This window comes from Populus nigra, chromosome 6 (genome assembly GCF_951802175.1).
Source record: "Populus nigra chromosome 6, ddPopNigr1.1, whole genome shotgun sequence".
Classification (NCBI taxonomy): domain Eukaryota; kingdom Viridiplantae; phylum Streptophyta; class Magnoliopsida; order Malpighiales; family Salicaceae; genus Populus; species Populus nigra.
The window spans coordinates 10,211,717-10,280,562 of NC_084857.1; the positions used below are offsets into that span (position 1 = coordinate 10,211,717).

Sequence of the window (68,846 nt, forward strand, 5' to 3'; positions counted from 1 at the left end):
GCCTATACTCGCAAAGTGTTTTTCCTTTTCTTTCTTTTTTTACCTCAATCATTTTTTTTTAAATATCTTTTAATATTATATTTATTAGAATTTGAGATTAATATTTGTTTTGATTTATTTCAATGATTATTACAATTTAAAAAAAAATATTCTAACTTCTTATCAGTGCTTGATTTTATGATAAAGAATTTAATTTTATTATTTTCGAGAGATTGATGTGGGCTAGGCTAGCATCCCTACTCTTCAGTTATTTAGACATTGTTTATTTTTGTGTTTTAAATTTTTTTAAAAAAAATTTGAATTTTTTACTTCAATTTAATACTTTTTAGTGTTTTAAGATCATTTTGATACGCTGATATCAAAAATAATTTTTTAAAATAAAAAATATCATTTTAATACGTTTTTTTAATAAAAAATACTATAAAAAACAACCGCAATCATATTCTCAAACAGGCAGTTAATGCCTACAAGCCTAGCCTGTTTTTTCACATCATTTATGTTTTTATTTTAAATCATTTAATTTTTTTTTGACATCTCTAAATATTTCTTTTATTAATTGAATGACATACAAAAAAAAATACTTGATTTTCTGTTGAAATTGAAGATATTTATAAGAAAATGAAGAATTTTATAAGAAAAATATTTTTTAAAATCGAATTTAAATTATAAATTTTTATAAAAAAAATAGTTTTATGTGGTTAAATTAAATAATTAAAGTGCTTGTCGTATTATATTACCATGTATTTTAATCTGTTCCTGGTTTTCAAATTTACAATATAGTCTTTAGTGAACAATTTAGTTAGGTACGTGTGATGGCAGGGTCCACGAATTAAGCTACGAGGGAGGCACTGGAAAGGTCATGAGCGATGACGCCGTTCTCGACGGACGGAGCGACCGAGTCCACCGAAATTGTATCGCTTTTTATTCACTTTAACGGGGCCGAACCCTTGATTAACGGCGTTAAAGTCGCGGAGGAGACCTGATCATTCAGGCCCTTCAGTTGCGGAATTGTGGTTCTAATATTTAAGACGGAAGGAAAAATAAGCGAAGGCTGTTTAAGCGGGTCCCGCATATCAACGGCTAGGACAGTGCATAAGTAGGGGCACGTCATGTCATGTCAGTTTAGGAATAAAACGCCTACTATACTGTAACTAAGGAATTAATGCTGAAAAATAGGAATTCAGAACCAAAAATCGAGTGTCTAGAAATAGAATACAAAATTGGAAAAAATGAAAAATGCTCCCTTCTGTAATGGCAATATAAACTAGATTATTTCCAGGATCAAGATTTTTTTACACAGCCAATCAATGCTGTTTATGTACAAGATAAATATAATTACGAGAAAATTTCCTTCTAAGATAGTGCGTGTAATTATAGTATCAGTTATTTTCTAAAATATTTTTTATTTTAAAATATCTTGAAATAATATTTTTAAAAATTTTGAAAATTAATTTTAATGTTAATATATTTAAATAATTTAAAAATATAAAAAAATAATTCAATTTTGTCTTAATTAACTAATTATTTAAACCAAGAATATTCGATTGAATGACAGCCCCCCTAGACGGAAGCTAATTGTCTAGAGGAGCCATTGTTCATTTGAAGAATTTAAAGGCAACGAAACAGCAGAGGGTGCACCGTATACACTCCCCGTGACAAATACAATGAAGCTGGAGCGTTGATTGTGGGATTCGGCGCTTGAAGTGTGACACGTGCCATGTCCGTGACAACCACCTAAGCGCCGAAATATAGACACTGTCGCACGCGATTCTCGTTGAATAGATGGCAGCGAACTTTTTTCCCTGCCTTGATCAACGGTATCTTTATCAGAATGCGAACAAACGGGACCCGTAATGGGGGCAAACCAGTAGATTTTGTTGGACTGATGAGGGTATTTCAGGAACAATGTAAACTTAATAAACCTGAAAAAATGGGGCGGCGCGTGAGGCAGAGTACAACAAAAAAACGCTGTCCCGTTTAGCTTTAATTTATTTATATTTTGTTTTTAAATGCATTGGCTATTTTTATTTTATTCTATCCATTAAAAAGAACAAGAAATTATTAAAGGGCCAAGCCTCCTTTTGCCCTCAAAAGCCTTGATGACAATCATTCTTGCCCTGATGATCTGTCCTTTTTCACACACTGTGCCTTATAAATTTATCAAATATTGTTTCATTTGAAAGTCTTGCAGAAGGGATAAGGTGCCCATAATCATTCTAGGCGCAATAATTTTAATTAGGATTGCTGTTTTTAAGTGTAAACATTCCTGGGGTATTTATAAGTGTGATAGTGATTGAGATTTAATATATATTTAATTTAAAAATATATTAAAATAATATTTTAAATATCAATAAATTAACAAATTTTTAAAAAACATGATTTAATCACGACACAAACGCCACCGTCATGTATCATGATCTCTCCTTCGTACGGTGGAAGGTGGTCTCCATTTCCGTGGATCTTCTGGCTTGCCTAATAAAGACACAAGCAGGGAAAATAATGGCTGTGAATTTTTTATAATATTTTTTTTGAGTTCTTGGGAGTCTTTGGTTAACATAACATTGATTGAATTTAAAAATAAAGTGGTTTCTTAAAACAATATTTGACTAATAATATAAAAGATATCACGGGGGATCATTACCATGATGCATGTCGGATTACAAAACAAGAACTACATTTGATTTTTTTTAATTTGTTTTCTATACTCTGCTCCCTCCTTTCAACGTCCCCTTATACATGATTGGAATGTCTTTCTTTTAAATCTACATTGAAAAAAAAATCCAGGAAGAAAGAAGGTTGAAAAAATGAACATGTAACAACTGCGAGGATCGTATTGTTATCAGATCAGACAAGCATTTTGAGAAGGAAAATGTTTTAGTGTGAGCTAAGACTATAGAACATACACAATTAAAAAAAAAAAACAGTCAAGAGGATTACATTGTAGTCAAGAAGGAAATTATATTATTTTCATTCTCCAGAATTTCTTCTTCTTCTTCTTTTCCTTTAAGGTTTAGAAAGTATATAGTATATACTTAGATAGGGGGGTGTGCTCACCCCGTGCCAACCCAAGTTTTTTTCAACATAAAAAGAGATGTTGAGAACATGAGGAGTCACAAGCATTCATGAAAAAGCAAAAAAAAAAAAAGATTGCAGTTATTGACTCGATGAATTTAAACAATATTAATAAAAAAAAATTGCAATGATAATAAATAAATTGACAAAGTAAAGAAAGAAAAAATATTGAAAGTGAGATTGAGACAACTCTATAAAAATAAAAGTGAAAAAAAACATGAAGATTGATTTATAATAAATCAAATATTAAATGATAAATTTTTTAAAAAATAATTTAAAAAAAAAACACAAAAAAATCAAAGTCAACTCATGTCAACCTTTAAAACCCGTGATCCAATCATAAGTATGAAACTAACCTCGTATAAGGTAAATTATAAAAAAAAAACAAAGAAAGATTACAAATCAATAAAACATAGAGAGATGGAGTTGCAAAAAAAATGTAATAAAAAAATTTATCTAAAGAAAAAGAAATAAAAAAAAATTAAGGGCTAAATTTGATGATAAAAAAATTATAATAAAATACTCATGGATAAAATTAAAAACAAAATTCAACCAGGAAAGGGATAAAAAAACAAACAACAATAAAAAAAAATAAAGATCAAATTTAATATAAAAATTAAATGATACCAAATGAAAGAAAAAAACCAATAAAAAAAAGGATAAAAAATAACAATAAAAAGAATAAGAGCCAAATTTGATAAAAAAAAAAACAAATGAAAAGACACCTTTATATTTTGACAAGGAGAATAAATAAAAGAGAAAGGGAAAAAAAAATTAATCAAAACCCAACCACTACGCTACACTACTGGGAAGATCACACCGAGATGCTTCCAATACTATTGTGGAAAGGCAGTGTTTGGATGTGAGACGATGCTTCATGCGCTGCCCACTCATTTATACATACAACGCACATGCCAATTATTTTTATCCTGAAAGCAATATTTATATTAATAAAAAAACCACATTCTTCATAATTAACTTGTTAATCACTAAAAACTAGTTTGAAAATAAAAAAAAAATAAAATCCATTGATGAAAGTTTTGAAAATTTTATTTTAAGAGTAATATAGTATCTATATTATACTTTAAAAATATAAAAAATCAAATTATCTTGGTAAATTGTTTTAAAAAATACTTTTAAAGATACATGATCTTTACAATGTGGTTTTAAAAGGTCAAAATACCGGATTGTCCCCAATTTACATGGGGAAAACATCATGATTTTTTATTAGAAGAGCAAAAGAATAATTGCATTATTATAATGAACAGTGACATGTATATGGGAATTCTCCATGCCAATAATTTTCTTTTTTAATGTAGCGTGGCTGTTCATAAAAAAACGTAAAGAAAAGTAAAAACTGCATCCAAATCCAAGTTTAGTATTTCTAATTTCCAATTCTGTATACAGATACACTGTATAAATACGCGTCAATAATAATAATAATAACAATAAATGTAATACAAATGAAAAAAGAATACCGAGTATTAGTAGTAGGTTAGGGGACGGTACATTCCAAAAAACAAAAAACCTTTCTACACAAGAACAGCCCACACCTCTCCCTCCACTGTAAAATGACCTCCCTTTTCTCTCGCTGCTCTCACTAGCCCTTTGCTCTCCCTCCCTCTCTCTCCATAGCTCTAGAGGCAGAGATATTCATATTCTTCCACACACCGTTCCCTCCTTCCTCAACACTCTACTTTCTCTCTTACTATATATATATATATATAAATATTCATTCATTCACACACACAGCTAATAGACACCGTTCTTTCATTCTAGTCAAGCGAGGAACTTTCTTCCCCTGTTTGATTTTTCTCAAAAGAAAACACACCATTAACACACAAAAGAAAAGATGGCGTGCTCTTATCTTGGCCCTTGTTTTCTCTTAATTTGCTCTCTTCTTGCGCTTTTTGTTTCTGGGTCTCAAATTCAAAGAACTTCATTGCCTATTATATCCTTTGATGAAGGATACACCCAACTTTTTGGGGACGATAATCTGGTCATGTACAGAGATGGAAAGAGAGTCCATTTATCTCTAGATGAGAGGACAGGTTCTTATATTTTCATAATTTCTGTTTTGGGTCTATGATTCTGGTTTTTCATTTCCTTGTATGCGTGTGTTGCGTTGGCATCCATTGAGAGTTTCTTTGGGTTGTGTATATGCAGGGTCGGGATTTGTTTCTCAGGACTTATACCTACATGGATACTTCAGTGCTTCTATCAAGTTGCCAGCAGATTATACTGCTGGAGTTGTGGTTGCTTTTTATGTGAGTAACAGTGCATATTAAGAATTTTAATGTGTTTTTAAATAAATAATGGAGGTTTAATATTTGGATTCAGTTCATCATTTATCAGACCTAAATTGGTGTTTTTTCTTTCTTTTCACGGGGAGTATTTGATTTATCTTTCAAGTCTTGTGCTTTTGATGTATCAAAGAAACTCAGATTGATGTTTCTTTGATTTACAGTTTTTTTTTCATGCCAACTGTTTTCTCTGTCATGCTAACCTTGAAAGTCTGATCAGACTACAACAAACTCATTCTCATGGGTTTGTTAGTTGTCCACTGAATTTATGGTTCATGTCCAAGCTCTATTTTAAGAAACTGAAAAAAATCCAATATACCCTCATGCTTGCCATTTCTCTCCACAAAATGTTATCTTGTCTGTAAAATCTAGCTAGGAAAATAAATAATATCATTACCATGCTAATTTTCGCTGATAAATTTCAAAATTTTGATCAAAGAAAAATTAGAAAAAAACTCTTCTTATATCATGTCTGTTTCTTTTCTTAACAGATGTCGAATGGTGACATATTCGAGAAGAACCATGATGAAATTGACTTCGAGTTCTTGGGTAACATAAGAGGCAAAGATTGGAGGATCCAGACAAACATTTATGGCAATGGCAGCACTAGTGCCGGCAGAGAAGAGAGATACAGCCTCTGGTTCGATCCCTCTGATGATTTCCATCAGTATAGCGTTCTCTGGACCAATTCTCAGATCATGTAAGCAACAAACCCGCTTCCCCATTTTTTTTCTTCTTGTTTTGTTTACCTGTGTGGTTTTACATGTATTATTTTTCTTGCAATTAGAGCTTTTTAAAGGGTGTACTTTTACCTTTTAATCAATAATGACCTCATGGTATATACGGTATGTAATTTACTGTTTGGGGGGTAGGATGGATGCATTTGCTGTAGGTAGAGACAAAGTTCCTTCTTTTAGGTGACTAGCACAGAAAGTTCTCTGTTCTTTTACCTTTAGGGACATGCACCTGTTTTAACAAAACCAGTCTGCCAGCTTTGGCGTGGCTAAAGTTTGGTAAACTTATTTGTTTGGTTACTGAGAAAAGTGAGATTAAATTCGAGATAAGAATCTATTTAAACATTGATGTGACGGAGCTGTATGCAACCCTGTTATTCTCAGGGAAAGACCGAAAAAGCATCCAATCTTGTCAGATATTCACAATTTTATATACCTGTTTCCTCAATTTTTCACATTTACCAATTAGAAGGTATTGGTTTTCTATTTTGCATATGAACAAGTTGTGCTGATTTTGTCTTAGGAGGATTAATCCTTTTTGGTGCATCGACTACCATTCTAATTCCGTGTCTATTTCTTTTATTTTTAGATTTTACGTGGACAACATTCCAATTAGAGAGGTTAAAAGAACAGAATCTATGGGAGCAGATTTCCCTTCCAAGCCAATGTCTCTGTATGCAACGATATGGGATGGGTCTGATTGGGCTACTAATGGAGGCAAATATAGAGTGAATTACAAATACGCCCCTTATGTTGCTGAATTTTCCGACCTTGTTCTGCACGGGTGTGCTGTCGATCCAATTGAGCAGTTTCCAAGATGCGATAATACAGAGAGTTCCCAGGCGATCCCCACCGGTGTCACACCAGTGCAAAGAATTAAGATGGAGAGCTTTAGGGCCAAGTTTATGACATATTCTTATTGCTATGATCGGGTTCGGTACAGGGCTCCCCCATCAGAGTGTGTGATCAATACCAAAGAAGCAGACCGACTCAAATCTTACGATCCTGTTACTTTTGGTGGAGGCCGGCGCCACCATGGGAAACGACACCACCGTAGTCGGTCAAGTCATGCTGAAGTCATTTCCATTTAAGAAATATGCAATGGTGGCATTGTCTTGTGATGGACGGGGGTTAATGTTGTCATCTTAATCTTAGTGCATTTATGCTATTATGATTTAGCTGGGGTCATTTGTTTTTGTTGTGAATAGAGAAAAAAGAGCATAGATTCTTATATGGTCGATGGTGGGTGGTTGGGCGAGGATGTGTATAGTAGTTCTTCATACCTTTAGTTTTCCAGTTGTTCATCTCATCATTGATGTTGTCACTTGGCTTTACAAATTGAATTTGGTAATGATTTTTTCTGTACTCTTGACACGCTCTAACGGGTTAAATAAATTCTTAGTATATGGAGTCCTTCTGTGTGTTGGTATGGGTTTTGGCTGTGTTTTTGCACTGAAATGGATGTTGTCATCAAGCATCTTGTCTGTTGTCTAATATTTTATTTTGTTCTCCTTTTGTTTGATCCAAGTGAGAAAAAAAACATCTGCTGATCAGTATTCCCAGGACATGTCTTTAAAGGTCAAGAGCTCGGGCCCCCTGGTCTGTCTAGACGTTTCTTAATATTTTAAAGGTCAGACTTGTCATCTTCGGAGGACATTTTGTCAATGGTTAGTTGGAATCCAAAGTCGGTTTAGATGTGACAACTGGTGAAGGCAACGCTGCTGCAAATGGCAGAATGTTGGACTTACATAGCTCACAGGTTCTGGTCTCAACGGTTCTAAATTTTGGAGAGGGGTAAGAGGGTTTTCTTTGAAATTCCTCGAGTATTATGTCAACGTGGAGTCGATATATTTTGGGAATGGGGTAAAAATTATGTTTTTAAAAATTTTAATTTTTTTTTGTTTTATTTTATATTTTAATATTGTTTTGATGTTCAAAAATAATTTTTAAAAAATATTTTTTTTTTATTTTAATACATTTCTAATAAAAAAATACTTTAAACTATCACCACTACTATAATTTCAACCACATCTAATTAGAAACAACAATACATCTGCATGTGAAGGAAGATCGGTGCGTGACTATTGACGAATTTAGATTTTTCTTCTCCGAATACCAAAAAAAGACCTCAATTTTCTCTCAAGAGTCAATTTTTGGCAGAAGAGAAGTCGAAGGAGAGTTAGATTGAAGCAAGGGAGACAGCCAGAGGAAGACAAGCAGCATCAAGTATTTCTTTGAGCCACTTTGGAGTGTTTTTCCACTCAAAACTTCATGATAGGATCCCACCTGGCCTCGCAATTAGTTGTTCTGTGACTCTTTAATTGGATGCTTTAAAGCAGCAAAGGTTGTTGATACTTCATTCTAAGGTTAATGTACCATATTAATTATAAAGACATTAAAATATACTAGAAAGCAAACCCCAAAAGAGAGGATAAGGCTGGCCAGATTGGTAGATTACATTAGCAAAACAATTAGGGCACTGGCTTTATTGCTTTAATTGTGTTGTGGTGTTTTTTTTGTTAGATGTTTTTTAAAAGTATGCTTTGTTTGAAGATGTGTTAAAATATTTTTTTAAAATTTTTATATTAGCACATTAAAAAATAAAAAAACATTGAAAATTTAGATTTAATAATTTTTCAAGTAAAATATACTTTTAAAACACACAAAAAAACAAAACAAGCCCTTCATTTATTGTTTTTTTCCATCATTCTTTTCTCTTTTGTTTTTCCTTTTCTATTCTTTAGGATAAAGATTTAGATTTGATTTGTATTGGAAGTTTCTCTTGATTTTACTACAACGTACAATTCATTTAATAAGATTTTGATGTTTCTTTACTAAACTATGGTGATTTTCTCTTGTTTTTTTGACGGTTTAAAACAATTCCAGAGGAAGAAATCTTTCATCAACACGATGCAACTCATTCCCTTATTAATCTACACGGTTGATTGGTGGTGCTTAGAAATCTCTCTTTTTTTTTTTTTTTTTGTCATGGAGTTCTATTGAGCTTTTGAACGAGTTCATGAAAAAAATCAAATGCTATCATCAGCAGGGCAATATATTTCAATCTTAATTTTTTTGTATTATCATGGTATAAAAACAGTGATGTATTTGTTTAGTTTAAATCATTAATAAAGAAATGTGTTTTTTTTTATCAAAAAAGAATTGTAAAATATATTACTACAATTTGTTTGTGAATTTTTATAATTTCTTAGACACCATAGTACACTCTGTTCAAATTAAAAAAAAAATCAACAGGGAAATATTAATAAGGTATAGAATGCCAAATTGATGCAAGGTGATCGTATCCAAGATTACGAGACAATGAAGTATATCATGTTTGCTGACTTCGGGGAATCTCTTACTGATCATAAACCTTGTAGGAACGGATAGATCCTTGTCTCAGAAACTCGGAGGCCTGTCCGTCAGACGCAGCCTCATCGTTTCACTCCAAGAATATTAATTGATCCATGAATCTTTTCCAATTCTTTTCAAGACAGAATGGCACAAAAACTGCTGCAAGATTACTAACTTCGTTGCCAATGGCATCATCACTACAAACTAATGGTAATGGACTCAAGAAAGGCATCCCGTAAAGCAGGTTTAAACTTTGAAGTACAGATTTGTGGGAAATTATTTTAACAAAAAATAAAGGATTAAAAGGCATCTTGCAAAATTTATGCAATCTAGCTTGATTTTAACTATAATTATTATATTTGTTTTTAATGATATAAGTTATTTTTGGATTTGATTTTCATAAAATGAAATTACCTGTTTATTCTTCACAATTTCTATAATTAAGTGCTTGGTTTTAACTATAATTATTATATTTTCTTAACGAAATAAGTTATTTTTAGATTTCGTTTTGTTAGATAAAAATACCTTTTCATTTTTAACAATTTTTCATATAAACTATTAATATATCAATTGTTATATTTATTAAAACAAGAATTATTTTCTTTTACAGTTTTCCCATGATTTGAAGATACGGGGAGCATACCTCCACGTATCAGTAAGCTGGGATTCCAAAGGTTGGGTATAGAGAAGGAGACAGTAACAGTAAGCAATAAGACTTTAGCCTTTCGCTTTAAAAGTTCAGTTGCAAGGAAAAGATCCATGGCCATAATGAAAAAGCTAGAGACGTGGTTTTTATGAAAGTCTTTGATGCCTCTAACCACAGGGGTTTTGATATCGGTGTCACAGCTGGAAAATGATAACCAGCTTCACAAAAAACATCACAAGCACTCATCACCTTTTCTTTTCCTCTAAAATTCATGTGGGAAGGAGAACATTTGAATAAAAGTTGTTTTCTTGCTTATCTGACCCTCCAATGTCGCATGGCTGGCCATCTCGGACCTGGATGAATCATAAATAAAATCTGAGTCAATTTACTCGCACAGTTCCTGCCACACTTGCCTACTAATTTTTGTAATTAACTAAACGATCTTGACCACAAGATTTTTAGTCTCATCAAAAGCAACTTTTCTATCAATCATAGAAATCATGTGTGGTGCCTGTAAATTGTTACAAATTATATGATCGCCTTTCTAGTCTAGGTCGGGAAATGATATTATCAATCGGCTCCTACTCTAAGCTTAAGAAATAATACTTTTTATGTTCATAATTTTGTCACTAGCTTCTGCTGGGAAATATTTTCTGGTGTGATCTTGACTCAGAAAATGGTTTCCCACTCCTTAACTGTTTCTCTTATTTCTGCTGTCAGAATGGTTTGCAAACTCTTCATGCCAGTATTGCTGAACAAAATTTGGAAAAGTAAATTCCATTGCTCTTCCATTATATATCAAATGCTATTTATTAGTTTGAAATAGGAAAAAAAATTGTCAATTTTTCAGAAACTACTATTGATCAAGGAAAAACGAGCATTCAACACTGCTCTGCTCCTCTTTGTATTCAATCGTGGTGCATTTGATCGTTTTATTTATTTATTTATTTATTTTTATACAGGGTTAGAAGCTTAGAAAGGTCTCGAGGAAAACTATATTCCTTCAGTGAATATTATGAGTGTGAATGACTAGGTTACTTGACAAACCTTGGTTGGAAGAGGTCTTCCTAGGCCGCTTCATTCTCCATCGATGGGCCTTGTCATCTTGCTAAAGAGGCCTTTGTATATTGTTTGGAATGAATGCATCAATGGGCCTGACCATTTTGTGTACAGGAAGGTTTTAATTAGAGGAACAAAATTAATTAAAAATCCAAATCTATAATTACATTAATAACAACAATAATAATCCGTTCATATTACTCTCACATTTGGTTTTTTATAAAAACATATTATGTGAGTTTGGATATTTTTTTTATATTTTTAAATTGTTTAAATGTACTGATATCAGAAATAAATTTTAAAAAATAAAAAAAATATAATTTTAATATATTTCTAAATAAAAACAATCCAAACAGTTATTTAAACATTTGATTCTCACGTCATCCTCTTCTACCGTTCGAGCAAGGGATGATTTCGACCACAACATACCTCTCGGTGAGTCATCTTGGAGCTCTAGGGTTCAAGTTCAAGCCAATCGAAGAAATGTCGTTTCCCTTGTGGAACAAGGCCGTCATCTCTTCATTCAGTTTGGCTATGAACTTGTCAAGACATGATATACTGATCTTTGTTACTAAATCTTGCACTCAATTTCAGATTCAATTTAAATCTTTCATTCAGAAAAACAAAATCCGGAACAACTTTTCCTTTATATTTTTGAAGTTTTTTTCAAGTGCCGATTCAATTGTCAATTTTAAGTTCGAAGGATAATTTTTTCTCTCTCCAGTTGCTACAAAAAAAAAAAAAAAAAGTCTATCTCCTTGGGATTAAAAGTAGCTTTGATGATGTAAGTCCAGTCCAACCCAAAAACATAAGCCCTCAAACAACGCCTGTTGTTGAAAACAAGCAGAAGCAGCAGCATTCATGAGACACATAGAGAAGGAAACCAGTCCACCTTCGCCTTTCTCTCCACCTACAACAGAAAACATAGAAAGCAATCGCCTCTTGTATCCCTCTCTTTATTTTTCTCCCTTTCCTTCAGGTCTGGTCTAAGCACGCTGCGTTAGAAGACGACAAGTGTGCTCTAAAATTAGAGACGGGAGTCGTGTATCTGATTTATCAATCATGCAGGTAATCTTCCACTTTTTTGTTGCACGATGGTGATTAATATGGGTAATTCAGAAATGTTTTGTTGGCTTGGTGTGTTTTCTGTAAAGGGCTGAGTGTGCTCTGCTAATGGCGTAGCTTGTCCTCCTCCTATTTCTCCCTGGTTTATAATGAAGCTGCCGATAATCCATCTTTTCGTGTCGTTCTTGCTGTTTCTGTTGATAGTTCATGTCAATTTTTGGATAGGTTTTGGTTGCTCAAGATACTCACGAATAAGTTGTCTAGATACAGATCACAGATTAATAATAATAGGCAGTTTAACTCAATATATTTGCGTTTTACCGGATTATCTGCGTTCTAACAGGTCCACACAACTCACAAGAATGTTCAGCTCTGGTAGAATTTTGAACACATATAGTAGATTGACCATGCTATTGTATCCTATTCCTACAAGAAGCTGCCTTAATTAGTGTGAAGGTACTCGTACTAAATGTTCCAATATGATATGGTACCTGCATATTCCTCCACGATGCTTACTATTGTGAATAACTCCTTTGCAGAGACTAGTTCACTCCATGTTTGAGCACAACATGTCTACAATTTCTGTTCTTTAGCAGTGTTAATCACTCTTGATTGAATTGAACACCTCCTTAGGCAGACCGACCCCAGTTGCCATCCCAAGTTATCTAGAACAGCAATTGGTTCTTGTGGTAATTCAAATTCGATCATCCTTCTCGCTGTCAAGTTTAAACGTTATGAATTCATGTTTTGATGTTTAGCAAGGCTGGTTAATGATCTTTGTTGTGTGATTTTTACACCCTTTTTACCTTCCTATTTCAAATTCAAATTCAATAAAATTAATCTGATTAAAAAAGCACGGCTTATTTCAACCATCAATACAAGGGAAATTAACGGGAAAATGTCCTAAACGAAACTTCATATACCTGTGGGTATGTGGGGAGAGGAGTAACCTGAATCCTGCTCTCACCGTGGACGAAACAAGCTTAAAATTTCAATAATAAAGGGAGAAAAAAACCCAATAATGCTAAAGTTTATTGATTATTTATATAAGTACTTGCATTAAGCTAGTCATATTCAATAACAAGTCTTTGGAAACAGATCTCTATCAGCAGTAGGTTCCAAAACTAAGTGTAGAACTCCACAAAAGAGGCAAACCAGAATGAATCCCTCTCGTGGGACTTCGTGATCACATGGGTGTGCGTGTGCGAGAGCTAATTCAGTCTTGCAGGTTCTTTTCCCAATAAAGAGGGGACTCCTTATGCTGATTCGACGTATTCATGCAACGAGCCACTTGCTATTTGCTTCAATCAGAGATAAAATTGTGCATGAAAAATAAATAAATGCCAGTCCAAAAGCTACACATCAAGTACAAAAAAATAAGTACTGGTTTAAAACCCACACAGTAAGAATATGGAAGAAACAGAACTACCAGCCCAAAGGTCCACTGTTTCTGCTGCTTCCTCTTTTTTTCCCTTTTATTCACTGTATATCTTGATTCTTGACATGCTAGAAGTTCTCAGATTCAGCCTCTTTTCTCTCTACCATTTTGATGAAATTCCTAACAATTGTCTTGCCTTCAGATGTTATGATGCTTTCTGGATGGAACTGCACCCCCTGCAAAAATTTCAAACATTTTCAATAGCATCTTATAAAGACCTTACTACCTGTAAGTGTGAAGCCAACCACCTAAGTCAACAATAGTGGGAGAAGATAAAGTCATTCTTTACATCTTAGTAAAAAATTGTAAGCACCAAATTGATACCACTTGTCTTGCCCCTTGTTTTTTGCATGGATGCTTGCCTATAAATAGACAATGCATCCAAGCATTATAGACACACCACAAGAGAGAAACTTGAGAGCAAGTAGAGAGAGTAATCCCACAAAGTTGTGAGGTATTTGTGATATAGTAAGTAACGTGTTTTCTCCTAGTAATAGAGAGATTTCAGTTGTTCTTCTATTGTTAGAGAGAGGTTGTAATTCCCACATTACTTTGTAAAATCCTTCTATACTTGCCCGTGGACGTAGCCAAATTGGGTGAACCACGTAAATTCTTGTGTGTCTAATTTCTCATTTTATCCTATCCCTTACCTTTTATCTTGTCGGGTTTGCATGTTAGTATCCTAATAGTGGTATCAGAGCTTTCTGCTTGGTGTTGTTAATACAAAAAAGTTATTCGTGTATACAGTTACTATTCATGTCTACGACACTATTCACCTATACAACACTATTCATACATACGGTATTGTTCACATACGTTACTGTTGGCGTATAAAGAAAGTCAGTGCGGTGATTAAATACAGTATAGGAAGTTCTGTCTAAGGAGATTAAGTTTTAAACGAGACCGTTTGTGACCCCTCTAATCTTTCCTAGGAACTTACTTAGTGAAGTATTATTCACACGATATTATTTCTGTATATGTTGCAGATAAGTGAAACGGTGATAGCTGAATAGATCATGGTGAATAAAATGGCAGCAAAGTACGAGATTGAAAGATTCAATAGGAGCAATTTCTTACTGTGGAAATGAGAATCAAGGCAATCTTAAGGAAAGAGAATTGCTTAGTAGCAATTGGGGATCGGCCCGCGGAGATCACTGATAATGCAAAATGGAATGAGATGAATGACAATGCTATTGCTAACATACATTTAGCATTAGCCGATGAAGTATTATCAAGTGTGGCGGAGAAGAAAACAGCTAAGGAGATATGGGAGACTCTAACAAAGCTATACGAGTCCAAGTCTTTGCACAATAAGATTTTCTTAAAGTGGACTTTATACCCTTCGAATTGCAGAAACCACGGTGGTGACTGACCACATCAACACAATAAGAACTCTATTTTCACAACTCATTACGTTGAGTCCACAAATAGAGGAAAATGAACATACAGAGCTTCTACTTCAAAGTCTTCCTGATTCGTATGATCAACTTGACCAATGATATCCTCTTAGACTATTTAGTCTTTGATGATGTTGCAGCCGCTATCTTGGAAGAAGAAAATAGGAGCAGAAATAGTTCAAACAAAGTAGAGGCATTGTTAGTGTCAAGAGGAAGATCAACGGAGCGTGACTCCAGTGGGAGTAAAAGGCAAGGGATGGGATAAAATGAGAAATTAGACACACAAGAATTTACATGGTTCACTCAATTTGGCTACATCCACGGGCAAGTATAGAAGGATTTTACTAAATAATGTGGGAATTACAATCTCTTTCTAACAATAGAAGAACAACTAAAATCTCTCTATTACTAGGAAAAAACACCTCACTTGCTATCTCACAAATACATCACAACTTTGTGGGATTACTCTCTCTTCTTTCTCTCTATTTGCTCTCAAGTTTCTCTCTTGTGGTGTGTCTATAATGCTTGGATGCATTGCTTATTTATAGGCAAGCATCCATGCAAAAGACAAGGGGCAAGGCAAGTGGCACCAATTTGGTGCCTACAATTTTTGACTAAGGTGTAAAGGATGGCTTCATCTTCTCCCACCATTGTTGACTTAGGTGACTGGCTTCACATTCTCCCACCTGAAGACTTAAATGTGAAGTCAGCCACCTAAGTCAACAATGGTGAGAGAAAGTGAAGCCATCCTTTACACCTTAGTCAAAAATTATAGGCACCAAATTGGTACCACTTGCCTTGCCCCTTGTTTTTTGCGTGGATGCTTGCCTATAAATAGGCAATGCATCCAAGCATTATAGACACACCACAAGAGAGAAACTTGAAAGCAAGTAGAGAGAGTAATCCCACAAAGTTATGAGGTATTAGTGAGATAAAAAGTGAGGTGTTTTCTCCTAGTAATAGAGATTTCAGTTGTTCTCCTATTGTTAAGGAGAGGTTGTAATTCCCGCATTACTTAGCAAAATCCTTCTATACTTGCCCGTGGACGTAGCCAAATCATCCATGCAAAAGACAAGGGGCAAGGCAAGTGGCACCAATTTGGTGCCTACAATTTTTGACTAAGGTGTAAAGGATGGTTTCACCTTCTCCCACCATTGTTGACTTAGGTGGCTGGCTTCACATTCTCCCACCTGAAGACTTGAATGTGAAGCCAACCACCTAAGTCAACAATGGTGGGAGAAGGTGAAGCCATCCTTTACACCTTAGTCAAAAATTGTAGGCACCAAATTGGTACCACTTGCCTTGCCCTTTGTTTTTTGCGTGGATGCTTGCCTATAAATAGGCAATGCATCCAAGCATTATAGACACACCACAAGAGGGAAACTTGAGAGCAAGTAGAGAGAAAGAAGAGAGAGTAATCCCACAAAGTTATGAGGTATTAGTGAGATAGAAAGTGATGTGTTTTCTCCTAGTAATAGAGATTTCAGTTGTTCTCCTATTGTTAAGGAGAGGTTGTAATTCCCGCATTACTTAGCAAAATCCTTCTATACTTGCCTGTGGACGTAGCCAAATCATCCATGCAAAAGACAAGGGGCAAGGCAAGTGGCACCAATTTGGTGCCTACAATTTTTGACTAAGGTGTAAAGGATGGCTTCACCTTCTCCCACCATTGTTGACTTAGGTGGCTGGCTTCACATTCTCCCACCTGAAGACTTGAATGTGAAGCCAACCACCTAAGTTAACAATGGTGGGAGAAGGTGAAGCCATCCTTTACACCTTAGTCAAAAATTGTAGGCACCAAATTGGTACCACTTGCCTTGCCCTTTGTTTTTTGCGTGGATGCTTGCCTATAAATAGGCAATGCATCCAAGCATTATAGACACACCATAAGAGAGAAACTTGAGAGCAAGTAGAGAGAAAGAAGAGAGAGTAATCCCACAAAGTTATGAGGTATTAGTGAGATAGAAAGTGAGGTGTTTTCTCCTAGTAATAGAGATTTCAGTTGTTATCCTATTGTTAAGGAGAGGTTGTAATTCCCGCATTACTTAGCAAAATCCTTCTATACTTGCCCGTGGACGTAGCCAAATCATCCATGCAAAAGACAAGGGGCAAGGCAAGTGGCACCAATTTGGTGCCTACAATTTTTGACTAAGGTGTAAAGGATGGCTTCACCTTCTCCCACCATTGTTGACTTAGGTGGCTGACTTCACATTCTCCTACCTGAAGACTTGAATGTGAAGCCAGCCACCTAAGTCAACAATGGTGGGAGAAGGTGAAGCCATCCTTTACACCTTAGTCAAAAATTGTAGGCACCAAATTGGTACCACTTGCCTTGCCCCTTGTTTTTTGCGTGGATGCTTGCCTATAAATAGGCAATGCATCCAAGCATTATAGACACACCACAAGAGAGAAACTTGAGAGCAAGTAGAGAGAAAGAAGAGAGAGTAATCCCACAAAGTTATGAGGTATTAGTGAGATAGAAAGTGAGGTGTTTTCTCCTAGTAATAGAGATTTCAGTTGTTCTCCTATTGTTAAGGAGAGCTTGTAATTCCCGCATTACTTAGCAAAATCCTTCTATACTTGCCTGTGGACGTAGCCAAATTGGGTGAACCACGTAAATTCTTGTGTATCTAATTTCTTATTTTATCCTATCCCTTGCCTTTTATCCTGTCGGGTTTGCATGCCAATATCCTAACAGTAAGAGCAATAAAAAGAAAGTCGATGGACCCATATAACCAATTGAAATAAAGAAATCATTAGTCATCAGCAAGTCCAAGGACAAACACATCTTGGAATAGTCCATCGTATATTTCTTTTTTTTCTAGAACCCCAGCATGTCTTTTCTCCATGTGGCTGAGTGTGCATGGATTTTGGCATATTAATACAACAATCTGAAAGGGGCACCTCTGTGTTTCACCGTATGTTGTTTTCTAACCACCATGCGAGACCCCTAGTTTGTAAGATCCTAGCAACATCAATTTTGGTATGCTCGTGATATAATAGACCATGCACTGATCAAGAAAACAACATTTATAAATCATATAAGCTGTAGAACAAGTTGGGGAAGGAACACCACCGAAAGGTTGCAAAATGATCTAGGAATACTGATCACATGAAGGTTTCTGGGCAATCCGATGAGTGATTATAGTCATACAGCTTGATAGATTGAACATTAACACGGGTCATTTCTAAAATAACAGCTGTCAACTGGTAATTCACAAATAGCTTGAAAGACATATCCCATAAAATAAAATCTCCATTTTTCTTCACCAAATTGATCTTATGCCTTCAAGCGGGTAATATCAAGGAATGACTCAAACCATAATTTTTTTCCCCTCAAATTTGAGAGTAAAGGAAAACAAGCTCCATCATGTTAAAGTAAGAGCTATGACTATGAAAGTCCATTATTTCATGTTAGAGAGCAATTTTCTTGCCCTCGCTAGTACCATGTTTTTCCTTGAAGAAAGGTGGGGGGAGAAAGGAAAACAGTCACTAGAATGTTTCACTCTAAATATTCCAAATTTCTTCTTTTTTGTTGGCAGATGAAGCCACGAGTCTATATGCAAGACTTTCAAGTGAAGAAGACAGATCACAACAAATTTCGTGCTACTCTACATCTAAGCAAGCAAATATGGATGCCGAGCTCAGACCTGTCAAATAATTGCATGAAAGGGCAATTTACCAATAAGTGGATAACAAATGAATATATTACCTGCAGATGCTTATATTTTCGATGGCGAGCAGCCATTATGAGGCCATCCTCAGTCCATGCTGTAACCTCTAGTTCTTCACCAGGGAAACTCTCTTTTTCAATCACAAGGCTATGGTATCTTCCAGCAGTGAAAGGACTGCAAAAGGTATGCATATATCGAGGCAAACCATTACCATATACGGACAAAATCAAGATGAAATTTAATAGAGAGAAACTTATGGCAAATCATGGGTTTCTAATTTAATAGAGGCAAACCATTACCATATATGGACACAATCAAGACGTTCAGACCTTGTCCAACATGTTTGCTAATTTTTTGTACTCCAAATACAACTACGATACATCAGTAAATTGAGGTAAGGAAAGGACAAAGCTTGACTAATGTAGTCAAATACGCATATAAGCAAGAGTCAAGATGAATGCCAGTATGAAAGCCATTTTATTAACCACAGAAAAATTCCCCTCCCTGTGGCCTTGCTATTTTATTTGCAAATAACTGAATAAGAGGTAAATCTGTCTAGTATCGCCAACTTGCATGTAGGTAAATCTGATTGCATCATATACAAATGTAAATCTAACTAAATTTTGGTTGTGGCAACTCATGAGGACAAACCTACAGCAAGTAGTCACGGGCCTCACGGCCTTTCACCAATTTTCTATGGTTGCACTTTCCTGTGAATTCAATTGTTTTATTGCCGTTCAAAGTGTGAGTAATGTCTCATGATCATACAGTAAAATGTTGTATTCATGGTTATATGTTGAAGTTCAAAGAAACCCAGCTATTTTTTGTCATTTTGAAAACATTTTAATTAAAAAGTTTGAATTTTATGAACATGTGAGTACAATTAGTAACCGTTATAATTTGCAACCTTTTCATTTACTTTGGAATTATGAATCAGATCTCACAAAATAAGGATGTAATTCGCATGATAGATGAACAAGTTAAGCAATTCTTTCAAATGTAACTTGCCAGACAAGGCCAGCAACAAAAAAGAGAGAGAAGATAATAATGTCAGATCAATTGCTCAAAAGTTCCTTACTTAGAGAACCCAGCGAACAAGCCATCTTCCCCCTTCTCGTCATAATACACAGGAGAACCTTTTCCATGCACGACACCATAAGGAGAGCGCACAATCTTTCCTGAAATGCAACAATGTACTGTGTATTATGTAAAGAAAACTCAATCAGAAGACTGCAGCGTGTTAAAAATAAAATATCTTGAACATCGTTCAAGTTCCTTGATGATTCTCGCAAAAGCAAATATCGGACAACTAGATAAACAATGAAACTTGCAGATGGCCAAAAAGATTTGAAGTGTAACCTCCAAAAGCCTCTCCAATGCACTGCAACCCCATACACACACCAAACAAAGGCACGGTAGGTCCAAGCTCTAGAACCGTCTGTAGGGAAATTCCAGAATCTTGGGGTGTTCCTATAAAAGGAAATGACATACATAAATATAGTTTTCAACTTTATTTTGTTTTGGTCTTGCTGCACTTTGATTCTAAGCACTCAAGATAACGCGTTAGCAAAAACTAACCTGGGCCTGGGGATATAAGGACGCCTCTTGGCTTTTTCCTGTTAAAATAAGAGAAAGGTGACAAGTGCAACTGGTGAACACAACAAACACCTCATGTGTGATCCACTCTTATAAATAGGATTTAACACCTAACAAATGCCAGATAACTACATAACAATAAATTCTTACCTTTTTAAATCCTCCACAGTTAACTCGTCATTCCGATACACCTCAAAATGGCAGCCCACCTCTCCCATATACTTCAATAACAAAAGGCAACAGAGTTCAATGTTTTGATCTATAAATCAGTTCAACAAATTGATGAGAGAGAGACGGAGAGCAATCAAACAGAGCAGTATAAAAGAATTAATCATGCGAAACAATAGACACCAACACTTTTGCAGAAGTGATTAAAGACTTTACAAAGTTTCTAATTTTCTCCCAGAACTATAATTTTGATGGAAACTTGTTATAGCTTTCCTTTGACATATCACATAAATGAATATGATTCTTTTTAACATGTGGAGTCACTAGCAATGTCCACTTCGAAGTGAAATCACTGGTGCTATTCTCAATTGTTGACAATAGTCAGGTCATTTGAAGAAAATGTTCAAATTAAAGAGTTTCTTTCTATGTTTAGCAATGTCTTGCGACTTTTTGCCACTTCATTTAAACAAAAGCTCACCGCTGTAGTCATAAACAAACAAGGAATGCGTTGCGTGTGCAGTTTTTGGTTTCTATAAATGATGAAAACCATATCACACACACACACACAATTAGAAATGCCATTCCTCTATGAAAACAAAATCTGTGATTTACTTTCCATTTACATAATGCATTTTCTCAGCAACCAAACAGGGGGTACAATTAAAGATCCACACGATCACAAAATCTTTAAAACAGAGAAGAACCCAGAAAACAAATTAACATTGAAGAGAATTCGAAATTATCGAATGCCATGTGAATAATCTAAGAAGAGAAAGAACTAACCTGGCACAGATTATAAGTGAAACTGTCATAATTGTCAATGACAATTATAGGATTCTTGATTCCCCTGTCATTAGAAGCCACAACCCTGGAATTGAGTTCTGCAGCAGCCTCCGAACATTTTACTACTAGCCCTTTTAAGCTCTTTGCTCCAAAACTCACTCCTGGAACATTATAAAAAAACGGTAAGCCTACATGTAAAATTTACGTACATAAACGCAGAGAGGTTAAAAAGCAAGAAATAGAGAGAGAGAGAGGAGTAGAGAAAGTTACTTGATGGTAATGAGAAGAGATTTAAAGGAGAGGCATGCTGGGTTTTGAGCGCAAGAGAGAGCTTCGACTGATTGCAAGCGGTTTGACGTACCATGCTTGCAGCACCCATTGTCACTGGAGAGTGGAGAGAGACAGACAGGGAGAGATTTGTTAGATTCTCAGCTGCTGCCCATAACAATTAAGAAATAGGCTGGAGCTTCTTAGTACTACTATGTGATATATGTCAAGCTAATAAAAGAAAGATTTTCCGAACAATCACGAATTCAAACTGTAATCCAAAAAATGAAAATAAGAAAATGAGAAATTATCTATTAATATATGAAAAATGATATGCAGACAAATTTTAAGAGTGAAAGCTAAAATCTTTTAACATAAATGATTGATACACTTAATTTACCATTGAAAAATTTATTTATATATCATTAGTCTTTTTTTAGTTTTATATACATATTCAAGGGTGTCATTAAAAATTCTTTCTTTTCTTCATTTTCATGACTCTAGTGTATATATTAGTTTTTTGACTGGATGATTGTGTTTTGAAAATTAAAAAAACAATTCAAGACTCAACTCTTTTATCAAACTTAATTTTAAAATTAATTTGATGGATAAAAAACAACCTAAAAACATGGTTTAATTTAAAAATAAAGAAAAATTATATTTACTCTTTTTTTATACCACAATTTATAGCTTTATTTCATTTAATTAGGCTACAAAAAGATTACATCAAAAAGAAGTTTTAGGATTAAAAAAAAACAGCTTCACTTCACTGTTCATAAGTGAAGCTGCTCTCAATCGTAATAGTATAGAAAATAATAATGCCAGGCTTTTGAAATATTATTTCTTTGTTCAAGTACTTTTACTAATATTCTGTCTTTGGAAAGTCCCCGTGATGGGAGTCGTTCAAGTCATCCTTGAACACCTCGGGCAAAAAATTCATCTTCTACCACAACCCTCTCCTGTCCTACTAATTATTAATTACTCACCACTGATGTTAATTGATCGGGCTATAAAGTCTATTTACGAAGAAAAAATCGTTTGAGATGGGTTTAGTAATAATATCCATTTATAATTTAATGTAAAAAATAAAATAAAGTTGAGGTTTTTAAAAATATAAATTCGCTTAAAATTTGTATGAGATAAATCTTCCTTTAAATAAAATAAATTTATTTATTTTTATAAATAAAAAAACATGCTGTTTTAATTTTTATAAAATTAATATTTAAAAATCAATTATATATGAGACAATCTAAAAAAACAGAAAATATTTAATTAACCTAATATTTCCTACAAAAGAAGAGTTGAGGACTAGTTGAATACATGTTGGCATGTTGCTAAAACGCTAATTCTCAAATCTGCCCTTCTCCCTTCCTTTGAACGCTCCGTTAGAATTTCAAAATCGCTGCTATTAGTAATGAAAAGCAAAACATCGAACAGTTGATGGGAGTGAAGGATGGATGCATGGAGAGATGCGATAGGAGAGAATCAAGAATCGCATACCAATGTGTAACTTCTTGGAGAGAGTATGTGAGACAGCGCACTCAGGCAAAGCGCGAAATGGGTGGATGGGAGGAACGAGCAACGCCGAGAGCTGTTTCGGTCAAGCCAGGATGGAGGCGATTCAAAGTGAATAGATATAAGACGGAAGGAAAAAATAAAACCCTCTCCCTGCTCATTTTTTTTCTGGAGCGGAGCAGCGATTGCTTTCTTTAAGCTACATTGATCTGCAAAAGTCCTTCAATAATGAAATTAAGTGGTTGTTGGGAAAAGCAAAGGAGGAGATACAGATCCATCGTCCGTACAAGAGGTGGCAAATATAGAAACAGAAATTTGAGGCCACCCTTCTATCTAATCTAGCCTGCAATGCATGCATGATGATGGCTGCTGGATAGATAATGTTAATTTTTTTGCCCCTTCTATCTGAACAGCTAGACTAGTGCTGATTCATGAACCGTACCATGCATTCTATAGCCGGAAAAGAAAAAATGGTCGGTAAATATATTTCCGTGCTCATATATTTCTTACTGTATTAAAACATTTAAAAACCGATTATATATATTTAAAAAGTTCTCCGTCAAACAAACAGAAAACTATTGGTTTTTAAGATAGTAGCTAGCCCACTGGGCTGTTCGCTATGTTTTTAGACTTGACCCACTGGAATTAGCACCAACCGCCAAATCCTCAGTGAATTTGTTACTGAGTGATTTACAGGGTTGTTCGAGAATATAATTATTTTTTAAAATATTTTTTATTTAAAAATATATTAAGATAATATTTTTTAAAAAAATATTTTTAATATGAAAACTCTATTTTTTAAAAAAAATTTGAAGTAAATAAAAAAATAAAATAAAAATTCATTTTTTTAAAAAAATACTGCATGACCCAATTTATTTATTTCAAATTAATATTTTTTTGGTGTTTTCAGATCATGTGTTGTGTTGATGTTAAAAATAATTTTTTTTAAAAAAATATTATTTTAATATATTTATAAAAAAATACATTTTAAAAAACGACTGCAACTATATTTTTAAACACAACAAAAAAATACAAACTTAACAATTATCATCGCCAATAACAACAGCTAACTACTTTTATAACCTTGATGCACCCGTAACTCGTTTTAGGTTTGATTGATGAGTAACTTAAGATATAGACATAGTTGAAAAAATAAATAAATTTTAGAATTACATAGTCTGCTTAAGTATCATAATCTTTTTCAAATTGCTTTTTATAGCCAGTGATCTTTATTGCAGGTTTATAAGGTCAACTAAAGCTATTTTTTTCAATCTTTTTTTTAATCTAACTTTATTATTTTTTATTTTTGTTTCTCAATATTGTGTTGGTTGAAATTTTGACTTCATAATCCATTTTGATTTAATTTTATTAAGGTTATCACATTCTCATAATCTTTGTTGCAAACTTGGCTAGTTTACTAGGATTGACTTAAGCTATATTTTTTTAAAAGTGAATTTTTCTTTTCAATTTCACCCTCCAACATTTTATTGTCTATGAAATGAGTTTTGTAACTCTTTTGTTAATTTTTTATTATTATAGAGTTATCACGGTCCGATGACTCAGGTTATAAATTTTGCAAGTTAACTAGAATTTACTCAAGTAGATTTGGTTTATCATTGTCCCAATGTTTTTTTAAAACATCAGCTAACATGTCGCAATCTTAATATATATATATAAAGTGGTGACTAATAGGTATCATATTTTAAATTTATAATTGATTTTTTTCTTCTAGAAAATACATCAGCAACACATTTATTTGTTTTCATTTAGAAAAAAAATAGTTGACTGGGTTGAATAAATTAATTTTATTTTAGTTAGAAAAAAAAACAATAAATAAATCAAATTTAAAAGGAAAAGTATACAAGAAAACTTGAGGAAAAAATATTTTTTTCAAAAAAATACAAACAAGGCATCTTAATTCATAATCTATTAAATATGGAAGAATGAATTGAGGTAAAAAAAGACTTAAAAAACAGCTCTGATAAATCCGAGTTAGCATAACAAACCTGTAACATTGTAAATCATGGCCAAACCAGCTTGGGATATCATGCTAAATTTGTGACCTAGATTACGAGATTAGATAGTCCGATAGAAAAAATAGAGAGAATTACAAAGCATAATTTTTTAATGAAAAACATCAACTCGTGTTAAAGTTTCAAATTCATGACCGGGGTTATTAGACATAAAGCATATTATTTGAAAAAACCATAAAGCTTGGTTTCTAAACAATAATTTCAATTATACAAAAGAATTAATAAAATAATAATTAAAAGAACGATGATTAAAATTGTAATATAAAATAAAGTTTATATTAGATAAAATAGTGAAATTAAAAGAAAAAAATCAATTTAGCATAAGGATAAAAATAAAAAACCTAAAACAATAAAGATCAAAATTGATATAAAAAATAAAATTAATTTTTTTTATTAAATAATTAAATTAAAAAAAATATTTTTAGCAGCTGAATACATGCCATTTAAAGAATGCAGGTGTCTCCACGTATTAGTATCTATTAGTGTGTATGTAGCAAATTTTTGTTTTTTAATTATTTTCTTTATTTGCTAAAAGAACCAATTGCCCCTTAAATTACCACGTAATAACCAAAAAACTTAGAGGAAAAGATGAAAAAGTTCCTTAAGATTAGCTTTATTTTTTGGCTTTCACGATTAATTTAATCATTTCATTACATTTTTATTTTTATTTTTTATACTCAATAAAAGATCAAATTACCTCTCATTTGTTAGGATAATTAGGTGAAATTATTGTGAAAAAACAAAAATGTTTCTTGACTTTAGTTTTAATTTTTTTTAGTCTAAAAGTGTTTTAGTTGTTTTACTGTGCATTCTAAAAGGAAAAAAATATTTATCTTCCTCCAATAAATTAAGTAATGACTAATGAGACATGTAGAAAAACAAAAATACCCCAATTACTACCCAATTACTAGTGTTAAGTTTCCAAGCGGAGAGGCAAAACCAAGAAATCATTGCTTCAATAAACAATAATTTCAATCATAATAGTAAAAATGTCTCCCTAATTAGCTTTTGTTAGGCATTGTTTTTTTTCGGGGCTTAACCGTACTTTTAAAAAATTTTGATTTTTTTTTAAAATTTTGATTTTTTTATATTTTTGAATTATTTTGATATAATAATGTTAAAAATAAAATTTTAAAAATAAAAAAAATATTATTTTGATGTATTTTTAAATAAAAAATACTTTGAAAAATAATTTCTACCCCAATCTCAAATTATTTTTTGAATTTTTTTAACGTGGTAATGTTAAAAATAAATTTTTAAAAAATAAAAAAAATATAATTTTAATATATTTACATAAAAAAAACAATCTTTAACGCAATTACAAATATTTCAGAAGTGGACACCTAGGCACGTTCCCCTGTATTAAAAACGAAGGTCTAGAAACAGCATGGCTTCAATGAAAGTAGGGTGCAGGGTTTGGGAGACCAAAACTCCAAAGAAGAAGACCAAAGGTCCAAAACACACATAAAATTCAGAGAATATTCTCAAATGGTCCTATCCACGCCACAGTAGAGAACCCAGCTCCAAAAAACAACGGAGTTCGAAGACTAGTACTAGTAGTCTTGTTAATTAACAATGTGAAAATGGGTACTATTAACTTATTTGTTTTGCATTTTCTTCTCTGATTAGCCACCATTTAGGACCATAGTAGAGAAAATAAAGAATTCTCTGACATGACGATGATGAGGCGTACTCTATAAGCCATTTCCAATTTTCCATAGCCCAAACTCATAAACCAAAACCCTAGATCTTGAACGTCCTTTCTTTTATTATCACTCCACTCACTACCTATAAACACCTTTTTGTTTACCTACTTATACACACAGTGTGTGTGTATATATATTATCTCAGATCCGTGCATTTCTTTTTCGTTAGAAATTCACCACCTCAAACTTACAAATCTGCTTAGCTGGTCTAATCCTGATATTTAGTGCTACTTATTATTGAATTTTAGTGCTTAATTTCAGGTGATCTGCTTAAAATAATATCAGATTGTGAAATTCATGAGTATTGAATTAATTAACTAACTATGGTTGATTTAGATCTAGGACTTGTTAGTGACGTGTTTTATATGTGATACTTTTGGGATTTTTTTAGTAATTAGATTGTAAAAATGGCAATGCCATCAGGAAATGTGGTCATACCGGACAAAATGCAGTTTCCTGCTGGTGCTGGCGGTGGTGCTGCCGCTGCCGGAAATGAGATCCACCAGCACCACCCCCAAAGGCACCAGTGGTTCCCGGTTGACGAGCGTGACGGGTTTATCTCGTGGCTGAGGGGGGAATTTGCCGCTGCCAATGCGATTATTGACTCCCTCTGCCACCACCTGCGTGCTGTTGGGGAACCTGGTGAGTATGATTTAGTTGCTGGGTGTATACAGCAGAGGAGGTGTAATTGGAATCATGTGCTGCATATGCAGCAGTATTTTTCAGTGGGGGAGGTTGTTGCTGCATTGCAGCAAGCTGTACTGAGGAAACAGCAGCAGAACCATCATCATCATCAACATAGGTTCTATCATGATCAGGGTAAAGTTGGGGGAAAGGATTATAAGAGATCTTCGAGTGCTGGTTTCAATAGAGGGTATAGGAGTGGTGGTGGCGGAGAGGCAGTGAAAGAAGGGGTTAATTCTAGTGTAGAAAATCGTACTTTCAATGGAAATTCTTCAGAGAATGTAAGGAGTGAGAAATTTGAGGAGGTTAAATCTGGTGGTGATTGTGGGAATTCTGACGATAAGAGAGGTAATATTTGAGTTTTAGCTTTGATTACGCACAGCTGAGAGCTTGTTTCTTAATTGTTTGTCATGGTGGTAACTAGTGCATTTAATTTAATTGTTACTTTTTTTGAATAAGAAAAGTCTTTTTTATCAATGCTGATTTGCTTTATGTGAATTTTATCACAAAAAAAGTGTTGTTATAATTGTGAGTTGGAATTTGTCAATCCTGAAGCTGGTTATGAAAGTGTTGCATCACTGCAGATCGTTATCTTAGTTCACTCGACCTTTCCAATTTGGGCATTCTCAACATTGTTGTTGTTGTTGATGCTATAATAATAATAATAATAATAATTTATTTGTTTATTATTTTCTCTTGGGGTTTACTGAAAGAATACCACACTCCATTTTTTTGGTCATGCGTACATCATAGAATACTTACACCCTCATGCCGAAAAAAGACTTTTTTTTTTCCCTCAAAAATTCAATTAGGAGCTTTGAACATGTAGTCCCAGGGCTGTCAAGCTGGGTGATTGGTGATTACAGCAGATTGTACTGGCAATGTTCTTAGTGTTTTTTTTTCTTCTACAATTCTTTGTTTGGAGATGAAAGAATTGGTGTGAACTGCCAAGTATCTGTGCCTTGTTTCTGTATGGCTTGGAAGTTTTGGTAAAAAAAGGTTGCTGGTGCTCTAGCTTGACTGCTAAATATTTACACCTATCAAGTCGGATTTGGACAAGTTTCACCTCTCTTACAGCGTTCTTAGATGTGCCATGTCATAATTTGATGGATGCATTTTATTTGTGAGTACTTTCCTAATTTTGTTTGTTTGGCACATCATGTCTGGGAAAAATGGAAAATCTTCTCCTATGTAATTTATTTTTAGCCTAAAACTGTTGAAGCTTTTATTCTGATATGTATGCCTGGAGCTCCTTTTTGTATTTTACTTCTACTGATATATTTCTATCCTTTGTCCCCTACTCTACTATGACATTGAAAGCTTTGGATTGTTAGTTGTTCTGTCTGACTCTCCTTAGGCTACATACTCTACTTATGAACGCCATATTGTATGTACAAGTTTAAGAATAATGAATAATATGCAGTAAATTGAAACAATGCCTTGTCCTAGAAACTCTTTGGGGAAACAACGATGCTCATTTAAGTTCTGTCTTGTCAGCAGATGTTACTGCAAAAACTCATATAGATAACCTCTTGAATAGTTCGGGGAATTCACAAGGAACCTTTTCTGGAAATTCAGAAGCTGTGGTTGTTGATGATCGATGCAGCCCCAAAGGTATCTTTCTTGTGCTCTCTTGGGGTTGGCAACAGGCAACAGATTTTAAAGCTCTTTGAAGTTCTTTAACATGGATTATCATGATTTTCTCACTAGTCCAGTGGAAGATTTAATTGCTAACAATGTTTTGAGCTCACACATTGCAAAAGGCAAATTCTTTATGCCTCGTCTTGGTTATTTTCAGTGTAGAGTCATTTGCACCTTTTTAAAGGAGCCTAAGCAACATGCTATCCTGGTTCATATCTTTTGAAATTTATTTGTTGTAAAACCATCGTCCCATGTCATGTTTCATTTTGTTATTTTGGCATATTAATTTTGTTATTGAAGGATCTTGTGGTTTTACCAGAGAGTGATTCACATCCTAGTAACAATCAGAATGAGAAGCAGAATCTTGCTATCACACCAAAAACATTTGTTGCTGAGGAGATGATAGATGAACAGAAGGTAACACTTTTACAAACATCTTTTTTTTTTTGATATTCTCAACAAATTCATAGTTTGTATCTTCTACTAATTTGTTTATATCTACTCCAGGTTAATGTGGTTGATGGACTGAAATTGTATGAAAAGTTGCTCGATGGCTTGGAAGTCCCAAAGCTTGTTTCTTTGGTTAATGAGTTAAGAGCTGCAGGGAGAAGAGGACAATTTCAAGGCAAGTCATTAATGGGGCCTTATTCTTAAGAGAAGCTAGTAATGTTCTGCATCTTTTCACGTTGCTTCTGCTTTCATGAAATAATTTTGTGCATTAATCTGGTTCCTCCAAAATATGCAAACTACCATAGAGATTCACATTTTATCAACAATATAGGGAAAGTATAGTTTTTGTAAATACTTATTGCAGTGTTCATAATTGATTAATTGTTTTGTTTTAAAGATACTTCATTGTACTCCTTAGGGGATGGCCAACATTATTTTGCTTGGGCCTGAGGTTGAGACCGGTCAAGTTAGGTTATCAGGGGGTAAGAGCCATCTTGCTTCATGGCCCATTCTTAGATGTGCCTCTTCTAGTTGGTAGCCTGTACAGTGTTATGTTTGAGGCACGCACACCCTTCATGCAAATGCTCTTATAATTTAACAGATTCTCAGATAACATTTATCAGAGTGAAGTGTGTTAAAGAACATATTAATTTTCTTAATCAGTACCCTTAAGGATTGGCGTGCTTTGTCAACGTCAAAATTTAGGTACTATTTCTTAAATCATTCTATGAAAAAATTAAGCAGAGTAGCTCCCCATATTACAGCAGTATTTCCTGCTTTGGTGGAGGTCTTCCTCTCTGTCACATACATACATGCAAAAAGGAATTTTCTTGTAGCAAAAATGTTGATCATGGGAAAATTCTTTGTTGAAAAGCAGGTCAGACATATATTCTCTCCAAAAGGCCCATGAAGGGACATGGAAGGGAGATGATTCAATTTGGTCTTCCCATTGCAGATGCACCTGCCGAAACTGAAAATGAAACTGGGACCTCCAAAGGCATGTCACATCTTGTGCAGAACTTTTTACATATATACATGTGTTTGGTAAAGATGCATGCAGATTTTTCTTTTCTTTGCAATGCTAAAGAAACATTAGTTCTTAGACTCTTGGATTTTGTCATGAATAAATTTTGCAGATCGAAGAGTAGAATCCATTCCCGCAATGCTGCAAGAGGTAATTGACCGTCTGGTTGGAATGCAAGTTATGACCGTGAAGCCAGACTCTTGCATAATTGATATCTATAATGAGGTAACTACTAGTGGTATTATGTGTAATGATTTCAAATAGCATTGATTATGTAACCAAGCCTAATATTTTGTGGAAATTTCTGCAGGGTGATCACTCCCAGCCTCGCATGTGGCCTCCATGGTTTGGAAAGCCTGTTTCAGTTCTTTTCTTGACAGAATGTGAGCTGACTTTTGGGAGAGAAATTGAAACTCTGCATCATGGGGATTATAGAGGGTCTCTCAAGCTTTCTCTTGTGCCTGGGTAATCATTATCAACTCTGCATATTTGTTGTTTCATCGATAGTTATTGGTGTTTATGATTAGCTTGGTAGTAATTAGCATTTCAGCTTGAAATTAGGTTCTGGAATGATATTGTTTGTATCCTCTGTGATAAGTGTAAAGGTCTATTTTATTAACACTGTTCTTTTAATTAATTCCTTAGCAGATGTCAGTGCTGAAATGAACATACAATATTACTTTTCATGGTCAGATTTGCTCCTGTTACAAAATTTCATGGTGTCAAGTTCTCATGAGATGAGTTGCAAATTTGGTCTTATATTTGTGAAGTAATGTTTCTTGCTACAAAAAACAGATCCCTCCTTGTGATGCAAGGGAAGTCATCAGATGTGGCCAAGCATGCAATTCCCATGATTAGAAAACAACGAATGCTCATTACCTTCACCAAGTCTCAACCAAAGAAATTTTCTTCTACTGATGGCTCGCGTCTTCCTTCACACGCTGTAGCCCCATCTTCCCATTGGGGTCCTTCTCTGAGCAGGTCCCCGAGTCATCCTCGCCATCCTGTGCCCAAGCATTATGCAGCAATTCCAACAGCTGGTGTGCTGCCAGTGCCGCCCATTCAACCTCAAATTCCACCTCCAAATGGTATCCAACCAATATTCATGACCACCACAGTGCCTTTTCCTGCGCCAGTTCCCATCCCACCAGTTTCAACTGGATGGCCTACAGCTTCTCCAAGGCATCCTTCAGCTCGCCTACCTGTCCCCATCCCCGGAACAGGTGTTTTCCTTCCTCCACCAGGTTCCGGCAATGCATCATCTCCACTACAGTTGTCGACTGCTGCTACTGAAATGAACTTTCTTACGGAGACAGCTTCTCTGCCAGAGAAAGAAAATGGACTGGGAAAATCCAGTTGTGATGCAAGTGCTTCTCCAAAAGAGAAGTTAGCAGAAAAGACTCAAAGATTGGACTGCAACGGGATCTTGGATGGAGGAGCTGTGAAAAAGGAAGAACAGCAAAGCGTTAACCATACTGTAGCTGACCAGTCAGCTGGAGCAGTGTAAAGAGAGACTGTATTTTGTCAAAGGCTAGAGTGGTAGGCTGCGGCTTGAAATGAGTTCGAAGCAAATGTAAACAGCGGAAAAACTTTGAAGACTTTGACATTTCATACTACTGGCGGGGAAAAAGGGGAGGAGGAACAACTCAGTTCTCCTGGCAATCCCTTGTGTTCTCTGTTTCTTTTTTGTTGTCTTACAATATGAACTACATACACTAGGCAGAAATCTCATTTTAATTTAACGCTCTTATATCTTCTTCACAAGTTTTGTTAAGCTAGTTCTGATGGGCATATTGTTTCTAGGAACTGGGGTTGTTTGGCCCTGGATTTTTTAATTTTTTATTGTTTTAAAATACATATTTTTTGGTGTTTTAAAATTATTTTGATATATTAATATCAAAAATAAATTTTAAAAAATAAAAAAAATATTATTTTAAAATATTTTGAAAACCAACTGTTTTTTTTATACAATCAGATGGGGTTTACGGGTAACTTGGGACTGGAATTTAGGGAGGCAAAACGAAAATAATAGAAACCGAAAACGCAATCACAGAACTAGAATTGCGTCCTCGTAAATTTTCAAATGGCATAACAATATCACATGATCCATTGTAGTGGGAATGGTAAGGGAAACGTTTCTACTCTCTCGGTTCACATTTTTTAATGGTTAAAGCACGAGAACACCCTGTCGTTTTGAGAAGGATAAGAATAATTTTTAGTTACACATGAGAGCTGGGAACTTGAGATTTTGAAAAGAAATACCAGTGTCCGATAAAGAATTTATACTGTAAGACTATATATTGTTCAAATCTCAACTCCTATGATATGTATGAATACCTTTTTCCTCCTACTTTCGGATCATCAGCCGGGTCTATGGATATCGTTTTAACTGCATTAGGGTATAGTTGACCACTAATGCTTGTGCTATGTTGTGGGGGGGAAAATTAATTTTAAGAAAAAAATCAATATCTTAGGGAATTCTTAGGTACCATTATTAAATTCTAAAATACATTTTTAATTAGGATTTTTTTTATTAATGTATTAAATTCTAATATATATATATATATATATATATATATATATATATATATATATATATAATCAATATCTTAGGGAATTCTTAGGTACCATTATTAAGCTATAGAATTTGATCTTGGCATAAAAAATATTTTTTCAAAAGAATAAAGTCCGTGTATTGCTGAAGGTTTCACTTCTTACCAGTAACCTTAATTACTGAAAATAGATGAAATACACAGCAAAAATCAATTTTCTGTGAAAACTTCTCAAGTTATAGCTGTGTTTGTCAACAATTATTCATCTGCAGCAGCAACGACACCAGCTCAGAAGCCTCTGGGCAAAACTCTCATACTTTAGATGGTTCAGAGGCTTTCTCATCCGGACACAGAAGTATACCATATATATATATATATATATAAAAGAGCATTCGTGAGAATAAGATGGATGCATCAATTATCCCTTGAATTTGGAAAGACTCTTATAGAAACCGCCTTATTATACATATTGAGCACCGTTTATTCAACGGCGGCGCCCATTATACCAGGTTTTACACTGTTTTTTTCATGGCGCTCGGAGTAAATAACATTAAATTGACTGTCAATAAAAAAAACTAAATTGCATCAATGTTACTACACATGATAGCAATTTTTTGGCCACAATATATATATAAAACGCATCCAGCATCTAGAATTTTCAAGCGATTGTCACTAAAACTCAGTTTCATGTTAGTGACAAGATGGCATTAAAGCTCGTCAGAAGAAAAGAAAATCTTCAGACACTGGACCAAGCAGAAGACACTTGGTCTGCTACACTTCACCTTTGACTGCAAATGCAGACCAGAAGCTCCTTGCTAGGTAGTGCAGAGGTTTCATTAATTGTTCCTCAGGAATTCGGGAAGAACATAAAGCCAGTGCTAACTTATACGGCAAAGCAATTCTGGTGCATGGCATGTGTTAAGCAACTATCAGTAAAACCAGTGCTCCCTCAACCTTCTTCCCAGTCTATATCATCATCCTCCTCTCCAGAAGCTGGTGCTTCGTCATTCAAATCATTGAGCCTGTAACTTTCACTTGTATTGCCTGCAATGTTGGAATCAACAGTAAGCAAACTGGTAGAATGGCATCATTGATATTGATAATATGGGAGGCACAGACTAGAGGTCAAAAGGAGACTCAAATTTCATCACCCTATATGGTCAAAATTTTCTAAACTTGCAAAGCCATCCAATTTGGTTTGGCTCAGTTTGACAATAATGGTTTCGGTAACAATGATGCCATGCTATACCCTAATATGAAAGTTGGAATCAGCTGAAAATACAAGGACAGGAAGTCACTAATCTGTCTCAATATGCTCTGGATGCATTATGAAACATATGCATGCATCATGATTTCTAATAGTAATCAAACATTGGATCATCTTCTCTTGCATTGCTCTGTTGCATGCAGGTGAAGAGCAGTTTTTTAGTGTGGATCCCAATATCCCAAAGGAGCTGTTGCCACAATGCAAAGGTTTTGGGAGGATGGAAAACAATAATCTTTAGAGGTGTGTGATTTTTTGTATATGGATGAAACATAACTCAAAACTCGTCTCTCAGCTACTTTGAGATGAAATTATTTTCTAGGATTGATGAAATTATTTTCTAGGATTCTCATTTGTGAGTTTTTTGTGATTTGGAGTATATGGATGAACCATAACTCAAAACTCTTTCATCTCTCAGCTACTTTGAGATGAAATTATTTTCTAGGATTCTCATTTGTGTGTTTTTTATTTGATTGGTAGAATTGGCAAAATTCAGTTTAGAACAAAAAATCATGTTTGGAATCCTCAAGCAAATATTCAGTTTCTTTTTCAAAACTCAAAATCCCAAACACATGCTTTAATGGTGTTTCACCATGGTTTTTTTTTCCTTTCTCCTGAGGAATATCCTTAGTGGACATGCAAGGAGATCAGAAAACTCTTAGATATTAGTTGAGTGAGATTATTGGGTACACCTGGAGTAGTGCTCCCTCCCTCACATAAAAATGAGGCACATTGATGGTTATCATGGACGGTCCCACTGTTATGTGAGTTGGAAGGATACTTCTCCCAAAGTACCTAATAACTTCTCTTTACAGAGATTTTTCTCTTTCCTTGAGGATAATGTATCCTTCATTCACACTCCATTCTTTTTACTCGCTTAATAGAATTCTTATTCTATCAGGAAAAACAAAATGAATCATGGTATTACTCATGTGGGGCACAATGAATGCAGGGGGCTGGAAGACTCTTGCTAGATGTGCATAGAGATGCACTGACTATCCTAGTCCCTTATAGGATAGGAGGGCAATCAAATTCCAATTATTAGACTTACCTTCAATTGGAGCCTCTTCCCATTCAACATCATCATCTCCCTCACCCTCCTCGCGTTTGGATTTCATGCCCACTTGACGATTAGAAGATGATTCAGAAAGGCCATTGGACATGGATGTCTGAGACAACTCTCGTTGTTGCTTAGCAGATTCTTCTGCCTGTCTTTGTTGTTCAAGCAGAGCAGCATAATAAGCTTTAACATACTCCTCCTGTCATATAAATGGAGTAAAATTATAAGCAAAATAAGCTTTAGCAGGTACATGAAAAAATAAAAGAGGAGTAAAAAAACATGTATGCCAAATCAAAACACACAAGAACATCATATCATTCCAGAGACCTTTATACTATCACCATTCTCTTTAGCAGACTTCTTTTCATCTGAGAATTCTACAGCTGTCAAACTGCTATCCATCTTACTCTCCTGCTTGACCTCTCCACGTTGCTCCTTTGTAAGGTTCATTCCCTGCTTGATCATCCATGGTGGTAATACTTTTAGACTTGTACTTGCAGTTTCAGATTTGATATTCTCTTTGCTTTCATCACCAGCAAAGGCGACTTCGACCTGTTAAGATTAGCCATAGATAGCTCATGAATGATCCAAGCCTTGCAAATGACCAATGCTAGAAGAAACTATAATGAAATGAAAATGTGCATTGAACCAAATGTCTAAGCAAGCAACAGAAGAAAGAAACATTGAAAAGAACCCTTACCCAAAAAAAAAAAAAATTGAAAAGAATCAGATAACAAAATAAGTTCATTACTTACAGATCCTACAATTTTCTAGCTTTTCCACAAAACCTTTATTACAGGAGTCCAGAAGACCAAACCATTACAAAGAGGGAAACGATTTGTAATAGTATAGTACATCACTACCTGGACCACTTTTCTAAAATAATAATAATAAATAAAAGAAATCTATTTCTTTTTATGAAAAGGAATTTATTATGAACAAGTAATGTACAATATATTATTGGAGAATAAGGCATCCTCCAACCCAAGCAAACAAATTAAAACACAAAATCAATATAGAAGGCAAATAATGGGTACCGGGGCAGTGCCTGCCATGTATGAGTTCAAGAAATCAATGGGACAGAAATTCTAATCACTGACAAAGACCAACTACTCTGAAATACAAATAATGCTAAGACTCAAACAAAAAGACCTCAAAGATGCTTAAGAGGATTCATCAATTTCAAACTCTCCTGATAAAGTTCTGAAAGTGGCAACAGAAAACATTATCCAATATATCATTTTTGCTTGCGCACAATCTGCATCTGAGGAGAATTAAGAAATGCCACATTTAATATTCAATTGTTTTTTTGAGGATACCGAATTTGATTTCCAAATTCTTTCTGCCTACTTAGAGGATGATTCATCCTCCGTTTTGTATAATGCTGTTATACATACACAAAACAAATATAGGAACGGGTATTTAGGCATTTTTACCAAGCATCCCTCTTTTACATGTATAAGCTCCCAAATAGCATTAATGATGATTCATGCATGCTTGTAGTTGACCAGCATGCATCAAACAAGAAGCAAACAGTGTCCCTAGATACATGCAATTTATGAAAGTAACATGAATGAATTTATGACTTCAAGAGGTCATATATAAAATGCTTATAACCAATTCCAACTTCATAAAAGTGACAGCAATTTTTTATTCGCACAAACTTAAAAAAGGAGAGATTGCAGCAGGCACAAAGAAAAACGATACCTTTGTCTCGCCAAGAAATGGCATTGGTGTTCCACCATACCCTGGTCCTTGAGAATATTTGAAATGATCATCGGAATTAGGATCACCATTTGTCGCACGCCCAGCAGCATTTTCATGAAGTTGCCATGCTTGAAGACTTCCAATTTCAGGAATAGGTAGATCTTTCACTCTGCTAAGTTGATCCATCAATGGCTTAAGTTGTACCTAGACAATACATTTTGGCCACTCAAAATGACAAAAATAGGCTGATGTATTGCAAATAATGAGTAATAGATGCAAGCGGACACAGGTACATGGTATTGAAAAGTGGATACATCCAGCCAAATGTTCTTAAATTTATGCCTCCCTCTACAAAAATATGAATATGAAAAATGTCCAAGGTTCAAGAATTAAAACCTATTCTCACATGCTTGTGAGAATGAAGAAGCTGTCAACTTGAAGGGGGAAAAAAAGAGTTTCTCCCAAAATGAATACACCACTACATCCCCTCACAAACCTAGGGAAGAATGCCGTACCAGTCCTTCATTGTGTTTCAATTTTCTTTCATGCCCCTTCTCTCATAAGTAGGCAATATGCACACCAAGATTCCATCAAGATGCAACTCCTATTTAGTCAGACTTCAAGACTTACTTTTGGCCAGCCAAAATCTGGCTGGCCAATTTTTGCAATTTATTGACTCAAAATCAAAATTAGGCACCATAAAATAGCACTGAAAAGTAGACACTAGTTCTGGTTTACCGAATGTAAATTACACGAAATATAGAAGAAAAAAAAACCTCAAGGGAAGGAAACCAAACTGCAAATGAAATAGATACAAGTCTGAAAAAAAAAAAGGCTTTCAAACATACATGCCATAAACTTTTACAATTACATAGCACTCCACAACGTCTAGCAAGAACATAACAAGTTAAATCCTCATGGTGACAACATGGTGAGATTTTAATTAACAATACAAAATGATTCAGTCATCTAAATGTTGGAGAAACCCCATGAATGAAAACAAAACCAAATGCAGAGACAGAAACTAGCTACTTACTCAACTTGATTACATGGAGTTCACATTGTTAATACAAAACCAAGAATATGACATAATAAAAAAAATAACACAGCCACAGCAAAGACTGAACAGGTTCAAATAGAATCACATTTGCGCAATTAAAAAACCTTCAACTACACAACCTTTTCTACTCTAAATCAAGTTTAGTGAATAATAAACATTCGTTTTCTACTCTAAATAAAGTTTAGTAAATAATGATTCAATGGGAAAGAATTACTAGCGTGTTAAACAACCAGGATTGCTATAGTGAATACCAACCTCCATATTTTGAAGCATGTCTTTCAATTTTTCACGCCTCCGCTTCCTTGCATTGTCATCTCCATCTCCTCCTTCTTGGGCAGCCAACTTGTCACTTTCAGCCACAAGTACCCCATCACAATTCTCACAGTGGAAGTCTTCATCAACTAGAGAAATCAAGCGCAGCGCATCCAAAGCATTGTATCTGTTAAGACATCAAGAAATACTAAAAATCCAGGGAAAATTAAGGAAAAAAAGAAAGAAAATAAAAAACACTAACGATAGATACCTTCTAATAGAGGATAATTATCCTTATATTTTAGTTATTATTTTTCAGATTCCATGCCGGTTGTTTTTTTTAAATTCCAGCTAACCTATCTTTCACTCAAGTTTTGTATTTTAGTTGAGATAGGATAGATTTTATTTGTTGTTTGAATTTAAATCAAACACAATGCTGCATGTATATACCAACACATGAATACAAGTAAGGTGTAATCCCACCATTTTCCTAATTGCGAAACATACAACAATTATCGAATTATATCTGTTACCTTCTTTCACAGATGGGGCATATATACTGTTGAACAGCGTTATTGTTCTCCAATTCATCCTTGATCATTTTCCTCATGCGGTGCAATCTATACCTAACAACATCATATATCTGGAACCCGAACATTCAGTAGAAGTTATCAATACAAAAACGAAACGAAAGGTTTGCTTATTGCAGAGAGAGAAAACCTGCGCATAATCTAGACAACAATAAGAGTGAGTATGGAGCTTGTTTTTATCATCTTCTCTACTACCAAACTTTCTTTGACCATCAGCACCGCCAGCATTCGGTTTCTTCGTAACCTTTGCTGTCTAACAATTTAATTATTGGTAAATAATAATGTACTGCAGTATTACAATATTAGGCAAAATAAATAAATAATAAAAGAAAAAGAAAAAAAAAGAAAAAAAAGAAAAACCTCTTTCCTATGAGCACGGGTGAGGAGTTTATCTTCCTCAAAAAGGCGGAGAATCCGACGAAGTTGCTTAATGTGTATTTTCAAGTCTTTAGCCAAACCTTCTTCGTTAACCCAGAGTCGCCTGCACAATAATCAAAGAGAACTTTCATCAATCAAGAAAGCGAACAGAAGAAGAAGAAGAAATCAGACTTTGATTTTTCAAACCTGGTGAGAGCATCAAGAACGACGACGGCAATGCCTTTGTTGTCGCCGCGAGCGTTGTTTTTTGACTGATTTTCTCCTTTTGTTGATACATCATCATAAAATGCTCGAGCCGCAAGCTTTACAAGCCTATTTCATTTCAAAGAAGAATAATTAGAATTCGGAAACCGCTTGGGTTCAATTGAATTGATCAATTAACTACAACGAAAAAAATTTCTGTACCGCTTGAAAGGCTCAACGCTTATCGTCGTGTTCATGTCCATGTTCAATAATTGAATAGATTCTCTTTCAAGTTTTCTGATTTTATTTCAATACTATTGTCACTCGAGATTTTGATTTTCTCATAGATATCGATCGCAGGGAGAGAGAGACGGGGGAGGCGCACCTGGGTTGGTTTGGGTTTGGCCCGTGGGAGACTTCTTCTGGTCTTAAAGGGTTAAATAGCGTTATTTCGTCCCTCTAGTCTTGATATTGTTTTAATATGACCCCTCTACTCTCTCTTTTTTATCCGATTCCTCTACTCCACATATTTTCCCAAGGTTGGAGATTGCTTTTATATCTTAACAGTGGACTCAATTTGCAAAATCTTGAGTAAGAATAGTATATTTATGCTCTCAAAGATTCAGTAGCCAATCTTATTGCTTGAAACAAGCTATTAATTCATGATTCATGAACGTCAAACACTTCTTTTTCGTAAATAACTTGAAAACATCCTTATCCAACCACATGGATAGATCACAGCTAACTAGGATTAGAAGCAGATAGTGCCGAAGACACATGCACATATATATTTACAGATTGTCTCCAGTTCCTAAAATACTTTACACAATATGCTAACTGGTTTATACTGCTGAGTGAAGCTCCTTCAATGCCTTCCATTCGTGTAAAATCTTGCCAAAAGCGTTATAGAACGTAATCTCAGCATCGTTCTTGGTCAATTGCACTGACATGAAACCCTGACCGTCGTAGAAGAATCTCAAATCATCCTCCTTATAGTGTTGATTGAGGTCTCCCCTCCATGCCTTTGAACCAGCTCCACTTGTTAGATATTGGACTGGACTGCTTTTAAGGAAAAAGATGGAAGGAATTTCCCATTAGAAAATATTTTCAATATGGTAGAAGGTTTTTGCCTATCTTACCTATCAAGGCTGCTGATGTGTTCTAGGCAGTGGTCATGCCCATTCACGTACATATCGACATTGTATGCCTACATTTTCACACCATGATCAAGCATATTATAGTACTAGTACATATCAACAATATTATATTCTCATCTACCGCGAGGAAAAAAAAAAACTATATATTCAAGCTTGTTATAGGACCAGAAATTCTGTAGCTCTTTCAGAAGGATGTTTACGATTAACAATAACACTGCTAATCGTTTTACCTTGAGCATTGGTAGAAGTAGATCATTGAGTTCCTTTGTGTCTCCATGATACCCAGCACTTTTGATTGCATGGTGACCGACAACAATTTTCCACCTCGCAGTTGATTCGCTCAATGCAGATTCCAAATCCTAGTGATCGTATACTATATTTTCGTAAAGATTAATCTAAAAGGAAGTGTCCTCAAAATATATACTTGTTCAATACTAGTAATGGGATAGAGAAGTTACTTCATATGTTTACCTTAATAAGGCTATCAAGGTATGCTTTTCGAGGAGTCACACCTCGCCAATCATAAGTATGATCTATGTCAGTGAAATAGTCGTTGACAAATGGAGTGGTGTCGACGAAGAAGAACCCCGCTATTTCTAGTGAATTATGAGCCAAAATAACGAGATCAGAAAACAAGTATCGATACTGAAATAAATAGTTGTGGATGTCGATGTCAATGCCAATGTACCTGCATTAAGGATGAAAGATCTAAGGCAAAGCCATCTACTATCAACCTTCCTAAGCGCAGGGTGTACTTGTGCCTCTACATCACCTCTGTAGTCATGATTTCCCAATACTGAAAAAACAAAATGGAGGAAGTATAATCTGAGATTCTCTAATCCTATAATTATTCAAAGCCTGTAAATAAATGCATGGTTTATTCATTTGATGGGGAGAAAAATTGATTTTGTCATGGACTGAAGACTTACCACTATACCATTGTTTTTGCAGGCTCGTAGCTGTGTAGATCTTGGTGAATGACTCTTCGAATGCTTGATCATTTAGACCCGTTAATCCATTATCATAGAAATTATCTCCCGTTGAGACGACAAAATCTATGTCTAGTTTCTCCCCAATCTTTCCCATCTGTCATGTATACTTGAATAAATTAGTCTCGTCAGGAATTAATATAGATTAACAATATAGTAGATAATATATCAACAAGTCCTTTCCTTTTCTCCTTCCGATAAATAACAAAGTTAAACTTGGCGACTGCCAATTGGTGATGCTTTTGGCATAGATCTTTTAGTTTCAGTTTAGCATCATCCAACTGCAAACAACTACTCCCTATATAGTGTTTCCTGCAATTTGGATGTTCATGCTTTCTGGACACTACAATGCTTCCGTTGGCAATCTGGGCTACTCTTACATGTATAACAACAAAGCCAGGCAGGTATAGGCCATAAAAACCAGGCCAGAACAGAGAAACAGAGAGGTTTCAGACCTGAAAAGCAACATGAGACTGGTTGTAGAAGCCTCTTCTCCCCCAGTCTCCAACCACCAAAAAGCTAAGTGATCCATCACCTTTAGCGGGGTGTTCAAGCCTTTCAAGCTCTGCAAAACTAGGAATAACTAAAGACGTGCAAAATAATAGTGCCACACCAATGCACGAAGCCTGTGATTTTGAATAAAAGCCATGGCTAGTCATGACGAAGTAGAATCTGAATCAAAGGAGACAAGGTTGCATAAAAGATTTGGAAAGACAAAAATCTGCAATATATTCAACAAGTACAACCCTTGACAGTTAAATAGCTTGAGGATATCCTCTGTTTCTGACCTGGAGAATTAATAGCTGGAAGACCATGTTTCAAGGATACAAATGCGGATAGGATATCCGTGGAGCATGTGGAGATATTTACATCATTATATGTCTGCCATTAAATTCATGGTGGTTTAGAAATTCCTTTTAGCTCACTAATTAAAAAGAGAAGGAGAAAACAAGGGAAAACATCCAGACCAGATTCTCATTTTCTTTTTTTCTGTCTGGGCTAAATTAAGGAATCCAACTTACCATCATTGAAAAAAGGATCTATAGTATTTTGAAATAAAAAAAAAGTTATTTCTGGTTTCGTTCAAGATGAAAAACTTAATCATAAGCAGATACACAGAAAATCAAATTGAAAGAAATATCTATATATTATTTATCCTCATAATGCTAACAAAATTGTAGTCAGCTCCTAGTACTTACCTATCGGCATTGAATCAAGCTTAATACTAATAGGGTTACTTATATAATTTGGAGATTTGACAGCCTAAACAGCTGTTATAATTTTCAAATAAATTATCTCTGATATTTATTTGCGAGGGCAAAGCCTGCAACTAAACTTTGTGAGAATTAACCAAGTATTAAAATGCCTTTGCAACCATACGCCTTTCTTCTAATTTTTTGATCAACCAAGATAACTTGCTTGGCATTACGTTAATGAAAGTAAGATTCTTAAAGGGCTGTATTAATATGACCACTCAATGGAAATCTTACGCCTAGGTATTTTTTGCATGGCTTGCTAATCAGAGCTCATAATTGATCTTAACTTGGCTATCTTGTGCAAAAGAACCGCCAACGAATTCTGAATGATTGGAACTTGGAAGATATAACAAAATTATCCAAAGTTTCAGCCCTATTGGAAAAATTCCAATTCTTGGAAGCTTTCTGAGTCCATGGATCATTTATCAAATTCATACTGCAAGTATTATTCTCAAATAATATTAATACAGTACAGCTAAATCAACATCAGACCCCATCCTTTTGATAAAAACAAGCAAGCAAACCCCCCCCCCCCCTCAAAATAAATAAATAAATAAATAAAGATAATTAGAAAAGCTTTTGTGTGGTTGATGCAGAAATTTTATAATTGACAAGCCAGGCACAAGGATAGACAAAAACTCCATCCAGTTCTTTCCAACTTCACACTGCTTTCTTTTGCTACGTTGAACTGCAGAATCGCTTGTTCGACATCAAGGAAACTGTATGCCATGTTCTATATCATACTAGGCAATTGCTGGCCTTTGTGGTTTGTCAAATTACTAGTCAGGAATCCACATAGTAGATAACACAATGCCACAGAAGAAATCTAGAGCTAGAACTCAGAGCCTAAGAGGGAAAGAAGAAAGGCCCTGTAGTAACCTGACGTATCTGAATGGACAACTTCAACTAATGGTCTTTTGTACCTCTTCAAGTAATCTTCCTTGATCTTCTGCAAATCAATCTCAGCTCTCGTAGCTAATATCCTGATTAGAGTACTATCATCTGTACCCAAACCTTTCATTGCCTTGCGCAACATCTGTAAAGCTATGCAAATTAGACTACTAGCTGACAAATTCAGTTGCTAACTACTACACTTAATTTCAAATTGAGTTAAAAGATTACAAACGAGATAGGTTAATCAGTTTAATGTATCTCTTTTCTTTAGCAAGGAAGTTTAATTGTAAATTTGCTGGAAGATACCGTTGCATAGTGCTTTGTTGGATCAACAGCATATTCCAAAATTGTTAGAAGGGCATACTTGAAATTCCCTGATGTTTCTCTTTTAATTGTCTGCAGCATGTTGGCATGGTGTAAGTACAGTATAAGAAGGGCATGGAAGGAAAGGTAGATAAATGGCATGGAAGGAAAGGTAGATAAATTACAACACAATGCAGATGAAAATGCACCTTTCTCAATTCTTTTCTGAACATTTTATGGTAAGCAGAAGCAAGGGCAGCCAAATGTGCCGAGCTTCTTTCAGTAAAAATCTGAATAAATGTACTCTCATCCACTCCAGATTTCTTCACCTCAATTTTACTGATAGCTATAGCATCTTCCTCTACCAACACTCTCTCAATTTCTGGACCATCGTATCGTGTTGTGTCTATATATGCCAGCAGAAACTATTAAGAGGAAAAAAAAACAGAGAATCAAACCACAATAAATTTTGAAATTGATATTCCCAATAAGGGATATATCTATGAAGGAACCGAACTGCCAAACTAAGTTGCTGGAGAGATGTGCATTTGAAGCAGCAGCTAAATAAAAAATTCAAAGGCAGCTTATACTGATACACCACGCAATAAATAGAACCTGGGTGTTTACAGACGACATGTAAGAAATAATCTACTTTTAATACCAATCTCATCATCTCATTAACAGTGAAGCTTAAAGCCCTCTGGTCATTTCAGACAACAGCCGATGCAAAAGAAACATGTATAACTTCTCATTTATTCCTTCTCTGGACTTCAATTGACCCTTACTTTGCTTTCTTTCAATGACAAATATACTGATGAATTTAAAGATAGAACCTCGGTAGCTAGGCATAGTAGAGACTTTTGTCAGGACAAAACAAACAGCAAGCATAATATTGTCCAGGCAAATAATTAGGTACCAGGAAAGTTACAAACTATAACAATCTTATGCTGTAGAATTAGAGGGGGGGGGGGGGGGGGGGACCTTTCTATGATCACCAGATGTGTGATACCCAATATCATACTCAAGTAACGTGCCAAAAGTAGGAGTGTAAACTTGCTTAATCTGCCGAATCTGGGATGAAATGCGGGTACATATTATTTCAGTGGCGGTTTTGATATCAATAATAGGTCCTGTCAAAGCCTGTCTCAATGTTGTAACATCCCGTTCTACTGGACTTTTCATCCATAGTAAAACTGCTTTCTGAAAATTAAAGATATACCAGGATCAGGATATTCTCCTCAATCCAACAGGATTGGCTAGGCATGAGGTATAATTATACAATAATAGAAACTCCAAAGTTTCTGTCCTAGACGCACGTACCTTGAGATGGCCATGAAGCTCGAGAGCCAATTGTTTTTTGAGGTCATCAGAGAACAAGGTCTCGTATTCTTGTTGAATGCTATCACGTTGAGACGCGTTTCTATTTCCAAGAACATTGACAACTACTGCAGTATCACAACCTAACCCTGATTATAAAGATAATAAATGAAAGAGTAAATGCAACGCCATAAATGTTTTTCCAACATTTCAGCTGGAGATTAGGGAGAGAGAGCAATCTAGATCAAGCAGCTATATATATAGATAGCTAGCTATAACGTGCAATAAAAACCGAAAAATTAATAAGAAATCAACCGAAGGAAAAGAAATACTATTACGTAGTGACCTTTGAAAGCACGGTTTAGTTGCACGGCATCATCACGCGACGATGTTTGCATCGAAGGTTTTGGCAAGGTTGACATCTCTCTTTTTTCCAGAGCCTGTCTTTTGAATATAGAATAATGATCGAGTAAACAATCGTGTTTTTCGACCATGGGCCGGAAGAAGAATGGTACCGTATATGCCAGATTGATTTGGACGAAGAAATGGGAGTGAGATCGCACAATAAGAAGCAAATTAATGACTTCCTCATTCCAAAAAAACGAAGCCAACTCATTATTGCCTGTTAATTAGCTCGAGTTTAAGGCAATCAAATACTCTCTCATTTTTACACCCTCCAATTTAGAGATTTAGACTCTGTTTATATTTTATGTTTTAAAAATATTTAAAATTTTAATTTTTTTTACTTTAAATTAATATTTTTAGATATTTTAATTCATTGATATTAAAAATAATTTTTAAAAATTAAAAAAATATTATTTTAAAAATTTTCAAATAAAAAATATTTTGAAAAAACCATAACCATAATTTTAGAGTTAAAACCTCTCTTTTATAACACCCGCATAAGGGGGGGAAAATGAAAAAGATAATTACGCCATTATGAAAGAGTCCAAACTATATAAATGTTTCTCGTGATGTTACAAAATTACGCTCACAACCAAATAAAACAAATTTAGTACATCATGCATGTATTCATTGCATTTGGTTGGTAATTTAGGATAAAAATGATAGATATGAAAGAAATATTGGTTAAAAATTAAGATATTAAATAATTATGTTTATGAGATAATTTTAAAATAAGATTATATATTTTTAAAATAAAAAATATAAAGAAATATATCTCGAAAAAATAAAATAAAAAGGTAATAGTTAGATATATTTAATTGCGTCTTTAATTTTCTTTACCCTTTATTTCCACAGGTTCATTTTTTTTATTCTAAAGTAGTAAAAAAACATTATCTAGAAACATGAAAATGATAAGTTCGGTGAAAGCCTAGCCTAGCTTTCTATCTTTTGATATCCGAACATGACCAATTTTTTTAAAAAATTATTATTACATAACTTATAATCCTACATTATTTTATGTATCGCCTGCTAGGAAATAATATAAAAAATAAAATAAAAGAATCTTAATAAAATCTAGTAACTAGTGTTCACATTCATTTCCTTGTAGAACTACTAATAATCAATTCATTTCGTCGTTGATAGTAATTTAACATCACAAAAATCCCAAATAAATGCATTGATATCATAAAGATTTTAAAGTTCAAATTCATGCCTTAATTGAAACCTAAATTCGCTCGCTAAAATATTAAATACCAAGTCATAATTAAAATACTCTACTAAATATCATTTTAAGAAAACAAAATTGTTAATGGACTGATCATTAGAAAAATGTCAAAACCCTTCAAATGGTTTTATTACTAGAAAAATCATGAGAAAATGAAGAGTAAATTTTAATATCTCCCTAAGATTTATAGGGTGTCTCAACTTTCAGAATTGCTTAAAAAGTTTAGTTTGCGTCAATTAAGAACTTTTGTTGCGCTCTCAATTTTTCATTTCTGTCCAATGATGATGTAAGTTTATTTAAAAATATAGTTGTGATTGTTTTTTATAATATTTTTTATTTAAAAATATATTAAAATAATATATATTTTTTATTGTTTAAAAATTATTTTTGACATCAGTAGATTAAAATAATCTGAAAACACTAAAAAATATCAAATTTAAATAAAATAAATAAAATTTAAATTTAAATTTTTTAAACTTTTTTTAAACGCAAAAACAAATTTTGCCGTAGTGTTTTTTTTATGTTTCAATTAACCCCTTCAGCTTAAAAACAATCTCATCGAGACACAAATTCCTTAATTAATCAAATTAAATTCCTTAAAAATTGCCTCATCAAAATGTAAAAAAAAAAAAATGTCTTGTGAACACTTATTCTACATCACATGCTATTAAAAAAAATAGCACAGCCACCATTATTATAATTATTATGATTGAAGAATAAATTTTATATTATTTAACCAATATTTAGATACTCTCTCGGATTTAAGGTGAATAAATAATTTAGAAAAAACTATATATGAGGTTTTTTAAGATATTTAAGAAATATCTATTTTTTTATTTTTTATGCATGCCTAACAAGTGGGACTTGAAACAATCTTCATTTCATTCTTGTGGTATTTCATATTCATTTTATAAAGCATAATTGATAAATATACCTTATTTATTTTGAATTTTTTTTATTAAATGGGGACTTTGAGTCATTGTCCAAATAACCTTTATGCTCTAGCCCTATACTATTTATATATTTTTTTAATAATTATTTTTTTCTTGATAAGATTATACATTCTTTTTTTGATGTTATATTTTTCAAGTTTATAAAATTTTAATACAACGCATGAGAGAATATTGATAGAAATACATAAACTCAAAGTATAAAATCTTCAATATAATGTATAAGAGAATATATCGTCTCTTCATATTCTCATTTCCAAAAAAAAAAAAAGGGATAGATTTGGGGGTTTTTAAACAACATATATTTCTGTCTACGCTTACTAATTAAATTTTAATTAATTCTAAGAAAATCACACCCATAGCTAGTGTACTATAAATTTGCAAGAGAACAAAAAAAAAAAAAAAACTATATCTCATCTTCGATTTGGTAGCTATGCTGATTTTTGGATGGATTAACGGGTCTGTCTAAGATTTTTTGTGAGATAATTTTAATGAAAATAAAAAAAAAAACTTTAATTAGTTGGAGAGTGCTTGCACTTTTGTTCCTATAACATAACATATTGAATGCATATATATATATATAATACTCGCTCCAAATGGCAACATTGCTAGCTGTCCACCAATGGCAATAGTATTGCTTTGCACCAAATGCTTGGATTCACGAATCTGGACAAAATGATGAAATAGCTTTGCTAGCAAGCGTATCCATACGATTAGGAATAGGAAATTATTTGATAGACCTAATTTTTAATAAACAACGAGTTTATTATTAAAAATATTTAATTTTTTCTTTCTTATTTAAAGAAGCAACTGAGTACTGCCATGAGTAGATCTAATTAAATTCATGGTTTATTATCTTGATCTCAATTACTTAATTTGGTAATGGTTTATTATGTTATTTGATGCTAATAAACTTTGATTTTTTTTTCAGCCATTCCATATACATATCTTATGAAATTCTTAAGAGACCGCAGAGAAATTTTATAATACTAAGAGATTATACTCATTTTTAAAAAGAAGTAAACATGATTAGAAGATAAAAATATAAGAAAGAGATATTCTTATTATTTTTACTTGTTCATGGGTTTTTTTATGTCTTTTTCTTCTTCAAAATAAATCTAAAATATAACTAATAAAATATTATTAATTATGCAGCATAAATTTTCCGGGACACCCCTCCCCAAGAAATGTGCTTTCTAAGGCCCAGTCATGTTATCCGAATGTTGTTTGTCCTAACCAACCTTATCTCGGACATAAGGTCCGCAGACAAAATTTCACTTAAATATGTTTTTATATACAGTTTTGGCTTTTAAATTAATTAAAATTTGACTTCTATATTAATTATCCAAAACATATTTATTCCTTCTTATGTTATGTTATGTTATGTTTATTTTATTTTTTAAGGTTTTAAGAATGCGCTTAGGAAAACTAAACCTGATATAGTCTGTTTATGTTTTCTTTTTATAAAAAACAAAATACGTTCACAATTAATTAAATTTAAAATGTAATGGCACATACATAGGATTAAATATTAAATATTAAAATGAAACTCATGATGTTAAATCTTTATTTTAATATAGCATATTAAAAAAGATTATATGGTCATAAAACATGTATATATATATATATATATATATATATATATATATATATATATATATATATGATTATTATATTGCTCCTCTTGGCATTGCGAACTGGCCCATAAACCATGGTCAGAAACCATGGTTTATTTAACTACAACTCGTAGGGTTGGATGATGGAGCGCTGCTTGTTATACATGCTAGCAATCCAAAATTAAGTTCCCTCTCTTGAAATCTTGAAATCTTTCCCAGAATATATATGCGCCGATTGCAAGAGATTAATCATTAATCTAAGGAAGTTTAGTCATCAAGTGTCTATACTGTTATGATCTTCATAAATTAATACCAGTTAAGGTACTCCATATAATCCTAATAAATATTTCGAGAATATATTTACTTTTCAGATGACTGGAGCAAGAGTCACCATCATCTTTAAAATATAGCCTATCATGCGTACTCTATTATTTCTTGTTCAACAACCATGTAATTATATAGAATCGGCACCCATAATTTCTTTTAACCCACTTGGAGTTCTCTTGAATCATGTCTGTGATTACATGATTACATATTGGTTGTTGAACAAAGTATCATGCCCACAGTTCATCTATCTGGACTGCTCTGTAGCAACCTGTTGTCGATCCTGTGTTCTTTGTTTACATTTTCAATCATCTTTTCTTTAAAATTAGATATTAACTACGTGGTTATTTAGATTAGAGAATCAAATTTGATTCTTAGACTGAGCTAATCACTGGAAGTTGAATTTAATTAAGCATCCAGTTGCACGAATTAATGCATGCATGAGGTTAGGATACAAACTCTCCAACTGGGAGCATGATTAGATGATAATTAGTTGCGTAATTATACTTTTCTTAGAAAGATCTCTTAATAATTGTAGACCTAACAATCATTAAATTTATAATGCAAAGAAAATGAAAGCATGACTAGGACAACTTCTGATCTCTTATACAATCACATGGAGACTCTAAAACAAACAGTTACTGTACAATCATCAGCAGATTCATATCAACTAGCAGAAATCATCTCTCTTCTTTCTATATAATATAATATAAAACACATCACACTACTTTATGTGTGTGTGTATAATTATATGTGCGTGGCTACTATATACTCAATGTATCTTTTTACAATTTGAAGATCTGCCCCTGCATCGAAATTTATCGGATGATGACATCTGATCAAATTTGGTTGTTATTTGATCAAACCTCTCTGACAGGAAGAATTTTTGAAGTCCTTTTAACGTGCTTGATACCTGAACTTGTGCAGTAAATATTGCCTTGACTGGTCTATGATCAGACAAGTTTGATTCACCTCTAGTATACAGACGTTGCTGTAGTCCCTCTCCGTACCAAATAATCCGATCACACCTGTATTAGCAAGGACGGAAGATCATAAGAACTCAACATGATTTTTAATTTCACCTGAATGATTGTGTGACATATATGTAAATAAATTCTTGATTAGAAGATTAATGTTTTTGATAAGTTAATTAATTACCATGCAGGGGCGCGCCACTTTCCACCTTTTTGGCCTTCAACACATCCAAAATATACATTTGAATTCAGGCAATATTTGTAAGTGGGAGCAAATTTGATAAGTCCTTCACGCCAACCTTCAAATACTTGACCACTCATGAGCTCCATCCTTAACTTCATTAATTTCCAAGGAAAAAAAAATTCAAGTCTTAGATTAATGTATGGATAAAGGAAAAAAATGTAAAGCTTTCAAATATTATTCATGATTTACGTACTTTAATTGTATGTATATACCTGATCGTTTTCTAGCAAGGCATTCCATTCTTTTCTATCCACCAATAATCGAGTTGTTGCTTCTGGTAGAGAAATTCTATAATTCAAATCTCCAAGCAAAATTACTCGGCTGCACTAAATCAGGAAAAATTAGCTGACATCACTAAGATATGCTCTAATATTACATTAATCTAATGAAGTAGCTTTTACAGTCTTAAGGAAAATAAAATTAACTTCATTATTAAGAAGTTGACTTGTTCTTGTTCTAAGAAAAGGCTTGCTTTATATATATATATATAGATGGTTTACCGGGGTAGATATCAACCCTCCAAGCGGTTTATCTACCAACTATACGGAGCCCGATTCTTCGGCAACTACCGAAAGTTTTAAAAATACAGTGCACAGAAAGTCATTTATATAATATATAATTAAAAAAAATGGTTTATAGTTTTGATGGCATGATAATATTTAAGCCCATGATTACGACAACTTCAAAGTTGGAAACTGGCAATAATGGTGCTGTTTAAACTCTTAATTTATTGGTTGTCAGTGTCTCATTTTCTTGGTTACTAGCGAGACTAAGACCATGATATAATTTGTCGAATAATTAAAACATTGATTAAGAAGGTAAAATATATAAAGAACTGGTTTGGACGGTTGCAACAAATCTTAAACCTAATTCACGTACTCATGATCTAGAATCTTTCGCGGCAAATCAAACGAAGGGCCTCTAGGGAAGCTTGTTCGAGAAAATATTTCAGCTACGTCGGATTTTCTATGCTTTTCATCCCCCTCTCTACCTCCCGAAGCTAGATGACTACACACAAAGCAGAAGCTTGTTTCATGTAACTGAAATCTAACTGACACAGATCCCTGCAAAATCAAGTTTTAGAAAGGAAAACGAAATATAATTAAGACAGTACTCTAGAAGATGGGAATTATAACATGGTCATCTTTGTAAGTATATTAATTGTTACCAAAATGATCAAGTCGGATACTGGGCTGTAGTTAATTAATGATGTTGCCATTGGTACGTAATTACCTCAATTAAAATCCACTTAAGTTTCTTTTCAGTTGCCTTCATTTAATTGATTAATCTGAGTAAAATATATAACTAAGATATACAAACAGTACCTTGTTTCCTAGGTAACCCATGATGCCACAGCCTACACAAGAGGCCCTAGGATGCCGGACATAAGGACGCAGATCACTTCGAATCCAAACTGATATTAATATTCCGACCATTTGCTTACTAATGACACACCGGAAGCCTTCAGGAATGCTGCTTTCGAATATTGCCTTTTCATCTTCAGCAGTTTTTTGTTTTCTTCCTAATTTATTATTGTATTGCTGTTTTTCTAGGCAATGCTGAATCTTCTTGTTCAATGCTTCTCTAATCGATGAATTCCATTTCATTGAAATCTTACTATTTTCGGAACCTAAAACATATGATGCTCTTAGAGGTACAATCTCTTGAAACCTGTAAAAAGAATAATTTTTTTTTTTAAAAAAAACTAACGTGAGACGAATTTTAAATATTAAAAACTGTGCCGATTTGAGAAACCTCAACTTTTCCTTGTCAAAAATTTATACTATTTACCCAAAAACGTATATGTCACACATATTATTGGGAGTATCTAGCCAATCGGCAATGTCCAAATCGTCCTGTGGTGCAATCCCGCCAACATTCCATGTGCTGATGAAGATCCTTAATTTACAATCAAAGAAATGAAAAAAAAGATTTAACTCTATATATTAATTTGAAAAGGATAGAGCTTATAACATGTTTGCTTAATTACTTGTAGTTTTGGAAGTTGTGCTTGCGCTGATTGAGGATGTTGTTCTCGCTCAAAGATGGCGAACCTAAGCTTGAAATATCCAGCAAGCTGCTGGCTTCTGCGTTGCTTGGAAAATCTGCCACAAAGTTGTTGTTGCTCCTCAATCTTTCTCCAAGAATCTTCTTAGTTACTAATCTTGGCCACATGACCTGAAAACATAAAGAACTAAATTATGAACAATTACACGGATGAAAACATTCGCAAGCTTTTAGCGTAAGAACACAATTACGAATGGGAGTAACAGAACTATAGGTAATAAGTTGATGTTTGTGAGGGCTCACTAATTCTTCTTGGTTTTCTGCCATGATGAAGCTCATAGAGAGAGAGAGAGAGAGAGAGAGATTAAGGAGAGTGAAGAGAAGGAGAATAGTATGATAAAGGGTTTAGATAAACAAGGCCAACAGCCATAAAAAGAAATGGCTGAGAGATAAATCATGCTGAGGAATGAAGAGAGAGACCCCTGCAAGTTGGCAAGGAAGCAGCACTTACTCTGACGTGAGCGGGGTGCGACTGCCTTCAATTTTTGTTTCCTTAATTACTATGTCTAATATATAGCTTAATTTCCTCAATCCACGAGCATAGGACTCAGGAAGAGAGAGATAGATGTAGAGAGAGCAGAAAACATTGGTCTCTTCGCAGGGATTAAATTTTCAGTTTGCTGGGTTGCTTTTGATTTGAAAGATATAGTATGTTTTCTCAAAGATTTGTTAAAGGACCTAAGGTGGTGCAAGTGGGAGTGGGTCCACTACCAAAAATCTTAAAACTTGGGAATTCTTACACTCAACACTTCGGCTGACATGGGAATTAGGATGTTTTTTATTGAATACTATTTGCTGGGCCAATTTGTATTTTATAGGAACTTTCCAGGTTATCATAACCACAATATTAGCAATAATGTTCCGTTTCTAACAGTTTCTTGGCCAATAGGGTGATATTTGAAAGACTGCATGAGCAGCATGTCATTCGCTAGGGATTAGGGGAGCACCGGGCCAGACTCTCCATGTGGTAGTTGTTTGTTCATTTTGTTAATAAATAAATAAATTCACTAACTAGCAGCCTAAAATAGAACAGAAAAAAGCTACAAAAGAGGTAAAAAAAAACAAGGGGACCCTGTTTGTCTTTGGATGACCATACTAATATGCACTAAATAGGAAACCTGAGTTGATAACAAAGTTGAAGGAAACAATATATATATATATATATATATATATATATATATATGCCGGCACAAATTTGTTTACATGCCGAATGAATTAGAACGGAGAAACAATCCCTGTTGCAATTCTGTCGTCTAATGGATATTATTTAGAAATGGCATATGACTTTGGAACATCATCTAACCTAACCCCGTATATAAAATGTTTCTAACTTTATATTTTGATGATGTACTGAAATTCAAGATATATTAATAATATATTATTTAATGTTTGAGATGGTTAATGAATATGTTTAAATATTTTAATTTTTTTTTAGTCTAAGAAATCTTAGGCTTATGATAAAAATTTAAGTGCTTGCAAAAATAATTCCAATTAAGGAGAATTAAAGACTATTAGATAATAAATTCAGTATATATGAAAAAGATAATAAATGTTTTAAGGCAATAAATGATTTAAAAGAGCTTTCAATTTAAGAAATAAAGATATTTATTCTTGAGTTTTAAGTGGTGTTACACATGTGCGGCGTCACGGCGAAAAGCGTCCACTCTTTGTAGGTTTGAAGTAATCAGGAAAATGGGGTAGATAAAAAATTCTTGTCTTTTATCAGTGGAAAACGAGAATGAGAGTCGCCACTTAGTATTTTGGTCACTAGAAACCCTAATTGGTCTAAGAGACCGGACACGAAGACTGGTTGCGTAACGGGAAGGTATTAACACTATAAATACACATTACCTAAGGTAAGCTGCATTGTTTAATTATCTGATAAAAAAACTAAGGTCTTGCCGTGTTTTCTAGTTGTCGGTCTGTCTAAAGTTTAAGAAAAGTCCCCTTTCGTAAAGAGATCCTTATCTTATCGAGTAAAAGCCTAACTGTTCTAATGTTTATATAAAAGAACTATATTTTTAATATCGAGAATACATTTTACGTATAAATTCATAATCCTAGATATTAAAAGAAAACAAAATATTTTTTGGGTGTTTTTGAAATATTGGTCCAGTTCTCATGACTTTAATAAACTGGTTATTAAAACTAAAATGCATGTTAAACATATTTTTGAATTTGTGTTGTATGAAAAAATAATATGATTTTCATAAATAAAATATTAAAAAGCTGCTAGAGCATACAGAGCACGCACCAGCAAATGAACACCACAAGCACCCTTCAGGCAGCGTGTGCGACGACTGAAATTTCCAAACCGTCGTGTTGTCTGAAACATCCAGTAGAGGCGAAAATGTTAGGGCGGCGCGTGTAACTTAAATCACGGCGGTTCAATGATTATTAACTTTTTTTCTCCTCCCCCTATTTTCTCTCAACTCTCATTGAAATTCACGCCAAGTCAACCAAAAATTAGAATTGTCCTCCACTTTATTTTGTCTTTCAATTATGCTTCTCTTTCTTTTAATTGATCTTTATCTGTTTTAATTTTTTTTTTAGATTTTTTTCCCTTCAATTTCATACATTTTCATTTAATTTGATTTTGTTTTGTTTTATTTTTATATCAAATATGGTACTCATTATTTTTATTGTTATTTTTTTATCCTTTTCTTTATTTGTTTTTTATTTTTTTTAATTTTATCCCTCAATATTTTTTTTCCTAGATTCGGTCCTTATCTTTTAATTATTCATTTTTATACTTTTCTTAATTTGTTTTTTCTTTCAAATTATCCCCCAATATTTTATTACATTTGTTTTCTTTATCCGATTTCAGTTCACATTCTTTTAATTGCTCTTTTTTTTAATCATTTTTTTAATTTATTTTCTCTTTCAATTTTGTCCCTTAAAATTTTATTTCATTTGTTTTTTATTCAATTTTGGTCTTTATTCTTTTAATTTCTTTTTTTTCATCTTTTTTTTTATTTTTTTTTATGATTAAGAATTTTGTTCAAGATTTTTTTTTTCCTTTTGCAGATCTCGATCTTATGAACATGGTTGCTAGTTTCAAAGATTAACCCAATTTATTTTATTTTTTTTCAATTTGATCATTTCATATTAGGTTATTGGGCTTTGAACTTTTTTTTTTTTCATTTCCTTCCTCTAGGTTATCCAGGTTTGTGGGTTAGTCAAGTTAACCCGGATTGCTTTGGATTTTTTTCAGTCTTTTTTAATTTTATCCTTTGACATTGAGTTATTGTGTCTTGAGATTTTTTATTTTTTATGCCTTTCCTTTTAATAGGGTTATTCCGGGTTGCAGGTTCATTAGGTTAACCCTCAGTAACTTGAGTTTTTTTTTCAATGTTTTATTTATTTATTTAACTTTGATCCTTTGTTTCTAAGTTATTTTTTTCAAAAAAAATAATTTGTTTATCTCAATTTCATATCACAGGTGGTGGGTTAGTAAAGTGAATCCGGGTTGACTCAGTTTTTTTCTCTTTTTTTTTTAAATTATTTTTGTTTTTTAAATTTTATCTTTTGAAATTAATTTTGTTGGGCCTATTATTTTTATTTTTTATTTTTTCTCGATTATTTCAGATTGTAAATTAAACAATGGAATCCAAATTTAGTATAGACCTGGATAAAAATCTAGTTAAATACAATAACATTTACATATATTCCTGCAAGTGGGTTGGACTTGAGAAGTTCCTATGGCAACCATATGAACCCGAGAACAAAAAATTTCCAGCACACCTGGCTGCAGGATCGAACACTCATGCTATCCATTAACAGTAAGCTATTCATTATAGTCATAAAGAATAATAATAAGAAAATCCTCATTGAGAAGCTGACAAGTACGGCGTAACAAGACTACTGTTTCTTGAGCCGGGACTGCATCAGATTTTTATTCGGAATCAACCAACCGAGAGGTCACCTTATTTTATTTTATTTTTGTTATGGTAACCCCAGCTAGCATTAATGTCAATAAACGTCTCTATCTCTCCATCAAAAAAATTGTTAAATATTTTACTCGTTTGTTCCCATGCAGCTAACCACAACAAACTCAAGATTCACGGCTAACTTCGTTTAAATATTTATGTATCTTCCTAGCATATACACATGGACAAGTGACTGAATAAGTTGAGCAATAACTCCTGATACCCAGCCATTCTTAGCTAGGACAGTTAGCCCATTTTGCCACTCTTCCACAACATAATTAAAGGTGACCTGATCTCATGCTAGTGCTGCCTGCACGTATTTTTGTCCAACGATATATAGCCCCACAAAGTCACAATGGAGTTAGATTTGATGTTTTAGTATACCACTTTATGAGCATGTTGCTGATATAATCATAATTAATATGTGGTGCTCGATTTTCTCCTTGAAGTCCTTTTTATCTTACTTTCCTTGCATTAAACTATAAGTGTGCAGATCTTATTGACGTTCTCATATCTTTCTAGTGGTCGTATGAGCAACTTGGAGAATAAAAATGACAATAGTTATCTGAGGAGGTTGCTAGGTTAGCGACGTCTACAAACATACATAAAACGTAACGAAAATGGAGGTTCTAGGCCGTGAAGCTTTTTAGGAATTCAAACGGGGCATTTCACTTGTATAGAAAGTGTCCAAATTAATTTTCGAGAGAGAGAGAAACTTAGCTAGGACTTCAGGAGCACAATGCCAGAAACTTATGGGTTTGTATTCTCTAATATTAATATTAATAAAAACAATCTATTTCGTTCATAAAAAAAACAACTTATAATTGATAAATTACAAAAACATCTTCATGTGAGGTTTGCCATTAAGTATTATTATATTCTTATCATTTATCCAAAAAATTATTCGAAAATAATACAAATTATATATTAAAATCTCACGTTTAAGTTTTAAATTAAATATAGCATTTGTAATTTTTAGGACATTATGCTTATGCTTATGGAAGTTGTCTACCCTTTTCTGCAGGTAGGAGATTTGAGTATTCTGGTAAGATATGGTTTCAGTGTACCTAAAGCCCTTTTCTTTAACTTCCTCTCAGCATTGGTAGCATTAGCAGGAACCGCACTGGTGAGTACTGTCTTCGTAGTGCCCGGTCAATGGTAATCCTTTATAAGTTTGAATTATAGGGAAAAAAAGTCAACTGAAAGCGACTTCTATTGCTCTAGGCTTTGCTCTGGGGACATGATCCAGGACAGTCATCTTTGATTGAGGTCAAGTTCCGTTTTTGGAATATGTTTCCTGTTGTTGTGGCAATATAACTTAAGTGAAACTAAAGGGTTTCTGCCTTCTATAGGGATTTACTGCAGGCGGATTTGTGTACAATGCTGTTGCTGGAGTCTTGGTGGAAATGAATAACAGCAAGTCAACATTGAGAACTTCAGCAGTTCACAACTTCACATTACCTCGCTAGTACTAGGGATGGCTGTTGCCCCTTGCATCTCACTTGTGGAATGAATGTACATTTTATACCTGTAATCCTAGCCCAATTTGAGAGCAAAGGTATGAGGATAAGCTTAGATTGTTTTCTGATGCCTTCAAATTAGTTGTAATCTCATTTTTTGTGAGGTTCACGTCAGTGGAAATCTGAAGGCCTGGACCCTCCTGGGACACTCACACAGTATAGCGGGCATTACTTGTGGCATCTGGGAAAAAAAATGACTGATTTTTAGCCAGATTTGGGCTGTACTCAACGGCGGCATGGATTATCAAGTTGAAAGGGATTTTTTTTTACCTTTCCCTTCAAAGCTTTCAGGAGCTCGGCAAAAGAAATGTAAATGGTGTCACATTGTAGCCCAGACCTGGAAATTGCTGGAAATCAATCAATTGCCTCTTGGATATCATTTTTTTTTCTTATTAAATAATTTTCTAGATTGCGGCGTTGTATTAATGAAATCAATCATATGTCTTGTGTTATCTTTACAACTTTGCTGGATAAGATTGGTAGCTTGCCCATCTTCAGCTTTTATCACAAGAAAAGATTAATGAAATAAGATGATGGTTCTCTCGCAAGGGAATTTATCCTTACCTTTATGCCGGGGCGAGTGCCTAGTTGATTGTGGTCTTGTGGTAAAATGTCGGACAGTCGCTGAAATAACGATGGCGGTACAATGTTACAGGAATGATCAATGATTTAAGGGCTTGGAATCCTACAATTATGATTTCTTTTTCCTTCTTTTTTTTGTTTTGCGCGCGCGCCCGTCAGAGCGTCAACTTTGGAAAGAAACCGCTTCTCTTAATTAGCCTCATGATTATTAGCGGCCTGGTTTGAAAATGGTGCAAATCTTATTCCAGTCAGTCAGGCATTCATGATGTGTCAAGAACTAACTACAAGGCAGCTTTTTTCAATGTTTTTAATTATAATTATTTGGCGTTACTAGTTGAAGAATCTCACGATCGTTTGTTTGTTTTATTCTTCAGCCTTTCCTTTCAATTTTCAGCGTTCCATAATCAATTGCAGCATTCTGTCAAATTCACTCCTCTATCAAGTCCCTCATACTATTCCAAAGTGGTAAACCCAGTATAAATGCCGAGCATGTTTGACATTGTGATTAAAATTTTGTTTACTAAAATTTTAATGTTTTTTTATTTAAAATTAATTTTTTATATTTTTAAATCATTTTGATGTGTTAATATAAAAAATATTTTTTTAAAAAAAATATTTTTTTAATATATTTATGAATAAATAAAACTAATGGATAACAATATCGACTAACTATCATTGATAGTGATTTTGTAAGCCTACTGCGAAGATACCTAATAGATTGATATAAATTGAATATCGCAATGGATGTTCTTAGGTTCTGAATCATAGGCTACTTTCCAAATAGCACCAGTTCATGATCTTTGCAAGTCTCCGTATTAGGCTTGGTACAACTCTAGCGAAATCTTCGAGACTCTGGGGCATGAAACTATGCTTATGGGATGTTATTCTGGTTACGTGCAGGCAAACTTTCAATGCGTTCATGTTGGTTATTGGATTATGCTTCTCTTGCCTATAAAAATTGACGTGATCCAACTATTTAAAGAAATTATTAAAAGAAATAGTTGTCTTCTACTTATATGAATAGAAACATAATCCATATAAAAAGATAGGTTTTCATTGTTGAAAAACCATGGTTTTTTATTTTTCTTTTTTCTTTTTTATTCTCTGGTAAAATTTACAGAAATATTTGTATTGTAGAATATTGTTTTGGTTTTAATAATTAAAATGACATTGAAATAATTAATCCAGAGATAAAAAGGCAAATTCTCGTTTTATTTCTACAGTTCCTTTACCTCACGCGATTACGGATTCGTAATGGATCCGGTGGAACATCTGTTCCATGCAAAACAAGGTATCTCTGTTTTTTTTTTTTTTTTTTTTGCAATGACATTAGGCGGGACGATATCATACAGAAATATATATAAACCAAAATCATAGTACAATATGAGTACGATATCCGCTGCATATCTATGATATTTCTTTCCCTTTTGAACCCAAAATATAAAAACACGAAGAATTCCTTTACCACTCCACAATGGAATGAAAAGAAGATATTAAAGATGGATGGACAGAGACTTGGGATTCCTAAGTAATTTATTCTATTTACCTTGTTAATACTGATCGAACTTGTCGAATTCTTGAAGCATTTGAAAAATGGTGACGTTCTGAGTTGGTATAGCAGGAAGAGAAGCCATTCTTGCCAAATTAGGTGCTATAACACGGTGGTCCGGACGGGTAAGAGTATGATGCCTCTTACGCACTGCTCGGACTTGGGGTTCTGCGGCCACCACGAAAATGCCTTGTTTGTTCATTACTGCTGGTAGGGGTAGGTCGTCTGCTCTCTTCTCCAAGCTCTCCTCATGCGCCCTTCCATTCTTCAAGATATAGCATATATTTATTATGTCAGAATGCATGCATCTACATGAGTTCTTTCTTCTAGCAAGAGTTAAGACTATTTTTACCTTGATAACAGAAGAGGTTGGCATTGGACATTTGACGGGACGATCTTCATCCTGTGGTTCCATTGGGTGTTCCACTGGCCAGAATTCGACATCAAATTCAACTGGATGATGATGATGTTGTAAATCCATATAGCCACCCCTGGCTCTAGTCTCTCCGCTCTCAATTATTAATGGAACTCCATGACTTTCATTCTTTTCCTAGGAAAATGAAATATGAACCAACTTTGATTAGCATTGATGATATAGCTATATGTGCTCAATAAAGTAAACATATCCAGAAAAATATTAACCACAAGAACGACATATAGGTGATGAAATCAACTGTCAATTACTGGTTAAGCATGAAAAGATGAGAGCAATTAAGGTACTTACAAAATCATCCTCCCCACATGACAAACCCATAAGAAACGTTCATATGCTCATGCCAGAGGCACAAAAAATGTAGCTTTGAGTGTGTGGGTTTTAGAGAGAGAATGTAAAGATAAAAGAAAGAAAAGGAAAAGTAGCATGAAAAGGAGGAGTACCGAGGGAAGAGAGGTGGCATTGGCAATGTGGGATCTCATACACAGTGAAAGTCGAAGAAAGATTCCCACCATTCCCTACTTTTCTTGATTTTGTTTCTTGTTTATTTACCTCTTTTTCTTCCTTTATTGGGTCCCTATATGGCTATATCTCTGTCTCTCTCTCCATGAACGAGAGACAGAGCTTTCTTGCTTTTAAGAACAGTGGCAGTTTTGGTTGAAAATCTTACAATCTGCCACTTTGTTGCTTTTCTTGGTTTCGCAGAAGATGAAAAACACAAATTAAACATACATACATGAGCTGTGATATCTTGAGCCAATATATAGATGCTCATTGTAAGAAATTACATCAACTTGCAAAAAAACAAAAGCTAACAGAGCGGAAAGCACGAGATAGCACCTTGCCTTGATTCAGACACTCTTACTAGACGTTTGTTTCTTCCATTGTAATGAGCATCATATGCTGTAAAAGTAGGCAAGTTGTATGCATATGCAATGCTTTAGCCCTTTCTCTGTGTTGTTTTATATTCTCTTCTCTAACTAAAAAACGGTTTGGTGGCGACCAATTTTATTAAATTCTTCCGGCAAGGTCTGATCACAAATTGAAAACGTTAATTCAAGTTAATCTAGATTTTTAAAAAAAGATCAAAAGTATTAATAAAAAAAATTCAAAGAAAAAAGTTAAAGTTTTTTACCAGGTTGCGAGTTAATTCAAGATTTTTATGAAACACGAACTAGTTTAGGTTCCGGATTGATCCACTAATTATGGTGGGGGGAGTGAATGGTCTATCCCTGTGCCATCTTCTGTTAGCTAATTGGCTTGTTTATTGCCTGTAAGTTGTAATATTCCGTCGTTTGATTCTCGTGTGGATGCCATAAGACGAAAATAGTAATTAGAAAGACCCCAAACAAGAAGTACCGATTCGATGTCAAGGCATATTCTTGTGCAGCATTGCACAAAAGGAATGAAGATTGGGATTGTCGACGCATGCAATACTCTTATTAATCTGTCACCCAGCTCCAAATTGTTTTGTGCGAAGGGAATCAGGCAGCTGACCACCAAGCCACGTTAGCTACTTTGAAGGAGGTGCCTCTTTTGATCTGGAAATCCCTAGAACACGACGCCGATACTAACATTGGACTGATCCGCACACTCGAACTTAGGCCCAAATCTGATAGATACTCCTTTAATTAATGGACGTCTTCTCAATTTCATGAAAATGTAAATAATAGAAATATTTACAACTCGAGTGAAAGCATATAATATTTTGATGATAATATCAACCAAAGTGAAACTTGAACAATTTATTTAGTGTCGCTAATAAGTGCATTTCTTTGTAATTACTAATTGTTTTTAGGATATTTCCCTTGTGATTAGTTTGACTTAATTAATTTTATTATTTGGCGTGTTTCATTTTAGTTTCTTAATATTTAATATGATGTCAAGGTGAGTGTGAGCATAATTTACCGTTGTGATCCAGGAGAAAAAATAAATAAAAAATTAGAGTGAAAAATAAAAAATTTGGAGAGTTACAGGAAGCGTGGTAAGGAAAGAGAAAAGGAAAAGGAGGAGCTGATTTCTTCTTTTTTTTTAAATAATAATAAAGAAATTATGAAAAAATCCATAAGAATTAAAAAAAAATAAAGGAGAATGAGCCCGCCCTGTTTAGCTAGTAATTCTGTACCAATGGACAAAAAGAGAGAGTGAGAAAAAATATAACTTGCCTTGAATTGAATATATATATATATATATATATCGAATTGAAGGGGTAGGCTCTCCTAGTTGGCACTGTTGGTGGGAGGAACCACTGGTGGTGGCTTTGAAACACTCAGAGGGGATAAAACACAAAGTTTTATTTCAAGAACAAAAGCTTACAAACACAAAATAAACTTACAACAAGCTTAACAATACACACCCTCTCTTTCTCTCTAGTGTTTCTCTCTATTCTCTCTACTCTCCCACACCTAATAGCATAAGCTCAGCTTGCTATTTATACACGAATTCAAAACAAGAAAATTCAACCTTCAAGTGTGAAGGCGGCTGCGGACGGTGGTGTGAAGGCGGCTGGCGGCTGGTCGGTGGCGGCTGGTCGGTGGCGGCTGGTGGTTGCCTTCCTTGACCATCTAGATTGAGTTTAATATTCAACAAATCTCCCCTTTAAACTCAATCGAGAGATATCATGCCAAGCATGAACTTTAATCGGATAAATACTTCTCTCTTCAAAGGCTTTGTGAAGATGTCTGCAACTTGATCGTTTGTGTTGCAAGATATTAGTTGGACTTCTTCATTCTTCACATGTTCCCGAATAAAGTGATGACGTGTATCAATGTGTTTGCTCCTCTCATGATACACTGGGTTCTTTGCCAATGCGATTGCTGATCGATTGTCTATATAAATCTCCGTAGGATTTTCTTGAGGAAATCCCAAAAACTTCAGCATATTCCTTAACCATATTGAATGGCATACGGCTGAGTTAGCAGCAACATACTCAGCTTCACAACTTGATAATGTGACAATCGATTGCTTCTTGGATGACCATGTGAAAGATGTGTCTCCCATGAAAAAGACAAACCCTGTTGTGCTTTTCCTTTCATCCAGATCTCTACCCCAATCACTATCCGAGTAGCCTACAAGATTAAAGTCTTTACTTGAGGTATAAAACATACCTTCATTCATTGTGCCTTTGATGTAGCGAAGAATTCTCTTGGCTGCATTTTCCTTTCATCCAGATCTCTACCCTGTTGTTGCACATTTTGCTCCTGTAAGCTTTTGTTCTTGTTGGACAAGAAATGCAGCTTCTTCTCTGTCATCCTTCTCTGCATAGTTGGCTTGCTCACGTATCTCCAACGGAGCTTTCCTTTGACATTCAGTGCTATAGTGCCCAAATTGATTGCACCTATAACACTGGATATTTCTCTTATCACGGTTATTGTAACCGCCTCCTCTTCCTCTAGGAGTGAATGCTTGTTGTCTTTGGCCTCCTCTGGTGGTATTTCTGCCACCTCTTCCTCTGAAGCTTGTATTCCAAGAACCTCTTCCTTGGAATCTCTGGAATCCTCCTCTGGATTGTTGACTTCCTGCTTGAGCACTTGTTGAGGTCTCCCCTTGCTCATATCTGTCCTTGAGAGACAGCTTTGCTTGTAAGGCATGCTCAATGGCCTTATCTCCATTTCGCTTTACAATCTTCTGCTCATGAGCTTGCAAAGAACTCATAAGTTCATCCACTGTCAACTTGTCCACTTCCTTGGACTCTTCAATAGCGACAACAACAAAATCAAATTTTGGATCTAGGGATCTCAAAATTTTCTCAGTAATTCGAGAATCGACGATGGCTTCTCCATTTCTCCTCATCTGATTGACTATCACCATAATTCTTGTGTGATAATCAGAAATAGACTCCGAGGACTTCATCTGCAATAATTCAAATTCACCTCGCAAAGATTGAAGACGAATCTTTTTGATTCTGTCAGCACCTTTGTACTTTTGTTGGAGAGCCTCCCATATGTCATGTGATGTTTCAGCGGAAGCTATGATCTCGAATGTATCTTCATCAAGACCTTGGTAGATGATGGTCTTTGCTTTGTTGTCCTTCTTTCTGTTGACTTTCAGGGCTTGTTTCTGTGCCTCTTGTAAAGCATCTTCTTCTTCTTTGGACTCTGGTTCATCATAACCATAGTGTACAATCTCCAAACACTCTTGTGAACCAAGGAATGCCTTTAATCTGATGCACCAACTATCATAGTTGTCTTTGGTCAGCTTCGGGATGAGTGTTTGTGTACTTTCTGTAGTCATTTTGCTCTTTTAATGACTATATCTCCTTCTGGGAGTTGAATTTGGCAAAACGGACACTGTATATCGATCCGGAATGGTCGAAATAGTCGGGAACCGGTCTGACTTTGTAGAAATCGGGTCCGAAAATGGGTGAACCGGTCCAAAAACCAATTATGTACGGCGGGCGGTTCGCTGGGTTGAACCGGGAATATTCTGTGGAATATTCTATCGGCTCGGCGCGGCGCGGAGAACGGCTCGGCTCCACAGGGGAATATTCTCGGGAATATTCTTCGGCTCGGCTGGAGGCTTGGCTTGAGGCTCGGCTCGGCGCGGCTTAAACGGCTCAAATATGGCGCGCGTGTGGCTCAGTCGTCGTCTACCTTGGGGCGCGTGGGATGCGCGTGGGCAAACAGTGCAGAATCTTCAGGCGGCGCGTGTGGCTCACCCCGGTGTCCGATTGAGCTGATTTTTGCGGCAGTGAGTTCGTATGGATGAGCTCTACACGGTGGAATGATCAAAAATTGTTTTTGACAACTTTGAAAATTCGGCTATCCCAGAAAATACTTCTGTTTTCTGACGAACGGGGCTCTGATACCAATTGTTGGTGGGAGGAACCACTGGTGGTGGCTTTGAAACACTCAGAGGGGATAAAACACAAAGTTTTATTTCAAGAACAAAAGCTTACAAACACAAAATAAACTTACAACAAGCTTAACAATACACACCCTCTCTTTCTCTCTAGTGTTTCTCTCTATTCTCTCTACTCTCCCACACCTAATAGCATAAGCTCAGCTTGCTATTTATACACGAATTCAAAACAAGAAAATTCAACCTTCAAGTGTGAAGGCGGCTGCGGACGGTGGTGTGAAGGCGGCTGGCGGCTGGTCGGTGGCGGCTGGTCGGTGGCGGCTGGTCAGTGGCAGCTGGTGGTTGCCTTCCTTGACCATCTAGATTGAGTTTAATATTCAACAGGCACTACTACGCTGTTCCAAATTAGAAAAGGGAGAAAAAAAGCGTAGGAGTATCATGATAGAAACTAAAAAAGTCACCAAGTAATTATGTTTAGAGATAAAGCATAGAATCGCAACGGTACTAAACTATGTTTAGGCTTTCCTTGTTGGCACGATCGACTTCTCCAACGATAAGATGACCAGAATACTTTGTTGTTTCAATGATCATGTTTTATATGCATGGCCATAACGACACAGCAACCATGACAAATTGTCAAATAGACCAACTCTAGCCACAACGGACGAACTAAAATAGGGAAACGTCGACCTTGATTGCAGTACGTACACAAGTTGCTGGGACAATAGAGCAGGAAATAATTATGAAGCTGTGGAGAAGGGCTGCCGGAGCCTCTCAAAGACCAAAACAGCATATTGGCCGTCAGCCTATCCTGGCAAACTCGGTATCGGAACTCAGATCTTGAGGCAGCAATCGTTAACGCCACGAGTCATGATGAGAGCTACGTACGTACGTGGATTACAGGAGTGCCCAGAGAGTGTTTCCATGAATACGCGAATCTCCCGTGAGCTTGAAGCCCTTGTTATGGGCTCTCGCTTCAAGGAGCTGGGTGGTAGCTATCAAGGGATTGATACTAATATATGCATAGTGTTTTCTGCTGTAAGACCCCAGCCGTACAAAGGATCGGAAGGTTGCCGTTAATTAATATTTGATCTATCAAACTTCACGGATGGAAACTCAAAACCAGAAAAATGTGGGGCTTCAACACCTTTATTCGCTCTTATTTCTCGTTTTTAGACCAAAGACCTGCCTTGTTGTACGTACAAAACGGAACCAAACAGAAGAACCAACGGTGCAGGATCATGTAAAGTTGAAAAACTGGCAATCTTTGCTTGACATGTTGCTCCAAATTAAGACAATAAGAAATAACATGAAAGAGGTTCTAATTACAGAGGCCATGGATTGTGTGATCATTGAAATATTCGATGTTTACAGCAGAATATGCAAGGGATTGCAAGGCCGGTTCTCATGGGGATATATATTCAGCTGGGTAACTTGAAGCAGCCATGCATGGCATTTAATAATATTTTTCAAAAGGCAAAAGGTCAAGGTGAGGAACTTGCTAAATATTTGGAATTTGCAGGGATTTCGGTGTGTGTAACGCATCTCGAGCGCATAATCAATGTAGTTCCTGCAGCGAAAGTTACAAAAATGTTGCATATATCGCACGAGGATGCTAATAAAGCAATAGTGGTGAGAGAAGATGTTGTCATTGTTCGAGAGAAAGAAGTAGTAAACAGTAGATTGAAGACACTAATAATCTCTCATTTTAGAGCAAGCAACACTTCTTCCGCAGAGAATCGTCCAAATTATCTAATCCTTTATCAAAAACAAGATATACCAGATTTTATTAGTTTCTATTAATTGTGTTAGGGATTCGCAATATCCACTTCAGCGAGCTTCATCAATTAATTATGGAGTCGATTTTTGTTAAAAACCAATAATAATTATAGTTCTGTTCATACATGTTTTTTCTTTTCTTTTCTTTCCTTTCTCTAAAAAATTCATTTTTTTATTAATTTGTATATTAACGATTGAACTCAGACTTAAGATTTCATGTTTATCATGTTAAAGAAAAAAAAAACCTAACATGCTGGAAAAATAGGAGGATTTAAGGGTGTTTTAATTTATGGGCACACTCCTAAGTTCACGGACACGATTTTTGGAATAAATTATCAAATCGACTTCCATTTTTTTAATAAAAAACAAATCATGAGAAGAGTTACTTTAAAAAAAGCAATGGGAGGGTAATAATGGGAGTGGCAATCTTGTAAAACGGACTTGATTAAAGATTGGAGAACAATTCGGCTATAAGTAGAATTCAAAAGGTGAGTTTGTTTTCGGTCGGTCCAGGCGATAATGACTCGTTGATGCGAGTTATTAGTATAAAGTCCCGTCATTTTTATTTTATTTTTAAAGATGTGTGGCGGATTTATGTATGATTCCCACTCCTAGATATATCTTTATTTATTTTTATTTTTATCTTTGATATATTAAATATATATGAGTCCACACATTAGCAAGAATAAAAGGTATAAGATTTCCATGGTGCGCATGTACGTAGTTAGCCTATCCATCATAGGTATATATTAACACATATTCGACTAGGAGGTTATTACGGATCAATATTGTGAGTTTTATTGGTAGATTATATCACCCTTTAATTATATATATAGCATAATACTAATTTATAGTATCGTGCTTCCCTACAACTTGAA

General features: G+C 34.5%; 8 protein-coding genes and 1 long non-coding RNA gene across 13 annotated transcripts; 3 read left to right on the forward strand and 6 right to left on the reverse strand.

Moving 5' to 3' along the window:
- Positions 1-4,605: 4,605 nt before the first annotated feature.
- Positions 4,606-7,522, forward strand: LOC133695901 (probable xyloglucan endotransglucosylase/hydrolase protein 28). Its single transcript, XM_062117874.1, has 4 exons — positions 4,606-5,123; positions 5,239-5,339; positions 5,867-6,075; positions 6,699-7,522. The coding sequence occupies exons 1-4, from the start codon at positions 4,925-4,927 to the stop codon at positions 7,198-7,200; spliced, it is 1,011 nt and encodes a 336-aa protein (XP_061973858.1). The 5' UTR covers positions 4,606-4,924; the 3' UTR covers positions 7,201-7,522.
- A 4,053-nt stretch (positions 7,523-11,575) lies between these two features.
- Positions 11,576-15,128, forward strand: LOC133696538 (uncharacterized). Its single transcript, XR_009842696.1, has 2 exons — positions 11,576-12,236; positions 14,658-15,128. It is a non-coding gene; the product is annotated as an uncharacterized LOC133696538 (long non-coding RNA).
- Positions 13,245-23,429, reverse strand: LOC133696536 (anthranilate synthase beta subunit 2, chloroplastic-like). Of its 2 annotated transcripts, none has more exons than XR_009842695.1 (9): positions 21,560-21,760; positions 21,290-21,450; positions 20,489-20,559; positions 20,321-20,358; positions 20,102-20,212; positions 19,821-19,920; positions 18,781-18,916; positions 13,663-13,847; positions 13,245-13,534 (listed from the first exon to the last, which is right to left on the reverse strand). XR_009842695.1 is itself a non-coding variant. In XM_062118751.1 (9 exons), the coding sequence occupies exons 2-9, from the start codon at positions 21,666-21,668 to the stop codon at positions 13,740-13,742; spliced, it is 834 nt and encodes a 277-aa protein (XP_061974735.1). In that variant the 5' UTR covers positions 21,669-21,673; positions 23,057-23,429; the 3' UTR covers positions 13,245-13,739. The 2 variants fall into 2 exon arrangements, 1 of the variants encoding a protein (XP_061974735.1); XM_062118751.1 differs by adding an exon at positions 23,057-23,429 and having other exon boundaries at positions 13,245-13,847; positions 21,560-21,673.
- A 3,077-nt stretch (positions 23,430-26,506) lies between these two features.
- On the forward strand, positions 26,507-32,373 carry LOC133697783 (RNA demethylase ALKBH10B-like). 2 transcript variants are annotated; one of them, XM_062120552.1, is made up of 8 exons: positions 26,507-27,842; positions 28,992-29,108; positions 29,455-29,552; positions 29,643-29,760; positions 30,463-30,582; positions 30,722-30,834; positions 30,920-31,074; positions 31,405-32,373. In XM_062120552.1, exons 1-8 carry the CDS (start codon positions 27,218-27,220, stop codon positions 32,114-32,116), a joined length of 2,058 nt encoding a protein of 685 aa, XP_061976536.1. In that variant the 5' UTR covers positions 26,507-27,217; the 3' UTR covers positions 32,117-32,373. The 2 variants fall into 2 exon arrangements, with proteins under 2 accessions (XP_061976536.1, XP_061976537.1); XM_062120553.1 differs by having other exon boundaries at positions 26,508-27,842; positions 28,995-29,108.
- A 1,231-nt stretch (positions 32,374-33,604) lies between these two features.
- On the reverse strand, positions 33,605-40,069 carry LOC133697679 (transcription initiation factor IIE subunit alpha-like). The gene is made up of 10 exons (XM_062120402.1): positions 39,878-40,069; positions 39,659-39,784; positions 39,455-39,575; positions 39,225-39,347; positions 39,038-39,147; positions 38,508-38,691; positions 37,193-37,396; positions 35,813-36,037; positions 35,477-35,684; positions 33,605-34,205 (listed from the first exon to the last, which is right to left on the reverse strand). Exons 1-10 carry the CDS (start codon positions 39,916-39,918, stop codon positions 34,111-34,113), a joined length of 1,437 nt encoding a protein of 478 aa, XP_061976386.1. The 5' UTR covers positions 39,919-40,069; the 3' UTR covers positions 33,605-34,110.
- Positions 40,070-40,276: 207 nt separating this feature from the next.
- On the reverse strand, positions 40,277-42,643 carry LOC133695821 (purple acid phosphatase 17-like). Its single transcript, XM_062117771.1, has 5 exons — positions 42,257-42,643; positions 41,742-41,898; positions 41,501-41,608; positions 41,284-41,408; positions 40,277-41,171 (listed from the first exon to the last, which is right to left on the reverse strand). The coding sequence occupies exons 1-5, from the start codon at positions 42,458-42,460 to the stop codon at positions 40,926-40,928; spliced, it is 840 nt and encodes a 279-aa protein (XP_061973755.1). The 5' UTR covers positions 42,461-42,643; the 3' UTR covers positions 40,277-40,925.
- A 964-nt stretch (positions 42,644-43,607) lies between these two features.
- Positions 43,608-46,121, reverse strand: LOC133695850 (annexin D5-like). The gene is made up of 6 exons (XM_062117813.1): positions 45,918-46,121; positions 45,575-45,720; positions 45,236-45,454; positions 44,464-44,679; positions 44,258-44,347; positions 43,608-44,093 (listed from the first exon to the last, which is right to left on the reverse strand). Exons 1-6 carry the CDS (start codon positions 46,063-46,065, stop codon positions 43,890-43,892), a joined length of 1,023 nt encoding a protein of 340 aa, XP_061973797.1. The 5' UTR covers positions 46,066-46,121; the 3' UTR covers positions 43,608-43,889.
- A 4,555-nt stretch (positions 46,122-50,676) lies between these two features.
- LOC133696939 (type IV inositol polyphosphate 5-phosphatase 9-like) lies at positions 50,677-54,119 on the reverse strand. 2 transcript variants are annotated; one of them, XM_062119238.1, is made up of 8 exons: positions 53,828-54,119; positions 53,300-53,487; positions 53,101-53,208; positions 52,635-52,980; positions 52,189-52,373; positions 51,522-51,630; positions 51,250-51,401; positions 50,677-51,119 (listed from the first exon to the last, which is right to left on the reverse strand). In XM_062119238.1, the coding sequence occupies exons 2-8, from the start codon at positions 53,482-53,484 to the stop codon at positions 50,864-50,866; spliced, it is 1,341 nt and encodes a 446-aa protein (XP_061975222.1). In that variant the 5' UTR covers positions 53,485-53,487; positions 53,828-54,119; the 3' UTR covers positions 50,677-50,863. The 2 variants fall into 2 exon arrangements, with proteins under 2 accessions (XP_061975222.1, XP_061975221.1); XM_062119237.1 differs by having other exon boundaries at positions 53,620-54,119.
- A 6,617-nt stretch (positions 54,120-60,736) lies between these two features.
- Positions 60,737-62,083, reverse strand: LOC133697991 (uncharacterized). Of its 2 annotated transcripts, none has more exons than XM_062120839.1 (3): positions 61,833-62,083; positions 61,309-61,506; positions 60,737-61,221 (listed from the first exon to the last, which is right to left on the reverse strand). In XM_062120839.1, the coding sequence occupies exons 1-3, from the start codon at positions 61,902-61,904 to the stop codon at positions 60,958-60,960; spliced, it is 534 nt and encodes a 177-aa protein (XP_061976823.1). In that variant the 5' UTR covers positions 61,905-62,083; the 3' UTR covers positions 60,737-60,957. The 2 variants fall into 2 exon arrangements, with proteins under 2 accessions (XP_061976823.1, XP_061976824.1); XM_062120840.1 differs by lacking the exon at positions 61,833-62,083 and adding an exon at positions 61,681-61,820.
- Between the last annotated feature and the right edge of the window lie 6,763 nt (positions 62,084-68,846).

Excerpts from the sequence above, each read along its gene's own strand:
- LOC133695901 (XM_062117874.1), top strand. The coding sequence starts at position 4,925 with ATGGCGTGCTCTTATCTTGGCCCTTGTTTTCTCTTAATTTGCTCTCTT. Across the intron at positions 5,340-5,866 it reads GAGTTGTGGTTGCTTTTTAT|ATGTCGAATGGTGACATATT; the intron begins GTGAGTAACAGT and ends TTTTCTTAACAG. Across the intron at positions 6,076-6,698 it reads TGGACCAATTCTCAGATCAT|ATTTTACGTGGACAACATTC; the intron begins GTAAGCAACAAA and ends TTTTATTTTTAG.
- LOC133697991 (XM_062120839.1), bottom strand. The coding sequence starts at position 61,904 with ATGGTGGGAATCTTTCTTCGACTTTCACTGTGTATGAGATCCCACATT. Across the intron at positions 61,507-61,832 it reads ATGCCACCTCTCTTCCCTCG|GAAAAGAATGAAAGTCATGG; the intron begins GTACTCCTCCTT and ends TCATTTTCCTAG. Across the intron at positions 61,222-61,308 it reads CAACCTCTTCTGTTATCAAG|AATGGAAGGGCGCATGAGGA; the intron begins GTAAAAATAGTC and ends TATATCTTGAAG.
- LOC133695821 (XM_062117771.1), bottom strand. The coding sequence starts at position 42,460 with ATGACTAGCCATGGCTTTTATTCAAAATCACAGGCTTCGTGCATTGGT. Across the intron at positions 41,899-42,256 it reads AGTCTCATGTTGCTTTTCAG|ATGGGAAAGATTGGGGAGAA; the intron begins GTCTGAAACCTC and ends TATACATGACAG. Across the intron at positions 41,172-41,283 it reads ACCTTGATAGCCTTATTAAG|GATTTGGAATCTGCATTGAG; the intron begins GTAAACATATGA and ends TACGATCACTAG.
- LOC133696939 (XM_062119237.1), bottom strand. The coding sequence starts at position 53,655 with ATGAGCTTCATCATGGCAGAAAACCAAGAAGAATTA. Across the intron at positions 53,209-53,299 it reads CACAACTTCCAAAACTACAA|GATCTTCATCAGCACATGGA; the intron begins GTAATTAAGCAA and ends TTGTAAATTAAG. Across the intron at positions 51,120-51,249 it reads AAGTGGCGCGCCCCTGCATG|GTGTGATCGGATTATTTGGT; the intron begins GTAATTAATTAA and ends TTGCTAATACAG.
- LOC133697783 (XM_062120552.1), top strand. The coding sequence starts at position 27,218 with ATGGCAATGCCATCAGGAAATGTGGTCATACCGGACAAAATGCAGTTT. Across the intron at positions 27,843-28,991 it reads GAATTCTGACGATAAGAGAG|CAGATGTTACTGCAAAAACT; the intron begins GTAATATTTGAG and ends CTGTCTTGTCAG. Across the intron at positions 29,109-29,454 it reads TGATCGATGCAGCCCCAAAG|AGAGTGATTCACATCCTAGT; the intron begins GTATCTTTCTTG and ends TGGTTTTACCAG.
- LOC133695850 (XM_062117813.1), bottom strand. The coding sequence starts at position 46,065 with ATGGTCGAAAAACACGATTGTTTACTCGATCATTATTCTATATTCAAA. Across the intron at positions 45,721-45,917 it reads ACTAAACCGTGCTTTCAAAG|GGTTAGGTTGTGATACTGCA; the intron begins GTCACTACGTAA and ends CTTTATAATCAG. Across the intron at positions 44,094-44,257 it reads CAACAAAGCACTATGCAACG|ATGTTGCGCAAGGCAATGAA; the intron begins GTATCTTCCAGC and ends ATAGCTTTACAG.
- LOC133696536 (XM_062118751.1), bottom strand. The coding sequence starts at position 21,668 with ATGGGTGCTGCAAGCATGGTACGTCAAACCGCTTGCAATCAGTCGAAG. Across the intron at positions 20,213-20,320 it reads CCTTATATCCCCAGGCCCAG|GAACACCCCAAGATTCTGGA; the intron begins GTTAGTTTTTGC and ends TTCCTTTTATAG. Across the intron at positions 18,917-19,820 it reads TTGTTCGCTGGGTTCTCTAA|TCCTTTCACTGCTGGAAGAT; the intron begins GTAAGGAACTTT and ends TACCTTTTGCAG.
- LOC133697679 (XM_062120402.1), bottom strand. The coding sequence starts at position 39,918 with ATGGACATGAACACGACGATAAGCGTTGAGCCTTTCAAGCG. Across the intron at positions 38,692-39,037 it reads TGCCCCATCTGTGAAAGAAG|ATACAATGCTTTGGATGCGC; the intron begins GTAACAGATATA and ends ATGTCTTAACAG. Across the intron at positions 34,206-35,476 it reads GGAAGAGGCTCCAATTGAAG|GCAATACAAGTGAAAGTTAC; the intron begins GTAAGTCTAATA and ends CCAACATTGCAG.